Source organism: Lobosporangium transversale, assembly GCF_002105155.1.
Source record: "Lobosporangium transversale strain NRRL 3116 chromosome Unknown BCR41scaffold_71, whole genome shotgun sequence".
Classification (NCBI taxonomy): Eukaryota; Fungi; Mortierellomycota; class Mortierellomycetes; order Mortierellales; family Mortierellaceae; genus Lobosporangium; species Lobosporangium transversale.
This window is the reverse complement of record NW_019029049.1, coordinates 17,193-88,264: the sequence shown is the minus strand read 5'-3', so window position 1 is coordinate 88,264 and position 71,072 is coordinate 17,193. Positions and strand designations below refer to the sequence as shown.

Here is a 71,072-nt window from a genome sequence, read left to right as displayed (position 1 = left end):
TGGCAGATTGTGAAGGAGGATGAAGAATATCAATATCACCTAAAGTGGAGTACCAAGCAAACAGTCCTTAATGCAAACAACGCTCGTATTCAAGGTGTGGATGGGTTGAGTGAAGTCAATAGGAAGCTTCTGGTGCAGCGTGGAGCTATAGAGAAGCGACGTTCCCCTTTAGCTACACATGAGGCGCTCCAAGGCGTAGCGACGCTAACAATGACATCTAAATCTAAGAATGTCTCCAGTCAAGTGGGCTGTCCCCGAGACCCATCAGTTGAGGTAGTGTTGGAGGCAGGAGATTTGAGCGAAGGAGTACCATTGACAGAGCCAAGTCAATCGATCAAAAACTACCGGTTCAAATACAGTGTGTGCAGCGAATGCAATTTTGCACATGTCATTTCATGCAAACTTCGCGAGTAAAAGCGGTGGATAAGCAGGAAGCCATTTGGGATAAAGAATAAAGTGAAAATGATAGCCGTTGGTAATAAGGCCTTAATAAAAAAAAAAATAAAAAAAAAATAAAAAAATGTACGGAGAATACACTCCTTTTTCAAATAAACGGTATCTTGAGAGATATTGCGCGTGTTTATGGGAAATGTTTAGCAGCTACATCTATATACTAGAGGTCTAAACAATCCAAATCTGCAGGAGCAAAGTAAACTCTATCAGCACTTTTAATACCTGATAGTTTCTATAGGCGATCCTGCATGCTAAGTTGTTTGGGTACATCCTGGTTCTTTGGCATGAAAGATGCTTAATCTATCGATGTATTTTGTATTGCATTTGGAAGAAAAAAAAAAAACTCTAGGTAACATGTAGAAAATCTATATTGGTGTTCAATGATAAGAAAAGCCAGGGATACAAGGAAAAAGCACCAACCCTCCTAGTATCAAAAGGCTCATTCATGTTCATGGGAAATGTAGTCTTAAATCGCTCTATGATTTTATCGAGCGATCTGCCTACTGTCCATGTTTTGTCAACAAACACCGATTTGCCATTTAACTGTGGATATCAAGATGATCAAAATTGGAGATGCAGCCTCAAGTTACGTGGAATTTTCTCTTTATCCTATGATTTCCCGCAATAACGGATTTTTTTTTTAAAGTACATTTTGATTCGCCAATGGTACTTTGGTTTACGGATCTATCATATAGGGATATCCTTTTATTTTTAGGCAGCCCCGGAATTTTGCGCGCGGGGCTGGGAGATGACATTGTCGCTGCCTCCACTCTCGGTTTTGATCTAAATAGCCTATGGATAGTGTAAAATAGGGGAACCAATGTTTATAACCTAGAAGATGGAGTATTTTACAAAAGAATTACCAAGATCGCATACATTAGAGCTGTCATTCCGCTTCAAGGCGGTTCTCTGAGCCTCGAGACCTTTGTAGAGCTCGTCGTCAGCGGTGTTAACAAAGTTGGTCATTTCGAGTTGATCCCCGGTAGGTACTGCAGTGAATGTGAATTTGGTGATTAGGAGTGTTGAAGCGACCTTGCCTTTTCTTTTCTTTTTTTTTTTCTTTGAAGCTCATTTCCTTTTATACATGGGCCTGCTGGCATAGTACCAATGTGCCTATGTGCCAACGCGCTATGATCTTTGTAACGTTACCTTGACATTTTTAATAAATAAAATAAAAATAATTGGTGAACTATTTTTTTAATTCGAAAAAAAAAAAAAAAAAAAAAAATGCCCAGTGCGGTTAGTAAGTTGCAGAACGGACCGATAATATTACAAAGTCGCATGGTTATTTCCGTATGGTCATTTGGATGTCATGAACTGCGTGGTTGGACTCGGATAAAATTCTCCGCCCTTGTCGGTCAATTCTTTAACTTGGGCAATTTTTTTTTAATGATTGGAGCAATTCAAAGGAAGAACAGTGAAAGCTTAATTTGAATTGGACAAAATCAATTAAAAACGTTGTAGCGTCCTCATCCTACAGGTTTTTGATCGATGGGATAATCCAGTGTAGCGCCTGTAGATCGTTAGTTCATGTAGCTTGAATATGCAATAGAGGGAAAGAAAACAAGAAGAAGAAAAAAAGCAAAAAAGGAAGATGGTACAAAAGTCAGTGACGCAAAGGCCAGAGAATCCATGACGGATAAAAGACTTTTTTTTAAAGATATTGAGGGTCATTCAGACTTTATCACTTTGCTTTTATTGTTGTGTGTACATTAATGTTTACAATGGTTCTATCCAAGTCGAGCACCCTTCAAGTGTTGGTATCCTGCGAGGCAGAAGAGCCTTACAAGACAAAGCATTAGATTGGTGCGGTCATAAGCGAAAGCATGGGTCACCCGTGTAGCAAATATACTAAATCCTAATAATCACCCTGGCGTGGTTGTGCACATCAAGGAAAAAAAAAAAGAGAAAGTATGGATTGCATGGTAATGAAAAAGGGTGGCACTTTTTGTGGAATACATACAGCCTTTGTTATGCTTTTTATTTTTTTGAAAAGAATTTTGTCTGAACCTATCCATAAACCATTGTAGGTGCTACGCAGGATAGGGAAAGGAAAGATATTGGTGCATGCATGGAGAGAAACAGTTGCTCTTTCTTTATTTGCCCTTCATGTACGTACATACAAGGAAAGGAGAATAAGAAAGCAGTAGTCGAGTACCTAGTAACAAATGACAGTTGTTACGAGAATGCAGCAGGAAAAGATATTCGAAATGAAGGATATCAGAGATGCACGCTTCTTCGTCTTGTTTACACCTTCAGCTCTAGTTGAAGACTGGCCTGGCCATCTCCAGTTAAAGAGACCTTCAAATGGTGATCCAGGCATGGGTTTGCTAAATCTACGTTCAATAAGCTACACAGATCAAAGCTAGTCTAAACCTTTCCTCCTTTGCTATATGAATGGTTGAATGGTTATACAGGATCCCGGTGCTGGATCCACCGGACTTTTGCTCAGGTGCTTATCGAGTGTATATCTTTTGTCTGCTTTCGCTGTCTTGCAAAAAGATCATGTTCAGATTGGTTGCCTTGTCCTACATGTCACATGTGTTCGCTCCATGCACGTAAACATTTCTACACAGCTCACAACACAAAGCTTGATCTCACCGTCATTCTTCATTCTGTCCCAGGGTGCATTCTTTAACCCTCTCAATTAAAAAAAATAAAAATTACAAAAAGCAAAAGCAAATGTCCAGAAGTTGACAATTACATTTCAATCTATATATCCTTCATCCATCATCTTTCATTCTTCAACTTCAATCCATCATCATTCATTCTTCATCTTTCATCTTTCTTTCATCTTTCATCCTTCAGCACATTAGACAATCTTCCTTGCATTTCTATTTTATTAGTCCGAATCTCGAATCTTTTGAAACACACATGCATGTAAGAGACGGGCAAATATGACTGGGACATGCAAGGAAACATTTTCCACGCTGCTACGAACAAACAGTCTTTTAAAAAACTGTTCTTCTCTCAGTGGTACAGATAGTAATACAAAAACGAAAGCAATAGACCATGTTTAGCAGCATCAATTCTCCATCACGAAGCACACTCTCACCAACACAGGCTCTGAGACTCTTTGATTTGTACATGCAAGCTACTCGTACTGTAGACGACGATCGCATCCTAGTGACGGAGCTATGCCTCGATGCTGACTCTGTACTGTCTCGTATTCAGAAGCCTTGGAAAAAGTCCTTTGCTTCAATGACTTCAGCCTCTTCGACCTCTTCAGGCTCCAATGAAGACATGGTATTGCGCCAAGGTATTGGCTCAGCCTACTATCAACTTGCTCGCTTATTTGACCAATTGGGTCACTCAGCTGATGCACAGAGACGAGACAAGAAAGCAGAGAAATGGGGATACATCCAAGGGAGCAACGACAACAACGACACTAATAACAGTATTATCACTGCTAACCAACAAATCAACGGACCCAGCAGTAGCAAAATGAGCAAGGTGATGGAAGCAGTGCGATTCATGCCAGTACAGGCCATTGCAACTATATCAAAGGACATATTCAACCACAATGAATCTCCAACAGTCATCAGGTACAACTTACCAGATGTCGATACAAGTCTGGATAATATCTACCAGCTTGCATATTGTCTCAGTCTGCTTCATATGGCTCCTATCCAAACAAACGATCTTAATAGGCTTGAGAAAGAGTGGTATCAGGCCATGTCAAGCAATCAGGATGAACATGGTCGATTGCGTAAGCTGGGATCGGATGTGGTTGAACTGTTTATCAACGATGAGATTAAGGCCGAAGCTACTGTTGCTGAGGTTGTGGCTCTGGCGCCAGGTCTTGACCAAACACAGTTCAGAGCACTACTTGCGGCTTTGATCAATGACATCAGCCATAACAGCATGCTGAGGGTTCATTTACTGGAAGGACTGGCTCAGTTGATGCGACATGCTCCTCTTGGATACCTCGACCCGGATGACCTTGTCTCAATTCTCACCACTCTCAATTCTCGCTTGCAAAGCACACATACTCAATCTGGAGATCATCTCTATCACCTCTCATCTACAGTCTCACATGTCCTCGATGCCATGGTCAACAACCAGGTCAAGGGTCTGAAGCGAGAACAACTCCATGAGCCACTTGCAGTATACCTCAAAGGATTGAAAGAGAGTTCAGACCCTCATCTAGTCTATCAGTCAGCTTATGCTTTCCAAGCACTATTGCACATTCCAGACGACGAATCAACAGTGCAAGGTATTCTCCGACGGACATCAGCAGTACTCCGAGGAGTGTTTGGAGTAGTGAGTGCAGTCAAAGACATGGATATGAATGCCTTTATGGATGAGATAAGCAACATCCAGAAAGGACTTCCATCAGTGACAGATATCATGGACAAGAGTCTAAAGGTGTACAAGGGAACAACATCACTCTATGAGAGTGGAGTGGCGTTCAGAGAGTGTATGGAAGAAGGACTCAGCTTCAGTCGCAAGTCAGGATGGTATCCAGCACTTCGAGTAGCTGATGGACTACTGCAGACAGGCGAGCTGACCAAGTTCAAGACTCTTGTGTGTGAAGTCTCCTGTCGAAATGAAGTAGCATTCCAATGGGGACTCTGTCAGATGTTGGGACAGGTTGCAGCAGATACAAAGTGGAGCATGGGTATTCGGCAAGATGCCGTCACATTCCTAGGAGAGATATACAGGAATGACAAGGAGTGGGGACAGCATATACGCATTAAGCAATGGATCATAAATATCCTTAGACAACTATCCTCGTTACCACCAGATGGTTTCCAAGGCATGTATTCCATTCTTGTATGGATAATGTTTGGTGACAATGAGGCTAAACATTATATACTAACCCACGTACTCTATACATGTTTTCGCTCCTTCTTTCTGTTCACATTTATTTCAGCTGCAAACACTCTTTTGAATGATCTCAAGGTGGATGGGGTGACAAAAACAGAGCTATACAGGACCTCTCTTCAAGAGCCATTGATCCAGTTCTCCTCTATTGCTACACTCTCTCGACCTAAATCTTCACACCTACTTGATCGTGTACAGAAGAAGCCAGGTGTTGAGGATAGTCTACGTCAACTAAAGAGACGACGAATAGATATTGGAAATAGTCAAGGGTTCTATGTCCAGCAGTATGCCAAAGCAAGTCCTCAAGCGAGCGATGACGAGCGGTTCTTGTTGATGGACAAAGTGAAAGAGTTCCTAGACAGCAAGCAGAAAGTGATGCTTGTGCAAGGAGATTCAGGAGCAGGCAAATCCACATTCAACCGCACTCTAGAGCGTATGCTTTGGGAGACATATCAAGAGAGACATGGTCGGATTCCACTGTTCATCAACCTTCCAGCCATCGACAAGCCAGAGAAGGATCTGGCTGCAAAGCAACTGCGAGACTACGGTTTCACAGACTCGGAGATCAAGGAGCTGAAGATGAACCGGTCATTCGTGTTGATCTGTGATGGATATGATGAGAGCATGCAGACCAACAACCTGTATGTTGCCAACCAACTGAATAAGGCAGGCGAGTGGAAGTGTCAGATGGTGATCAGTTGTCGCAGTGAATATCTTGGATCGGACTATCGAGATCGATTCCAACCTATGGACCGCAATCATCAAGCAGATAGTGGACTGTTCCAAGAGGCAGTGATTGTGCCATTCTCTGAGGAACAGATTGAAGACTATATCGAACAATACGTTGAATCTATGGATCTGCTGTGGAGTGTAGAGGACTATAAGGGCGCACTCAAGATGGTCCCTAGCCTACAAGAGCTTGTGAAGAACCCATTCATACTATCGATGTCACTTGAAGTACTCCCACGGATGGTGGATCCAAGTCAAGGGATCACCAAGAGCGAGGTCAAGCGTGTCACATTGTATGACCAGTTTGTTGAGCAGTGGCTTGAACGAGGCAAGAAGCGACTAGGCGAGACATTTAGACCGGAAGACAGAAGGATGTTTCGGATATTGACAGATGAAGGGTTTGCACAGAATGGAATCAAGTACCTGACAGAGCTGGCTATAGCAATCTATAAGCATCAAGATGGCAATCCAGTGGTGGAGTACTCGGAGTACAAGGATAGGGGTACATGGAAAGAAGAGTACTTCAGCAAAGAGAATAGAAGGAATTTGCTACGTGAGGCATCACCGCTCACTCGAACAGGCAATCAATATCGGTTTCTCCATCGATCTATTCTAGAGTACTGTCTAGTACGATCGATATTTGAGCCTCAACCGATGATGAGTACGTCTGTAAACGATGGAGAAGCAAAGGCGACTACACCACCGTCTCGTCGACAGAGTATTAGTTCAGTGTTCAGTTTCGAAGGCATAAATATCAAAGGGAGCGAGCAGGAAGTGGAAGTGGTCAAAGTTGATGAGACATCACCTTTAATATGGAGGAGTTTTGTAGATGAGCCATCTATTCTTCAGTTCCTGGAGGATCGTGTCTTTCTTGAGCCAGTGTTCAAACAGCAGTTGTATGGATATGTAGAGCTCTCGAAGAGCGATAGGAAGTGGCGGATAGCAGCAGCGAATGCGATGACGATCTTGGTCCGAACAGGCGAGTCATTTATCGGAGCAGACCTGCGAGGCATCCAGATTCCAGGAGCAGATGTCAGCCATGGTATTTTTGAGTATGCTCAGCTGCAAGGAGCAGATCTGAGGAAGGTCAACTTACGGAAATGTTGGCTTCGTTCAGCAAACCTGAGTGAAGCAAAGATGGCAGGGGTACAGTTTGGCGAATGGCCACTTCTTGAAGCCAGTGGCGATGTATTGGATGGGGCATATTCACCTGATGGCAAGACACTCGCTGCAGTTATCAAAAACAAATCAGATAGCAATTCAATCATCGTGTATGACGCATCAACATGGGAGAAACTCTTGGCTTTAAAAGACGATATAACTCCCAACAGGCTTTTATACTCACCAGACAGCAGATATATTCCCTCCTGGAACAAAGAGCAAAGTGTAGTTCTAATTTGGGATGCAGGATCGGGAGCATTGGTTCACAGATTGGTGGGCCATACAAAGGCTGTCAGCTGTGTAGCGTACTCGCCAAGCGGGAACGATCTTGCCTCAGCTAGCAAGGATGGCTCAGTGCGAGTGTGGGACACCCAAACAGGCGTTCTCAAATTTATATTAGAGGGTCATACTGGTGTCGTGGAGAGTGTGGCATATTCACCTGATGGAAAGCAGATTGCAACTGGCGGTGAAGATAATATATTGCGGCTGTGGGATGCGACATCGGGGCAACAGTCGATGTTGATGGATCATGTGGATTGGATTGTGCAAATTGAGTATTCACCTAATGGTCAGGAAATCATAACTCGTTGTTACAAAGATCGTTGGCTGCATGTGTGGGATGTTGGATCAGGTCAAAAGAAGTTTGGTTTGGAGCATGATGATGATGTCGAAGGGATACAGTATTCACCTAATGGGAAGTTTGCTGCCTCGTTCACCGGGACGGAGATACATCAGTGGGATATGCAAACATGGCAAGTCATTCATACTTTTGGTAAAGAATTTTTTAATATCTTTGATCTAAAGTATTCACCAAACGGAGAAACGATAGCTGTTTGCGATTACAGCAAGACAATATGGCTTTGGGATGCGAGGTCAGGCCAACTCATGAATACCTTCTACGGTCACTCTGGTGAGATAAGATGCTTGGCATATTCACCAAACAACCACCAGATTGCGTCCTTCAGTGATGACAAAACGATACGTCTATGGGATACTCGACCACAACAATCCAGTCACGACTTACATAGTCATTCAGTAAGCTTCCGTGGCATAACGAGCTCGCCGGATGGGCAGCAAATAATTTCAAGCAGTTGGGATGGAACAGTGCGTATGTGGGATGCAAGGACAGGACAGTCCATCCACACTTTGCAATGCTCCGGTAAAGGTATAAAAGATATCAAGTATTCACCTGATGGCCGGTTGCTTGCCTCTCGCCATTATTCTCCACGCGTCTGTCTTTGGGATATCCAAACAGACGTACTCGTTCACATTTTGGAACTACAAGGCGAAGGTGCTGATAATATCAATTCCTTTGATTTCTCACCTATTGGCCACCAAATTGCCTGTGGTCATGAGTATGGAAGAGTGACTATATGGAACACACAAACAGGAGAGCTCATCCGCACACTACATGGCCACAAAACATGGGTGAAGTGTGTGATATTCTCACCTAATGGCGACCAGATTGCTTCGTACGGCGATGGAGATATCAAAGTTTGGAAAACTCAATCAGGGGAACTCCAGCATGAAGTGAGTGTTGATGTTAGAGCAAGCTGGAACTCTCATATCGTATACACGCCTGACAGCCAGAAGATAGTGTTGTGGCACGATTGTCTCGCCAAATGGAAAGTATGGAGTGCAGGAACGGGTGAGATATGTTACGAAATACAGTCTGACAGTGTTGAAATCCGTGTAGCATTTTCACCATGCAGTCAACAGATGGCTGTTGGACAGAGGGGAGGGCTGTTTAGAGTGGGGGATATTGAAACAGGGTCAATACTATGGGTGCTTGAAGGACATATTGAGAGGATTATTGATATTGCTTATTCGCCTGATGGAAGGTACATTGCCTCAAGCAGTGAGGACATGACAGTGCGAGTGTGGGATCCGAAATCAGGCCAGTGTTTGATTGTAATCCCATGTGAAGGTGGTGAAGCTAATACGCTTGTATGGAATGCCTCTAAAGAGGGCCACTATCTGGTTACAGGCTGTGCGGATGGTTCTATCCGGATGTGGCAGATTGTGAAGGAGAATGAGGAATACCAATTCCACCTAAAGTGGAGCACCAAGCAAACAGTCCTTAATGCAGACAACACTCGTATTCAAGATGTAGATGGGTTGAGTGAAGCCAACAGGAAGCTTTTATTCCAACGTGGAGCTATAGACGAGCAATCCTCCTCTTTGGCTGTGCATGAGCCGATCAAGAGTGTAGGGACGCCACCTATAGCATCCAAGACCAAGAATGGGCCCAGTCAAGTGAGCCATTATCAAGAACCACCAACAAAGGTAGATTTAGAGGCAGCTCTAAAGACAGAAGGGCTGAACGAAGGAACACGATTGATAAGGTTGACAGAAACAAGCCAGTTGATCGGAGGATACCGGCTCAAATGCAGAGTATGCAAGGAATGTAGTATTGCACATGTCATTTCATGCGAACCATGTGGGTAAAGAGTATAGATTAAAGAATGTGGATAGACAAGAAGTCGTTCGGGATATAAAATAAAGTGCGAGCATTGCCTCTTTATAATCACGCCATAAAAAAGAAAGTGCTTGTTGAATAAGAGAGGATAGCTTGAGAAAGACTGGTGTGTTTATAGAGAAATATTTAGTAGCTACATCTATATACTAGAGGTCTGAATAATCCCAGTCTGCAGGAGCCAAGTAGACTGTATCACCACTTTCAACGCTCGGTAGCTGCTGTAGGCGATCCTGCATGGCAAGTCGTTTGGGTACATCTTCTGGCTCTTTGGCATGAAATATGCTTAATCTCTATCAATGTATTTTTATTTTTTATTTTTTATAAAAAGAGAAAAAAGTACATATGCGTTAGGTTCTTGTATATGCTTTCTGTTCATGCTCAAATATAGGAAATGATACGCATAAAAGTAAAGAATACAAACCTTGTTGGCATCAAAGGACTGATGCATATTCATAGGTGGTGTAATCTTGAACCACTCTGTGATTTTATCAAGCGATCTGCCTACTGTCCATGTTTTGTCCACAAACACTGCCTTGTCATTCAGCTGTGGATATAGAGGCGATCGAATATGGAGGTATAGTCTCGAGTTAAGTGGGATCTTGTCTTCACCCTGTCATTCACCACAACAGCAGATGTTTTTTTTTTTTTCAAGGCAGAGTACATTTGATTAGCCATTGACTCTTTGCTGTACGATGTTACCATACACATAAATACTGTTTAGACAATCCGAACCAGTACATTCATTACCTGTGCCGATTTTTTCAATTTTAAAACTGATACCATCCGTGGGGCTTTTTTAGCCTTTGGTTTAGTTGCTGTGGATGATCCTGCTGATGATAGAATTTTGTTCTCATCTGCCGATCTCGAAGCAGCAGCAGCAGCAGCAGCAGTAGTGGCAGTGGCAGTAGCAGTAGTGGGAGAAGTAGTGGTAGTTGTAGTAGAGGCAGCAGCCGCTTTTCTTGCTGCAAGTTTTGCTTTAGCCTCTGCAATTGTCTTTTTAGTCGCTTCCGCTCTCTCATTCCTACTCTCCTCCTTCACTAATAGTGCTGGCGCTGGTGCTGATGCCGATGTTACTCCTGATGATAATGATAATGATGATGATGATGATGAGGAGGAGGAGGACACCTTGTTCTCAAATGTCTCTTGAATACTCGCTTTGAGTTCCTGTTTCCTTTGTTGTTTCGCAATGGCTTCTTGTTCAAGTTCCTTCAGTTTTGGACAGTCGTGTTCATGAGGGTGTCGATGTGCTAAACAAAATGTTTGTCCACATCCCCCTCCTCCTCCTACTTCTCCTCCTGGTGTACATGTACATGTATGGACCACTCGACTTTTAACACGACAACCAGGTTGAGCACAGAGGACAGCTATAGATTGAACAGGTGGAAGGAGATGAATGCGACAGCCACTTTCCTGGTGTTCTTTGAGCTATTATAAAAAGAAGAAGAGGAAGCAAAAACAAAAACAAAAAAAAACAAAAGCAGCTATTAAACCTTTAGCACTCTACTAATTGTAAAGAAAAGGAATAAAAAGGACTATAGAAGAAAAAGAGGAATGAGCATTGTTGTTAACGCTGGTTTTTTTTTTTTTTTTTTTTTTTTTTTTTTTTACAATGGTCGCTGGATCCTGTTGGTTGGCTCTCAGAACCATCTTTTCACATTGTGGACACTGTTGGACTGTATTTAGCCTGAGACTTCTTTAACCATCCTTCACAGGCATGGCTCTCTAGTAGGTGGTGAGCAGAGCAAAAAGTACTATGGCAGAATACACATTCGAACGGTAGAAAGCCAAGGCTCTGGAAGCTCCATGTATGTTTGTTCTGCTTATTAACAATGGCTTCCTTCTTTGTAACCATGCAACTAATACAACTGTATCAAGGCAACTGAAAGGTGTTCAAATGTGACTGCGAATTTCTAATTGAAAAATAGAATTTTTTTTTTTTCTACTACAAAATCTGTAGAACCTCTTGGATGTTCCAATCTACTACCAAAGAAACCAGGTTGGGACACCCATTATCTCCTCCTTGTCGAACAATAGGCTTTAGCCTTCATTAGCCATGGTCTATATGTGTGGCTTCTCTTATTTATACTGACCGTGAAGAATCAAAAGAAATAATAGCTCCATTAGCTCTGATCTACTTATTCTCTACCTTCTTTTTTCTCGCTCAGGAACACATCCAGCGTATTAGAGGCTCCAATGAGCGGGCATGATACTTCTGACCACTCACTTATTAACTCTCTCTAGAGTCAGTTGGCTGTATTTACCAGCCGGCTTGATGTCTTATCGACAGGCGCTGGATCCAATCCCTCAAACTTTTACCTGGTTGCTAAAGAACCAATCTATGATATTACCCTTGATGAATCTATTCTTGATCAATTTGTCACAGAAATGTATTTCCGCCGTCCATAGAATCATGGAACTATATCTAATGGTACAGTTGCTATTCGATCCGACACACTTTTCATATGGATACAAGGTAATTGTGCCACAAGTAGCAGAAGTAGCAAAAGTAACAAAAGCAGTAACAGTAGCAAAGCAATAAAGCAGCAAAAATGACAAGTAGCAAACAGCTAATACGGAGCAAAAGGGTATTTGACATTGGAAAGGATCAGCCGACAGATCGATATGAGAAAAAAGATCAGTGATTAGGAACATCCACACTCTTTCTCATATACACCCCTCGTTCCTATGTCTGCACTCGAGGCAACAGATGCACCTCGACTTGAAGACTGACCATTCAGTTTGTCAAACTGTTTGTTACATCTCATTCTTCATACCACAGCCATGCTATGCTGCTGCATGACTCCATAGTACATGTGCGTTTTGATTAGCACAGCCAAGTGTGGCTCGTGCTTAAATAAAGTTGCCGCTTATTTATTATCTCAACTTCTCTGCCATTGTAAACTATACTCTCTTTTCTAGTTTTCATTGGACTATAAACCATGTACACCATTGCATACCTGGCCACTTCCAGCCAAAGAAGACCGCTTGAAATGACGATCCAGACATCGGTATGCTAAACCTGTATCGATAAGCTGCATCTAACGTATCAAAACAAGTTACATGTATAGTCCTTTTTTTTGTAGCTGTTGATTGTTTAATGAGCTTCTTTGCTTTTTTGAATGGTTGGTTAATATTCTGAAGCTAAACCATCAGACTTCAATCATGTCTATACTGTATAACCGGATATGACCTGCTTTGAAGAATTATCCCTAGTAAGCGCCATTTACTCAATGTATAGTTTGTAGTGGCCAGCTCAGAATGGTCTCTAAAGGAGACGACCAAATAAATGGTTATGTATTACGAAGAAACTGTACTACGAACCATTTCTTTGTTCCGGAGCTGCTGCTGCTATACTTCAATGATGGTAAGTGGTGATGGCAAATGCTGGTTTATCTGACCACTTGGCAATCAAGTGAATAGCATAGCATAGCATAGCATAGCATACTCTTGACCCATATTAGAACCGTTTCGCATACTTTAAAATTACTACTATCCTAGCGAGAGAGATGATGATTCATTCTTGCTGCCAAGAGTCTGTGATCAAGTCTTCGTGCCTATTATTCGAGGCTCTTTTTAAGACTGAGAGTGAGAGAGTACCAAGTGTCATCATATGCTTTGCTCTAATGTCTGTACAAGCCTATTGGCCTGCACAAATTCATTTGGCGGTAAAAAAAAAAAAGCGACAGCATACTCAACATGCCCATACGGAATGGTTTTTCCTTTCCTGATATCAGCTTACACATTAGAAAAGAAAGAAAAGAAAAGAATGAGAAAGAGAACTCCTCCTTCCAAATGCTGGTCAATAATGAGTAGGAATCGTTACAAATCTGTGAGGTCGGAAAGATACCAATCAAGGAGTGAGAGAGTTGCGTCCCGTGTAGTATAAAGTGTTACGACAGGGACGGGGACAAAGATGAATGAGAACCATAGCCAAGTACAAACACAATGTTACAGTCATCACATACACCTGGCTTTTTTTACCAACACTGAGCTCTACCAGGCATTTGTTCGTCAAGCCTGCTTTATTATTTTCTTTCGTTGTCTTGCAAAAGCACAAGCTGGGACATGGTCAGGTTAGTGATGGCATCAACCATCACTTTGTGCTTGGCGAAGCTGTGTTCTACTCCACTTGTCACAGGTGGAAACTATTTAATCTTTCCCATGCATGTGAATGTGCCTACACAGCCCATCCATTCAAAGCATGATCTCACGAATCCATCCTCATTCACTTCCTTCCTTTCCTTCAGGTACCAAAAAAACAGATCAGTCGAGCAGAAACGATAACAACCAACTGACCCTTAGTCAACGCACATTGTAAAAAGAAAAAAAGAAAAAAATAGCTGAATGAGTAATTACCAAAGCAACAGTCGTACAAAGACAGGGAGATGCATGCGTCTAATCTTTCATCAGCCTTCGCCATTTGTCTTTCATCTTTCATCTTTCATCTTTTTATTCTTCATCCTTTAGTACATTAGCCGATTCCCTTTCTTTTTTATTAGTTCGAATCTCGAATCCTTAAAGCATACATGCATGTAAGAGACAGACAAACATGACTGGAGCACGCAAGAAAACCTTTTTTCACACTCACCACTGACAAACTGTCTTTTGACAATCATTCTCCTCTTAGTGGTGTGGATAGGAATGCCATCTACGAGCAAAGACGAAAGCAATAGACCATGTTTGGCAACACCAATTCTCCCTCACGCAGTGCACTCTCGCCAGCACAGGTTCTGAGACTCTTTGACTTGTACATGCAGGGTGCTCGCACCATAGACGACGATCGCATCCTAGTGACAGAGCTATGCCTCAATGCTGACTCTGTACTGTCTCGTATTCAGAAGCCTTGGAAAAAGTCCTTTGCTTCAATGACTTCAGCCTCTTCGACCTCTTCAGGTTCTAATGAAGACATGGTATTGCGCCAAGGTATTGGCTCAGCCTACTATCAACTTGCTCGCTTATTTGACCAATTGGGTCACTCAGCTGATGCACAGAGACGAGACAAGAAAGCAGAGAAATGGGGATACATCCAAGGGAGCAACAACAACAACAACACCAACAACAATAACAGCAATGTCACTGCTAACCAACAAGTCAACGGACCCAGCAGTAGCAAAATGAGCAAGGTGATGGAAACAGTGCGATTCATGCCAGTACAGGCCATTGCAACTATATCAAAGGACATATTCAACCACAATGAATCTCCAACAGTCATCAAGTACAACTTACCAGATGCGATGCAAGTCTGGATAATATCTACCAGCTTGCATATTGTCTCAGCCTGCTTCTTATGGCTCTATCCAAACAAACGATCTTAATAGGCTTGAGAAAGAGTGGTATCAGGCCATATCAAGCAATCAGGATGAACATGGTCGATTGCGTAAGCTGGGATCGGATGTGGTTGAACTGTTTATCAACGATAAGATTAAGGCCGAAGCTACTGTTGCTGAGGTTGTGGCTCTGGCACCAGGTCTTGACCAAACACAGTTCAGAGCACTACTTGCGGCTTTGATCAATGACATCAGCCATAACAGCATGCTGAGGATTCATTTACTGGAAGGACTGGCTCAGTTGATGCAACATGCTCCTCTTGGATACCTCCACTCGGATGACCTTGTCAAGATCCTCAATGCTCTCAATTCTCGCTTGCAAAGCACACATACTCAATCTGGAGATCATCTATATCACCTCTCATCTACAGTCTCACATGTCCTCGATGCCATGGTCAACAACCAGGTCAAGGATCTGAAGCGAGAACAACTCCATGAGCCACTTGCAGTATACCTCAAAGGATTGAAAGAGAGTTCAGACCCTCATCTAGTCTATCAGTCAGCTTATGCTTTCCAAGCACTATTGCACATTCCAGACGACGAATCGACAGTGCAAAGTATTCTCCGACGGACATCAGCAGTACTCCGAGGAGTGTTTGGAGTAGTGAGTGCAGTCAAAGACATGGATATGAATGCCTTTATGGATGAGATAAGCAACATCCAGAAAGGACTTCCATCAGTGACAGATATCATGGACAAGAGTCTGCGGTGTACAAGGGAACAACATCACTCTATGAGAGTGGAGTGGCGTTCAGAGAGTGTATGGAAGAAGGACTCAGCTTCAGTCGCAAGTCAGGATGGTATCCAGCACTTCGAGTAGCTGATGGACTACTGCAGAGAGGCGAGCTGACCAAGTTCAAGACTCTTGTGTGTGAAGTCTCCTGTCGAAATGAAGTAGCATTCCAATGGGGACTCTGTCAGATGTTGGGACAGGCTGCAGCAGATACAAAGTGGAGCATGGGTATTCGGCAAGATGCCGTCACATTCCTAGGAGAGATATACAGGAATGACAAGGAGTGGGGACAGCATATACGCATTAAGCAATGGATCATAAATATCCTTAGACAACTATCTCGTTACCACCAGATGGTTTCCAAGGCATGTATTCCATTCTTGTATGGATAATGTTTGGTGACAATGAGGCTAAACATTATATACTAACCCACGTACTCTATACATGTTTTCGCTCCTTCTTTCTGTTCACATTTATTTCAGCTGCAAACACTCTTTTGAATGATCTCAAGGTGGATGGAGGTGATCAAAAACAGGAGCTATACAGGACCTCTCTTCAAGAGCCATTGGTCCAGTTCTCCTCTATTGCTAGACTCTCTCGACCTAAATCTTCACACTTACTTGATAGTGTACAGAAGAAGCCAGGTGTTGAGGGTAGTCTACGTCAACTAAAGAGACGACGAATAGATATTGGAAATAGTCAAGGGTTCTATGTCCAGCAGTATGCCAAAGCAAGTCCTCAAGCAAGCGATGGCGAGCGGTTCTTGTTGATGGACAAAGTGAAAGAGTTCCTAGACAGCAAGCAGAAAGTGATGCTTATGCAAGGAGATTCAGGAGCGGGCAAATCCACATTCAACCGCACTCTAGAGCATATGCTTTGGGAGACATATCAAGAGAGCATGGTCGGATTCCATTGTTCATCAACCTTCCAGCCATCGACAAGCCAGAGAAGGATCTGGTTGCAAAGCAACTGCGAGACTACGGTTTCACAGACTCGGAGATCAAGGAGCTGAAGAAGAATCGGTCATTTGTGTTGATCTGCGATGGATATGATGAGAGCATGCAGACCAACAACCTGTATGCATCCAACCAACTGAATAAGGCTGGAGAGTGGAAATGTCAGATGGTGATCAGCTGTCGCAGTGAGTACCTTGGATTGGACTATCGAGATCGATTTCAACCTATGGACCGTAATCATCAAGCAGATAGTGGACTGTTCCAAGAGGCAGTGATTGTGCCATTCTCAGAGGCACAGATTGAAGACTATATCGAACAATATGTCGATTCTATGGACTACTGTGGGGTGTGAGGACTATAAGGCTGCACTCAAGATGGTCCCTAGCCTACAAGAGCTTGTGAAGAACCCATTTATACTATCGATGTCACTTGAAGTACTCCCACGGATGGTGGATCCAAGTCAAGGATCACCAAGAGCAAGATCAAGCGGTCACATTGTATGACCAGTTTGTTGAGCAGTGGCTTGAACGAGGCAAGAAGCGACTAGGCGAGACATTAAGACCGGAAGACAGAAGGATGTTTCGGATATTGACAGATGAAGGGTTTGCACAGAATGGAATCAAGTACCTGACAGAGCTGGCTATAGCAATCTATAAGCATCAAGATGGCAATCCAGTGGTGGAGTACTCGGAGTACAAGGATAGGGGTACATGGAAAGAAGAGTACTTCAGCAAAGAGAATAGAAGGAATTTGCTACGTGAGGCATCACCGCTCACTCGAACAGGCAATCAATATCGGTTTCTCCATCGATCTATTCTAGAGTACTGTCTAGTACGATCGATATTTGAGCCTCAACCGATGATGAGTACGTCTGTAAACGATGGAGAAGCAAAGGCGACTACACCACCGTCTCGTCGACAGAGTATTAGTTCAGTGTTCAGTTTCGAAGGCATAAATATCAAAGGGAGCGAGCAGGAAGTGGAAGTGGTCAAAGTTGATGAGACATCACCTTTAATATGGAGGAGTTTTGTAGATGAGCCATCTATTCTTCAGTTCCTGGAGGATCGTGTCTTTCTTGAGCCAGTGTTCAAACAGCAGTTGTATGGATATGTAGAGCTCTCGAAGAGCGATAGCAAGTGGCGGATAGCAGCAGCGAATGCGATGACGATCTTGGTCCGAACAGGCGAGTCATTTATCGGAGCAGACCTGCGAGGCATCCAGATTCCAGGAGCCGATGTCAGCCATGGTATTTTTGAGTATGCTCAGCTGCAAGGAGCAGATCTGAGGGAGGTCAACTTACGGAAATGTTGGCTTCGTTCAGCAAACCTGAGTGGAGCAAAGATGGCAGGGGTACAGTTTGGCGAATGGCCACTGCTTGAAGCCAGTGGCGATATATTGGATGGGGCATATTCACCTGATGGCAAGACACTCGCTGCAATTATCAGAAACAGATCAGATAGCAATTCAATCATCGTGTATGACACATCAACATGGGAGAAGCTTTTTGCTTTGAAGGACGATATAACTCCCTGCAGGCTTTTATACTCACCAGACAGCAGATATATTGCCTCCTGGGACAAAGAGCAAAGTGTAGTTCAAATTCGGGATGCAGGATCGGGAGCATTGGTTCACAGATTGGTGGGCCATACAGGGCGTGTCTACTGTGTAGCGTACTCACCAAGCGGGAACGATCTTGCCTCAGCTAGCGGTGATTGCTCAGTGCGAGTGTGGGACACCCAAACAGGCATTCTCAAATACATATTAGAGGGTCATACTGCTGCTGTGTGGACTGTGGCCTATTCACCTGATGGAAAGCAGATTGCAACTGGCGGTGAAGACAAGAAATTGCGGCTGTGGGATGCGACATCGGGGCAACAGTCGATGTTGCTGATGGACCATGAGGATAGTATTGAGCAAATTGAGTATTCACCTAATGGTCAGGAAATCATAACTGGTTGTGACGATGATGATTGGCTGCATGTGTGGGATGTTAGATCAGGTCAAAAGAAGTTTGATTTGGAGCATGATGGTCCGGTCGGAGGGATACAGTATTCACCTAATGGGAAGTTTGCTGCCTCGTTCACCGCGACGGAGATATATCAGTGGGATATGCAAACAGAAGAAATCATTCATACTTTTGGTGGTGAAAATTTTGCTGGTTTCAATGATCTAATGTATGCAATGTATGCACCAAACGGAGAAGCGATAGCTGCTTGCGATCAGAGCAACACAATATGGCTTTGGGATGCGAGATCAGGCCAACTCATGAATACCTTCTACGGTCACTCGGATCGGATATGCTTCTTGGCATATTCACCAAACAACCACCAGATTGCGTCCTTCAGTGAAGACAAAACGATACGTCTATGGGATACTCGACCGCAACAATCCAGTCACGACTTACATAGCGATTCAGCAAGAATCCGTGGCATAACGAGCTCGCCGAATGGGCAGCAAATAGCTTCACGCAGTCTTGATGGAACAGTGCGTATGTGGGATGCATGGACAGGACAGTCCATCCACACTTTGCAATGCCCCGGTAAAAATATACAAGATATCAAGTATTCACCTGATGGGCAATTGCTTGCCTCTCGCCATAGAGCTTTACGCGTCTATCTTTGGGATGTCCGAACAGACGTACTCGTTCACACTTTGGAGCTACAAGGTGAAGGTGCTGATGATATCGAGGCCTTTGATTTCTCACCTATTGGCCACCAAATTGCCTGTGGTCATTATTCTGGAAGAGTGACTATATGGAACACACAAACAGGAGAGCTCATCCGCACACTACATGGCCACAAAACAGAGATGCGTAATGTGGTATTCTCACCTAATGGCGACCAGATTGCTTCGTATGAGCAAGGTGGAAACATCATAGTCTGGAAAGCTCAATCATGGGAACTCCAGCATGAAGTGAGTGTTGAAGTGAGTGGTAGATCAAGCAGGGACTCTTATATCGTATACACGCCTGACAGCCGGAAGATAGTGTTGTGGAACGACCATAGACTCGACAACTGGAAAGTATGGAGTGCAGGAACGGGTGGGATATATTACGAAATACAGTTTGACGATAGGCTAAATTGTGTAGCATTTTCACCATGCAGTCAACAGATGGCTGTTGGACATTGGAATGGGCTGGTCAGGGTGGGGGATATTGAAACAGGGTCGATACTATGGGTGCTTGAAGGACATATTGAGGCGATTACTGTTATTGCTTATTCGCCTGATGGAAGGTACATTGCCTCAAGCAGTGAGGACATGACAGTGCGAGTGTGGGATCCGAAATCAGGCCAGTGTTTGATTGTAATCCCATGTGAAGGTGGCTATGCTAATACGCTTGTATGGAATGCCTCTAAAGAGGGCCACTATCTGGTTACAGGCTGTGAGGATGGTTCTATCCGGATGTGGCAGATTGTGAAGGAGGATGAAATACATCAATACTGCCTAAAGTGGAGTACTAAGCAAACGACCCTTAATGCAAACAACACTCGTATTCAAGGTGTAGATGGGTTGAGTGAAGTCAACAGGGAGCTTTTGGTGCAACGTGGAGCTATAGACGAGCAATCCTCCCCTTTGGCTGCACATGAGGAGACCAAGAATGTAGGAATGCCATCGACAGCATCCAAGGGCAAGAGTGCGTCCAATCAAGTGGGCCATTATCAAGAACCATCAGCAAAGTCAGATTTAAAGAGAGAAGTTTTGAGCGAAGGAGAATCACTAAGGTTGATAGAGACAAGCCAAACGATCGGAGGCTACCGGTTCAAATGCAGTGTGTGCGACGAATGTAGTGTTGCACATATCATTTCATGTGAACCTTGCGAGTAAAAGGGCCGATGAGTAGGAATCGTTTAGAATAAAGTGTAAATTGCAAACATTGCTTGTTGGTAAAATCACTGTAATCATGAAAAATGGAATTTTTTATTTTATTTTTTTTTTTTGGGATAAATAAATGCGTTGGATGTCCTTCCAAAAATGACCAGACCTCAATGCTGAGCTCCTTCAGCCCTTGATACATAGCATTGCCAGATTCTAATCATGGGTTTCCTCAACTCTTGGTGCATAGGAGGAATATATAACAAACATAGCCAGGCCTCATGCATGATAAAATCGATGAGTTTCTTCAAAAGACGCCTATACGCCCTTGCCATATGCCTTCCAATGGTCAAGCCTCAATTATGTGCTCCCTCAACTATCGATACATACATGTGGGTGCTATCACTGATGAAGTTTTAATGTCTGTGGATTTTTTCTTTTCTTAATGCTTTAGTCCATATTGCCATCCTTTTACACTTTTGCCCCAGACAATCCCTCTATTCCTTGCACTTTTACATTTTTACTCAGGTCTTCGCCACAAAGCATCAGACCGAATCGAAAGCTCATCAGACGAGAAATGGAGTTCTGGAGGAGAACTATAGCCCTAACTTCTCAAGTTTCATTCAAATGCCCGCAACCTTTGTATTTTGAGGGCGGGTCCACCTGTCATGATTGCTACTGTTGCACGGAATACAGGTGTAGGCCATGTATTTACAATGCTGCAATCAAATTTTGATGCTGGGAGGGCTGTTTCAAACGAAAGATATTGCAGTAAAATAAAAGAATGCAAGAGCCAGCAGAAAATCCCAAGTTAAATAGAGGCCTTATTGCTTTTTTTACGTCTGCAATGTAATTTATTTAAGCATTGCTTATTTTTATTAGTCTTGGGCGAAGTCATTTCTTTCAGACAACGTGTCACATGGGCAAAATAAAGTAAATTACGTTCTTCTTGGTAAAAGACAGCCATTCTACACTGGATGTCCATCCTCCAATTAAACTACACTCTTGTCACCCACAGATGAGTGAATCCTCAAGCTGTTGCTTATTTATGTTTTGTTTATTTATGTTGCCCTAAGGCTGCCACATAATTTCGCAGTCACCTAATTTTTCTACCTGCTTTAATATATCGAGACGAGGTGTATAGATATATAGAAGGGTAATCAGTAACATTGATTTATTAATGAATAATGTGTTTGAATAATTAATTAGTATGAGCGATGAATCGCAATGTTGGTTCGATTCCTCTCATTACACTTATGGGAACGAAGGAAAGCCGTCAATACTAAAAAAAAAGAGAAATTCGATGCGCCATTTCTATAACCATTAATTAACCATTCCCTGGCAGGAAAAAAAGACACACTTACCTGCCGATAAACGTTGAAAGATGACATGAATTGTTTCCTTAGCTGGTGCTGCGCCAGGGACCTCAGTGATTTCGGTAGTTCCTTTAGTGAGAGGTATTGGAGAATCAATCTTGCCGAGATTGACATAAATGCCCTGATCAGGAATCGTAATCTTATAGAGTAAAAGCTTGCTGGCGTCAACTCTTTGAATGTCATTTGTTTTCTCTTCTTAGATTTCTTTCTTGGGCTCGCCTACAGTATCCTCAACATCCAGCTTGACAGGAAATGCCGAAGAAATGTCCTCAAGAATGCAAAAAAGTTTAATAGTTTGTGTTGTCATTCCGGTACGATTGCACTTTGAAAAAACAATAAATTATTTAAGAGCAAGGACGTAAGTGAGAATGCCAATGTTATTGTGATGAAGGGAAGGTGAGAAAGCTGGGAAGAAAGTGGAAGGAAGAAAGATGGTGGCAAAAAAAGGGCGTACACAACGTATGGGGGTCAATTTAAGCCACAGATTAATTTTTCCCAACCCAGCCAGAAAAATACTCTCTCCCTTGCTCCATCATTACCATTGCCCATTGCTCATTGCCCACATTATCCTCACCCATTACCCAATAATCCTTCGTAATCATTCTTTTAACATTTTCTTTCTCTGTCCCTCCTCCTCAATAATGTAACATTCGCACTACTTGGCCGTTTGATTCAAGGTAATTATACTGATTGTACTCATTTTAATTAATTCATTGACGATTCATTTACTTACTTACGCGTCGGCATCCTTTTTTACTCTCTTCCTGCGCACTAATCTCTTTCTCTCTCCTCCCCCCCACCCCCTTTTTTTTTTTTTTTCTTCATATTTAAAGGTCCTATAAACGCTTTCGTCAGTTAGTAAGTATCGTTTTATTTAATCTCTGGATGTTTGCAGGCCCAGAAACACATCTATCTGTTCTACACTGGTACTTTTTAGCACGCTCTTGTGTCAGCATCGGCAAGAGGTTTCGGAAAGTGGAGTGTGGCAGAGTGGTCAACTGCTTTTTTTTTCTTTTTTTTTTTTTTTTTTTTTTTTTTTTTTGCGTCTCCCTCTTATCAGAATCTATATAACAATGTTCGTGTCCTGGCCAATGGAAGAAAGGTCAAAGATTAAGTCACATTTCAGGTCAAGACTGGCTTCCCTGAGCTGCTTGGCCCTATTGATGGAACCACATTTCCGTTTTATCGGGCACCCTCAAATGACAAAGATAACTGGATCACAAGGCATGGTGATTTTGCTATGGGTGCTACCGCTGCCTGTGACCACCGTGGAGCATTTACGTTTTTCGCGACGGGGTTGGAAGCTGGCATGATCCCTCGGCACACAAGAGTACCCAACTTTATAAAGACAAAGCTAGCTACTTTTCGGGGGATGAGTACATTATCGGAAATGCAGCATATGGCCTTACCCCAACCCTTATTACAGGATTCAGAGGACAGCTCCAAAGAGACGAGAAAAGATTTAACAAAAGGCTCAGTTCAGCTAGGGTTATTATTGAGCATGCAGTAGGGTTACTCAAAGGAAGATGGAAGTCTCTTACCTCTTTGCGATTTAACATAACCGATCGTAAATCCATCGAGCATGTTAATATGCACATTTCAGCATGTGTTGTATTGCACAATATCCTCAAGAAGCCTGAGCTCCTAGATGCACATCAAGAGGAAGCTATTCTATGTGATGTAGTTGGGGGTTGAGGGAAATGAAACAAGTGGAGAGGAGACAAGGCTGATTCATGAAGTGCTGAAGCAAGGGCAAGTTGGTTTCGAGCAAGAGGATTATCAAGGTGAGATTGAGGATTCCTTTGATGATAACGTTGATGATAACGTTGATGACAACTTGACCCCATCCCAGCTCAGAGAAATACTAAAGGAAGGAGCAGCGAAACGACAGTGGTTCATGCAAATAGTATTAAATGAATGAAGCAAGTTATTAAATAATATTTATTGAACATAAGTATGGGGATTGTTTTGGTGACTTGGTTGCCGCCGATCCGGCTTACTCATTAGCCTTTCGCAACAACGTAGCCTTCATCGCCTCGATTTGTAATATTGCTAACTCTGCTTCTGCTTTTGCTTTCTTCGCCTCTGCCTCTGCCTTCTTCGCTTTTGCTGATGCCTTCTTCTCTTATGCTGATGCCTTCATTTCTTTAATATCATTTATCCTTTTCTCTGACTCCAACGCCTGCTCTTTTGCCATTTTCTCCAGATTAATTACTTGCTGCTTCAATTCCAATTTTGTTTTGTTGCTGCTCAGACTTTTCAACCAATTTTTGCATAAATTCAATCATTTCAATCCCATTTCCTCCGCGCTTTTGCTTTTTCCTGATATATTGTTCTCGTTCCACTTGTTACTTATTTGATGCCCATGGCTTTCCCTCGTTGATATACTCGTCATCATCCTTGTCGCTCTCACGATCATCGTCTGTATCGCCCACGGCTACAGTCCTTTTAGAACATAGGTTTGTAGTGAGTTCACAAACCGGAGGAGGATTTAGTTTGATGGATGTCGTGGCTACAGGATAAAGGATATCGTAATAATGGCATATCTTCAGGATTCTCTCTTTTAGCGTTGCTTTTGGTGTATCGCCATTGCCAGTTTGATTGTAAAGTTTGTGGGCGGATTCCCAGCATGATACCATGGTCGTAATTTTGTTTTTTAGTTGTTTATCATCGAGACACAAACCGAACTTGGCCTTGAAACTCTCTAGCATGGTTTTGCGAACTTCTGATTTGTTTTCATTATGTTGGGTCTTACTACCTGGGCCAGATACAGATATAAGACTCCAAGTTTTGGAGTTCGCAAGAAGTGTGCCAATAAATGTTTCCTGATCAACTGTTTAGGAGTGTCTTTGTAGTGGTTTGAAGGTACTGAGAAGGGAGGGGAGGAACTATCAGGAAATGGGGATGGTTGAGAAACTGTTCTTGGATTCTCAGGAGAGGCATCACGACTGCAATCGTCCTTGTCATATCCATGTTCGCTTCTCGGTAATAAGGGTTTTGGACGTTGAGGAACGGTGACTCTTGAATGCTGCAAAGAAAGGCCATTCGATTGTTGCTGACTATTTGTCTGTTTGTTATTTGATTGCTGGCTATTTTGTTCGCCATTTGCTCGCCGTGAGTGTAGATAACTGCCCACTTGTTTCAATTTGAAATATTTTATGGTAAGTCGGAAGTCAAGGAGATCAAAAGTTGTTTACTATTTTAGCTAGGTCGGAGCCTTATATAGGCTCTAACATAGCCGTCACTAATTGCTCTGATCTATGAATAAAAAGGAGAATGCCCCATTTGGGTGCACTCCCTAGCCTCAGGACGTAACAGGATCGCTATTGAATCCTCCGCAAGCAAAGGGCCTGTTCAAACCGGAGCTAGTGGCACCAATGGTAAGACATCATTATGGTAACTATTATTGTTGTTGTTGATGTTATTCATACTTGTATTATCGATAAATATAGGCATAGGCAAGAAAGCTCAAAACACTGACGAGGGGTTTGTGACAGTAGTTGATGAAATACTTCCACCGTCGAAGCGGAAAGCAAGCGAAATTTCAGAAAAAGAAGAGAGTACTGTAAGTTTGAAGTGCGATCTTGTTTCATTTGTGTAGCTCTTAACATGGTAGGAGGTCTGTATACTTTATCGTATATTCTGATACTACACTTTTTGTACCGAACAGCCTCATGTTGATGGCCATAGTATAGTAACGCGCTCTTGTCACGTTTGTTCGATGAAGAGGATCAAGTAGATCAATTTTTCTTCAACAACCCGATTTCAGAATGGACAAACGTACGCGCATTTTGCAGCGATTTATTAAAGAAAAAAGCATCTGACATCAAACAAGGCATATCGGCGATATACAAAAAGTCTAGACGCGATAAGATACAAGGCAGCGGTCGATGGTCAAGTCCGTGAGCATGCTAGTAACATCCTGAGAATACGTGAGTCAAGTTTCCGAACAGATTATTTTTATGAAGACTTACTACATCAAGATGCAGCCAACAAGCGAAGACTTTTGCTTATGGAAGGTGAAGAAGAAGAACCACCGCACCTTGCGTTGCATTTCAATCTTGTGTCAGGTGAATCGGAGGATGAAGACTTTCAACTTGGGGAAAAGGAATTAGAAACAGACTCAGCAGCTACACATGATGAAGAACTAGCTGGAGAAATACCAGAGCCAATTGAGATGGATTCTCTCGTTGGTCCAGGGGAGTTTTCAAGTCAACTATCAACAGAGGGTTGCCTTGTGATTGGTGGCTGTGATATTTCAACTACAGTTATGAGAGATCGAAGAGCCATAATAACGCAGTCAACACGGACTGATGTAGAAGATCTGCTGTTAATATTTGTAAGGCAGCTTTAGAATGTGCATAATACGAACATTGATAGCATCTCTAACACAATCATTTTTGTGGGTAATGATAGGCTGACAAATTTTGTTGTTTCTAGGTTGCTGCTCTTACGCTTGCTTCCTGTCGAGAAGGTTGATGAGGCATTCCCATCTCACAACCCCATCAGCTTACAGCCCGGAGAACTAGACCTTCTTGGACGGCTTGCAGCCTATGCAACAACATACTCGTATAATCAACTCCGAGAATGGTTCGAGCAGGAACCAAGATTAGCATCATCAATCGTATACCGTGCCATATCATCATACTTCTGGAAGGCAGGACTCTGGTTAGACTGCAACTGGTACAGAAAGGGTGCAGGTGATAACGAAGATACGTTTACTAACTGCCTCATCAAGCCATTGTTGACTGGAACATTTGGTGACTTTGCAGGGTGCTCGTTTCGATGGTAAGATATTGATGGGTTCAGTAGTGATAGAGAATGCAATCTGCTATTTTAATATTATATAACTGACATACAATTGTATTTTTCTAGGAGTCGCGATTCACTGCGATCTGGAAGATTTGAGGATCCTGATGCCAGGCTACAATTGCCTGATTATCAAGTGTCGACTGGAGCACACTCAATTGTCTTAGGTGAATTTAAGACAGCGATGGCATCAAAGAAGGTTATGCAGGATGATTATATGAAGTTGGTCTTCATGGGTAAAGAAGCCGTAGACGGCTTGTACAAAGCAGGATTTCTCACACCTGTCATTCTCATACATGGCAGAGGTATGTCAGTGGATGCATACCGTTTGAGCATTCATTCCGAGGCTATTTACCACTTACAGTCGCTAGGAACATTTCGACTTGTTTCAGGACCACTTGAACTCTCGCTGCTTCTTGGTATCGGACCTCTGGTGTCTGCAAGGGTATGCTGATAACCATAATATTAAGGGAAATCAGCGGAAACACGTTATATTAATAGTACTTACTCTGCTCTGTTCCTCGTTGGGATATTAGGCAATTGCACTATCGACATTTGATATGATCAAGCAACGAAGAAGAGCTACCTTGGATAAGAAATGGATAAGAGGTACATTTGACTTCAAAGGCATAACGATATCAGCGACACATTAACAAAGAATGTAGCAATGACACATAGGCAACAAAAATAGCTACTGTGAAGTGTTGAAAATTAGCGAACCAGTTACCACAATTGTTAGTCTCTTGCGTTCATTCTTAATGTAGTGTTGGTCCACATTCAAATCTGAACACAGAGTCAATCCATAGCTCAATAAAAAAATAAACATTAAGCTATGTTTTTATGTTTTCAGAGAGTTGATGATGAGGCAGAGCAGAAGAGCGTTGCAACAGAAATATGGTGCGTGTCAGAACTGATGCAATAAATTGCACTTCCAACATTCATTCCTCAATCTCCTTTTCCTTCCTAATGATCTTCCCTACCATTACAGTTCCTCATTCTCATTTGTCTTCCCTCCACAGACTGTCATCGCCAACGCTACCAGTGGCCTAATTAGGATTTGATTGCGATTTGCTTTCAGCCCATTGCATCTGTTATGGCAATTTATGACTTCCTGTTTTTTTAATTCCTGCTACTTCTCCTGTCCCCTAAATGTTCCCTGCTTTAGTCTTATACGAGCTGGCCGACTCTAGTGCTTTGTCTCATGAAGGCAAAATAAAGGATTTCGAAAATAAAAGCGTTACTAATATATACAACGGATAGTATCTTTGCATAACTTTTATTGACTCGGGTCTTTTTCTCCATTTCAAAAACTACAAACAAAAAATCGACACACAGTAAAACACAGTACCTAATTTTTCTACCTGCTTCAATATATAGCAACTACTGAGTGCTGAAAGTGGTGATACAGTCTACTTGGTCGGTTTGTTCAGATCCCTAGTATTTAGATGTAGCTACTAAAAATTTTTCTATAAATATAACAATCTCTCTCAAGCTATCCTCTCTTATTCAACAAGCACTTTCTTTTTTATGGCGTGATTATAAAGAGGCAATGCTCGCACTTTATTTTATATCCCGAACGACTTCTTGTCTATCCACATTCTTTAATCTATACTCTTTACCCACATGGTTCGCATGAAATGACATGTGCAATACTACATTCCTTGCATACTCTGCATTTGTACCGGTATCCTCCGATCAACTGGCTTGTTTCTGTCAACCTTGTCAATCGTGTTCCTTCGTTCAGCCCTTCTGTCTTTAGAGCTGCCTCTAAATCTACCTTTGTTGGTGGTTCTTGATAATGGCTCACTTGACTGGGCCCATTCTTGGTCTTGGATGCTATAGGTGGCGTCCCTACACTCTTGATCGCCTCATGCACAGCCAAAGAGGAGGACTGCTCGTCTATAGCTCCACGTTGGAATAAAAGCTTCCTGTTGGCTTCACTCAACCCATCTACATCCTGAATACGAGTGTTGTTTGCATTAAGGAACGTTTGTCTGGTGCTCCACTTTAGGTGGTATTGGTATTCCTCATTCTCCTTCACAATCTGCCACATCCGGATAGAACCATCCTGACAGCCTGTAACCAAATAGTGGCCCTCTTCAAAAGCATTCCATACAAGCGTTTTAGCATAACCACCTTCACATGGGATTACAATCAAACACTGGCCTGATTTCGGATCCCACACTCGCACTGTCATGTCCTCACTGCTTGAGGCAATGTATCTTCCATCAGGCGAATAAGCAATATCAGTAATCGTGTCAATATGTCCTTCAAGCACCCATAGTATTGACCCTGTTTCAATATCCCCCACCCTAAACAGCCTTCTCCTATGTCCAACAGCCATCTGTTGACTGCATGGTGAAAATGCTATACAATTTAGCTCATCGTCAAACTGTATTTCGTAACATATCCCACCCGTTCCTGCACTCCATACTTTCCAGTTGCGAGTAAGCTTGTTCCACAACACTATCTTCCGGCTGTCAGGCGTGTATGCGATATAAGAGTAACGGAAATCTCTATCACTCACTTCAACACTCACTTCATGCTGGAGTTCCCATGATTGAGCTTTCCAGACTATGATGTTTCCACCGCTATTGTACGAAGCAATCTGGTCGCCATTAGGTGAGAATACCACAATCGTTAAATATGTTTTGTGGCCATGTAGTGTGCGGATGAGCTCTCCTGTTTGTGTGTTCCATATAGTCACTCTTCCAGAATAATGACCACAGGCAATTTGGTGGCCAATAGGTGAGAAATCAAAGGCCTCGATATCATCAGCACCTTCACCTTGTAGCTCCAAAGTGTGAACGAGTACGTCTGTTCGGACATCCCAAAGATAGATGCATGAAGCTCCACGGCGAGAGGCAAGCAACCGGCCATCAGGTGAATACTTGATATCTTTTATATCTTTATCGGGGTATTGCAAAGTGTAGATGGACTGTCCTGTCCTTGCATCCCACATACGCACTGTTCCATCCCGACTGCGTGAAATTATTTGCTGCCCATCCGGCGAGCTCATTATGCCAAGGATTCCTGCTGAATAGCTATGTAAGTCGTGACTGGATTGTTGTGGTCGAGTATCCCATAGACGTACCGTTTCGTCTTTACTGAAGGACGCAATCTGGTGGTTGTTTGGTGAATATGCCAAGCACCTTATCCGATCCGAGTGACCGTAGAAGGTATTCATGAGTTGCCCTGATCTCGCATCCAAAAGCCATATTGTGTTGCTCTGATCGCAAGCAGCTATCGTTTCTCCGTTTGGTGAATACTTTAGACCATTGATACAATTAAATTCCTTATCAAAAGTATGAATGACTTGCCCTGTTTGCATATCCCACTGATATATCACCGTCTGGGTGAACGAGGCAGCAAACTTCCCATTAGGTGAATACTGTATCCCATCGACATCATCATCATGTTCCAAATAAAACTTCTTTTGACCTGATCCAACATCCCACACATGCAGGCAGGTATCATAAGAACAACGAGTTATGATTTCCTGACCATTAGGTGAATACTCAATTTGCTCAATCCAATTCTCATGGTCCATCAGCAACATCGACTGTTGCCCCGATGTCGCATCCCACAGCCGCAATTTCTTGTCTTCACCGCCAGTTGCAATCTGCTTTCCATCAGGTGAATAGGCCACACTCCATATGGGGCCACTATGGCCCTCTAACATATATATGAGATCGCCTGTTTGGGTGTCCCACACTCGCACTGAGCCATCATCGCTAGCTGAGGCAAGATCGTTCCCGCTTGGCGAGTACGCTACACAGCGGACAGCCTTTGTATGGCCCACCAATCTGTGAACCAATGCTCCCGATCCTACATCCCAAATTAGAACTACGCTTTCCTTATAGTCCCAGGAGGCAATATATCTGCTGTCTGGTGAGTATAAAGGCCGGTCGGGATCTACATCGTCTTCTAAAGCCAAGAGTTTCTCCCATGTTGATGTGTCATACACGATGATCGATTTGCTATATGATCCGTTTCTGATAACTGCAGCGAGTGTCTTGCCATCAGGTGAATATGCCCCACCCAATACATCGCCACTGGCTTCAAGAAGTGGCCATTCGCCAAACTGTATCCCTGCCATCTTTGCTCCACTCAGGTTTGCTGAACGAAGCCAACATTTCCGTAAGTTAACCTTCCTCAGATCTGCTCCTTGCAGCTGTGTATACTCAAAAATACCATGACTGAGGTTGGCTCCTGGAATCTGGATGCCTCGCAGGTCTGCTCCGATGAATGACTCGCCTGATCGGATCAAGATAGTCATCGCATTCGCTGCTGCTATCCGCCATTTGTTATCACTCTTCGAGAGTTCTACATATCCATACAGCTGCTGTTTGAATACCGGCTCAAGACGGACACGATCCTCCAGGAACTGAAGAATAGATGGCTCATCTACAAAACTCCTCCATACTAAAGGTGATGCCTCATCAGGTGTGGCCACTTCCACTTCCTGCTCGCTCTCGTTGATATCCATGCCTTCGAAACTGAATATCGAACTAATACTCTGTCGACGAGACGGTGGTGTAGTCGCCTTTGCTTCTCCATCATTTGCAGACGTACTCACCATCGGTTGTGGCTCAAATATCGATCGTACTAGACAGTACTCTAGAATAGATCGATGGAGAAACCGATATTGATTGCCTGTGCGAGTGAGTGGTGATGCCTCACGTAATAGGTTCCTTCTATTCTCTTTGCTGAGGTACGCTTCTTTCCATGTGCCTTTATCCTTGGATGGCGAATATTCCATCACTGGATTGCCATCTTGATGCTTGTAGATCGCTACGGCTAGTTCCTTCAGGTACTTGATCCCATTTTCTGCAAACCCTTCATCTGTCAACACTCTGAACATCCTCCTATCTTCTGGTCTTAATGTCTCGCTTAGTCGCTTCTTGCCTCGCTCCAGCCACTGCTCAACAAACTGGTCATGCAATGTAACACGCTTGATCTTGCTATTGATGACCTCAAGACTTGGATCCACCATCCGTGGGAGTACTTCTAGTGACATCGACAATATGAATGGGTTCTTCACAAGCTCTTGTAGGCTAGGGACCATCTTGAGTGCACCCTTATAGTCCTCCACACTCCACAGCAGATCCATAGAGTTGACATACTGTTCGATATAGTCTTCAATCTGTGCCTCTGAGAATGGCACAATCACTGCCTCTTGGAACAATCCACTATCTGCTTGGTGATTACGGTCCATAGGTTGGAATCGATCTCGATAGTCCGATCCAAGATACTCACTGCGACAGCTGATCACCATCTGACATTCCCATTCTCCAGGCTTATTCAGTTGGTTGGATGCATACAGGTTGTTGGTCTGCATGCTCTCATCATATCCATCACAGATCAACACGAATGACCGACTCATCTTCAGTTCCTTAATCTCTGAGTCTGTGAAACTGTAGTCTCGCAGTTGCTTTGCAACCAGATCCTTCTCTGGCTTGTCGATGGCTGGAAGGTTGATGAACAGTGGAATCCGACCATGTCTCTCTTGATATGTCTCCCAAAGCATACGCTCTAGAGTGCGGTTGAATGTGGATTTGCCTGCTCCTGAATCTCCTTGCACAAGCATCACTTTCTGCTTGCTGTCTAGGAACTCTTTCACTTTGTCCATCAACAAGAACCGTCGTCATCGCTCGCTTGAGGACTTGCTTTGGCATACTGCTGGACATAGAACCCTTGACTATTTCCAATATCTATCCGTCGCCTCTTTAGTTGACGTAGACTATCCTCAACACCTGGCTTCTTCTGTACACGATCAAGTAGGTGTGAAGATTTAGGTCGAGAGAGTCTAGAAATAGAGGAGAACTGGACCAATGGCTCTTGAAGAGAGGTCCTGTATAGCTCCTGTTTTTGGTCACCTCCATCCACCTTGAGATCATTCAAAAGAGTGTTTGCAGCTAAAATAAATGTGAACAGAAAGAAGGAGCGAAAACATGTATAGAGTACATGAGTTAGTATATAATGTTTAGCCTCATTGTCACCAAACATTATCCATACAAGAATGGAATACATGCTTGGAAACCATCTGGTGGTAACGAGGATAGTTGTCTAAGGATATTTATGATCCATTGCTTAATGCGTATATGCTGTCCCCACTCCTTGTCATTCCTGTATATCTCTCCTAAGAATGTGACGGCATCCTGCCGAATATCCATGCTCCACTTTGTATCTGCTGCAACCTGTCCCAACATCTGACAGAGTCCCCATTGGAATGCTACTTCATTTCGACAGGATACTCCACACACAAGAGTTTTGAACTTGGTCAGCTCGCCTCTCTGCAGTAGTCCATCAGCTACTCGAAGTGCTGGATACCATCCTGACTTGCGACTGAAGCTGAGTCCTTCTTCCATACACTCTCTGAACGCCACTCCACTCTCATAGAGTGATGTTGTTCCCTTGTACACCTCTAGACTCTTGTCCATGATATCTGTCACAGATGGAAGTCCCTTTTCTTATCTCATCCATAAAGGCATTCATATCCATGTCTTTGACTGCACTCACTACTCCAAACACTCCTCGGAGTACTGCTGATGTCCGTCGGAGAATGCCTTGCACTGTCGATTCGTCGTCTGGAATGTGCAATAGTGCTTGGAAAGCATAAGCTGACTGATAGACTAGATGAGGGTCTGAACTCTCTTTCAATCCTTTGAGGTATACTGCAAGTGGCTCATGGAGTTGTTCTCGCTTCAGACCCTTGACTTGGTTATTGACCATGGCATCGAGGACATGTGAGACTGTAGATGAGAGGCGATATAGATGATCTCTAGATTGAGTATGTGTGCTTTGCAAGCGAGAATTGAGAGTATTGAGGATTGTGACAAGGTCATCCGAGTCGAGATATCCAAGAGGAGCATGTTGCATCAACTGAGCCAGTCCTTCCAGTAAATGAATCCCCAGCATGATGTTATGGCTGATGTCATTGATCAAAGCCGCAAGTAGTGCTCTGAACTGTGTTTGGTCAAGACCTGGTGCCAGAGCCACAACCTCAGCAACAGTAGCTTCGGTCTTAATCTCATCCTTGATAAACAGTTCAACCACATCCGATCCCAGCTTACGCAATCGACCATGTTCATCCTGATTGCTTGATATGGCCTGATACCACTCTTTCTCAAGCCTATTAAGATCGTTTGTTTGGATAGGAGCCATAAGAAGCAGACTGAGACAATATGCAAGCTGGTAAATATCATCTAGACTTGCATCGGCATCTGGTAAGTTGTACTTGATGACTGTTGGAGATTCATTGTGGTTGAATATGTCCTTTGATATAGTTGCAATGGCCTGTACTGGTGCGAATTGCACTGTTTCCATCATCTTGCTCAATTTGCTACTGCTGGGTCCGTTGACTTGTTGGTTAGCAGTGACATTGCTGTTATTGTTATTGTTGTTGTTGTCGTTGCTCCCTTGGATGTATCCCCATTTCTCTGCTTTCTTGTCTCGTCTCTGTGCATCAGCTGAGTGACCCAATTGCTCAAACAAGCGAGCAAGTTGATAGTAGGCTGAGCCAATACTTTGGTGCAATACCATGTCTTCATTAGAACCTGAAGAGGTCGAAGAGGCTGAAGTCATTGAAGCAAAGGACTTTTTCCAAGGCTTCTGAATACGAGACAGTACAGAGTCAGCATCGAGGCATAGCTCCGTCACTAGGATGCGATCGTCGTCTATGGTGCGAGTGCCTTGCATGTACAAGTCAAAGAGTCTCAGAACCTGTGCTGGCGAGAGTGCACTGCGTGAGGGAGAATTGGTGTTGCCAAACATGGTCTATTGCTTTCGTCTTTGCTCGTAGATGGTATTCCTACCCACACCACTAAGAGAAGAATGGTTGTCAAAAGACAGTTTGTCAGTGGTGAGTCTGAAAAAAGGTTTTCTTGCGTGCTCCAGTCATGTTTGTCTGTCTCTTACATGCATGTATGCTTTAAGGATTCGAGATTCGAACTAATAAAAAAGAAAGGCGATTGGAATCGTCTAATGTACTGAAGGATGAAGAATAAAAAGATGAAAGATGAAAGACAAATGGCGAAGGCTGATGAAAGATTAGACGCATGCATCTCCCTGTCTTTGTACAACTGTTGCTTTGGTAATTACTCATTCAGCTACTTTTTTCTTTACAATGTGCGTTGACTAAAGGTCAGTTGGTTTTTATCGTTTCTGCTCGACTGATCTGTTTTTTTGGTACCTGAAGGAAAGGAAGGAAGTGAATGAGGATGGATCCGTGAGATCATGCTTTGAATGGATGGGCTGTGTAGGCACATTCACATGCATGGGAAAGATTAAATAGTTTCCACCTGTGACAAGTGGAGTAGAACACAGCTTCGCCAAGCACAAAGTGATGGTTGATGCCATCACTAACCTGACCATGTCCTAGCTTGTGCTTTTGCAAGACAACAAAAGAAAATAATAAAGCAAGCTTGACGAACAAATGCCTGGTAGAGCCCTCAGTGTTGGTAAAAAAAGCCAGGTGTATGTGATGACTGTAACATTGTGTTTGTACTTGAGCTATGGTTCTCATTCATCTTTGTCCCCGTCCCTGTCGTAACACTTTATACTACACGGGACGCAACTCTCTCACTCCTTGATTGGTGATCTTTCCGGCCTCACAGATTGGTAACGATTCCTACTCATTATTGCCCAGCATTTGGAAGGAGGAGTTCTCTTTCTCATTCTTTTCTTTTCTTTTCTTTTCTAATGTGTAAGCTGATATCAGGAAAGGAAAAACCATTCCGTATGGGCATGTTGAGTAATGCTGTCGCTTTTTTTTTTTTTTTTACCGCCAAATGAATTTGTGCAGGCCAATAGGCGTGTACAGACATTAGAGCAAAGCGTATGATGACACTTGGTACTCTCTCACTTCTCAGTCTTAAAAAGAGTCTCGAATAATAGGCACGAAGACTTGGTCACAGACTCTTAGCAGAATGAACCCTCTTTTTCATTAGGATAGTAGTAATGGTGAAGTATACGAAACGATTCTAATATGGGTCAAGAGTATGCTATGCTATGCTATGCTATTCACTTGATTGCCAAGTGGTCAGATAAACCAGCATTTGCCATCACCACTTACCATCATTGAAGTATAGCAGCAGCAGCTCCGGAACAAAGAAATGGTTCGTAGTCCAGTTTCTTCGTAATACATAACCATTTATTTGGTCTTCTTCTTCAGAGGCCATTCTGAGCTGGCCTCTGCAAACTATACATTGAGTAAATGGCGCTTACTAAGGATAATTCTTCAAAGCAGGTCATATCCAGTTATACAGTATAGACCTGATTGAAGTCTGAGGGTTTAGCTTCAGAATATTAACCAACCATTCAAAAAGCAACGAAGCTCATTAAACAGTCAACAGCTACAAAAAAAAGGACTATACATGTAACTTGTTTTGATACGTTAGATGTAGTTTATCGAGTACAGGTTTAGCATACCGATGTCTGGATCATCATTTCAAGAAGTCTTCTTTGACTGTAAGCAGCCAGGTATGCAATGGTGTACATGGTTTATAGTCCAATGAAAACTAGAAAAGAGAGTATAGTTTACAAAAGTTGAGATAATAAATAAACAGGCAACTTTATTTAAGCACGAGCCACACTTGGCTGTGCTAACCAAACGCACTCTGGTCTACGAAGGATGACCTATTCACATTGTCATAGGTACCATGGACATCTGTCCCATCCACACCACTCTTTTGGCTCGAGAAGTAGATGTAGATTAGGTTTGCAGGATAGAGAGATCTTTTTATAGTTTATTTCTCAATGAAGAAAGGTAATACATACGGACATGGCACCTATAACAATGTTAATAGGTCGTCCTTCACCGTAGATCATTCAGTAGACCATTACTCTCTCTATCGTTAACTTCTCGCAAACGTATTGATGTTGCATAAATACATCGGTGCAGCTTCCATGGCGCTGCCAAGTAGTATAAATAGCCAACACCATCATAGCAACTTCGAGCAGACGTTAGAGAATAAATGATTACAGGACCCAAGACTGAGCTTCATTTGTTACTACAGTACCCAAACTGCATGAGGTGAGTGCTGGCATTCTGATCTTCACTCTCTTTGGAAATAAGAAAAAATAATAATAACGAGGACTAGGAAGTTTAAAAGATAAAAAATGCAAAGATAATGGATCCCAGTTTCTGTTGCATTCAGATAGAGGTTGCAGATTAGGAAGATAGTAAACATTGTTTAATTACACAGCGTTCTCGAATAATATGAAGAGAAAAGCATATTATCCGAGGGAGCCGACCTATAATGTGTCACTTCTTTTCTTTATTAATTCGCCGAAAATCCATAGTCACTAAATAAAAATAAACAAATTTTTTTTTTTTTTTTTTTTTTTTTGCTACAAACTATGGTGCCACAAAGATTGATCAGCATAGTTAGAGATCCCTCTCAATGCTACGCCTCATGGCATGTAGCCTGTGCAGCAGCGACGGACATGGCAAAAGACTATACCCTCAGAACGTAAGGAATGTGGTAAGGCCTTTTTATTTTTTTATTTTTATGTTTTTGAAATGTAGAAACATTAATGATATTTTCTCAACTTGATAGAGATAGAACGAGTTTTGCCAATCGCATCGTTCCTCCTTCCATCCATGTCTGAGTGTGGGTGCAGTCGTCCAGGCCATGTGCGCAGCTCATACCCAAATAATGAAGGGTAAGTGATTTCGGTATTTAACAATCGTAGGGAACTTTTTTCTTTTCTTTTTTTTTTTTTTTTTTTTTTTTTTTTTTTGACATGGTAGTGGTTGGCGCATGCTGAACTTAAGTTTATATACCTTCTATGCTTGAATAGCGCTACCAGCAACCATGTGCAGAATGTTGGGTCAATTTGAAGGCAAAGATTCCCTATTTAATATCCAAATGATTTTCATTATTTTGGATATTCTTTTTTTAACCCATCACTATTACTTATCTGCAGGGCAAGCACCGTCCACTAGCCTCCTACAGTGTATAAATGCAGTATCTGCAGTTGCCTAAGGATGGTCGTAGACCGTGCCCAAGTAATAAAGGGTGAGTTTGATTTTTAACGGTTGGATTTTTTTCGTCCCATCAGTGGACCACTAAGTTTTTTCCTTTTTACTGCGTTGTTAGTAACTCAGTGCAAAATGGCGCTAGGCCTGTCTGCACACGAAGTATTGTTTTTGAAGATGATGAGGACGAAATGAAAGACCCATACAAAGACAAAGGTGTGCTACTTTTTGTTCGGTTTTTTATTGGCTTATTATACTATACATTATCTGTCTTTAATCTTACACTATTACCATTTACCATTGACCTTCAGAGTACACGAACGTAAAGGTGATCCTTCTGTTGAGGATGATCCTTCTACTGAAGATAACTCCTTTGCCGAAGACAACTTTCTACCACCCGCTAGAATAAGGTTCCAGCAAGATTTCGTTTCGGGCCCCCATACTATGCATCAGTGCTCCTATTCGAACTGAAATTTTGTCAATTATGATGTTTCAGATTAAAAAAATAAATATCAATTGACAAAATTTCAGGTGGAATAGGAGCACTGCTATGCATTATAGGTACCGCTTAGAGCCGATGGTCAGTTGCCCTTATTGCGGTGCTTTCATGTTTATTGAAGAATGTGTGTGCAACGCAGTAGTAAAAGCCGACCAGAATTTCCTCTGTGCTGTGGGAGAGACCAAGTGAATATCCCTCCGCTCGACCCTGATTTAACTTCTTGATGGCCAGAGCGGCAAGGAAAGTTATTCCGTAAACACATACATATAAAAAGTATAAAAAATGGCCTAGGCCAGGTCAAACCTCTGAAAGGCCTCATGGTGGCAGCTATGACGGAGGTAGCAATGACAGTCAACTAGAGGTGGACAAATGAGAATGAGAAACCGTTATGGTAAGGAGAATGAGGAATGGATGTTAAAAAATGCAATTTATAGCATTAGTTTTGGCACGCACCATATTTTTGCCTTCAAAGCCTTCGGTATCTTATTTTCGCGAGTCAGTTTGCCCTGCAGCAGTGATTTGGCCGCCTATGATGAAGCCTTTCCAATGACACCACCGAATCCTTTGTTTGGATTGAAATATTTCTTTACTGTCCGTTTGAAAACAATCGCCTCGAAAAACTTAGCATTTTCTTTGCATCAACGCTGCAGTCCCCTTCTTTCCTTGCGTTGTAGAACACCTATTATATAAGCTACATTTATCTCTTTTGTATTGAATGTCCTTAAACAAAGAAACAAAAAAAAAAAAAAATTACCTGCCAAGGTCTCAAGTACGTCCTGTACTGTATCAATGTCTTTGAGGGACTCTTGTTGGCCATGAGAAATTCAAGGAGATTGTTGACAGATTTTTCTGTGTTCTGCCATTTCCTCAGACGAATAAGATGGCTGAGGATAGCTGAAAGCAGTGCTCCTATTCGATTCGAACGGATCGAATTCGAATAGCTTCGAATAAGCCATATCCTGGTTCGATTCGAATGGTTCGAATGGTTCGAATACGACCACTGGTTACGCGTAGCGAAAGTATGGTCCTTGTATTTTACACCCAATCAAAAAAAAAAAAAAAAAAAAAAAAAAGTTTAAAATTATCATTTACTATTGTGCCTGCACCATATAGACCGTATACGATGATTTAAATTACCACTCACGTGGGGCAGACGATATCTTACAGTACATAAGATATCGTCTGTCCAGAAATAAAGAACCCTCTCTTTGTCCTATTGAACTTTAATTCCATATTACAAAGTAAGTTATATCAATTAGGTTAAAACATTGCAGTGCCAATCGTTCGAATAGCATTCGAATTTTGATATCTATTCGAATGGTTCGAATAGGAGCACTGGCTGAAGAGCTAGTTGTTGCTGCGCCGATCATCGTGTCTTGGGAATAGGCGCGCTTATGAGGGTTTTTCCCCGGTGACATCATGGACGTCCACAGAACAGGCCCTTTTTTTCCCTCGCAGGTCTCTCCTTTTTTCTCTTTCGTCTCTGGCTTTCTTGGCCTTTCGTGCATAGCCACATCTTCTTTCTTTCCCTTACTTCACGCTTAATTCAAAGGCGGTACTGCTTGGACCTGCGTTTTTTGATGAAGAGGCAGCATCGCCAGAAGATGAAGAAGCAATAGCATTTCCGTGGGGCATGCTGATAGGCTGCTTTATATTATTGAGGGGATTGCGTAGATATTTGTTAGTACGAGTAAGTGTTGCAAGTAGTGGTTATCGCCATATATGGATGTAAAAAAAAAAGTAAAAGGGAAATATGGGTTGCATAGCTTTATACTTTTAATGTAGTTTATCAAGCCAAAGATCAAGAATACTCTCCATATATTTCAATTGTTCAATCGCTATCATGGTGGCCTTGATTGCAAGCTTCCCTCAAGCGTTGAGCACGCTATTGAATATGAAATGAGAAATGAGAGGAATGGGGAATGAGGAATGAGGGAATGAGGGAATGAGTAACTTTAGTTTTTTTTTTTTTTTTTTTTTTTTTTTTCAAATGCAGTGAAATAACAATGTGCCTGAATTCAGTTGGTCTGCATCACGTCTCAATGTCCAAACGTAAAACCTCTGAAAATTCTGATTTGACTGTGTACAGTCCGCTTGTCAAAGGATTTTGTGGTGAACTTTTCAAATATTTCAAAACTCGCTCATGAATATCCTCCCCTTAATAACATCTCAAGTCCTCTTTAAGGGGAGCAGTTTTCCTCTCTTTTCACGAAATATAAGAAAAGTCCATTCTTGTTTAATTCTTGAATTGATTTTTAAATAATAAAACAGAGCCCTACTGTGGGTCTTATGGTTCCTTACTGAGTTTTCACACAACTGGTTCAGTATAAAAGGCCCAACAACGTATCAATCTGCATTTTAGTCAATTATCCATCGAGCCAGGACCATATTTGTGCTATCTTCTTTTATTGCCTAATTTAGCGAACTTTTCAGAAAACTACCCTTAAATAAAAGAAATAAACTATATAAATCTGCTCTGCTACCAAGTTGGATCTGCATCTTCTTGATAGTGAGCCAGGAAAAAATAGTCAAACTAAAGACAAAGGGTAGGTATAGGGTGGGACATATATGGTCCTGGCTCTCGGATAATAAGCTTAAGTCGTTGTGTTATTCGACTTGGCCAGCTATAAACACCCTTAACCTCCATTATAGCCTATAGTGCGTGCCAAATCTGAGGCAATAAATTGCATTTTTCAACATTCATTCCTCATTCTCCTTCTTCTTCTTTATGATCTTCCCTGCCACCATCGTTTCTCATTCTCATTTGTCTCACCTCCATGGACTCTCATCGTCATCGCCATCAGTGGCCTAATTAGCATTTAATTGCAATTTGCTTTCAGCATCTCATTGCATCTATTATGGCAATTAACAACTTCTTGTTTTTATTTATTCCTGTTACTTCTCCTTTCCCCTAACGATGTTCCCTCCTTTAGCCTTATATAACTCCCTCATCCTCTTCGGCATACTGCAGTATAGTTAGTGTAAGAATTCAGGAGGGATATGTGTCCATACGTCTTGGACTCTCTCCCAGAGATCCTCCATATTCTTTGCCTTGTCTAGATAATGATCCAACTGCACCTTCATGTATGCCCATATGTTTTATATTGGGTTGATGTCAGGAGAGTTTGCTGGCCATTTCATGAGAGGTATCTTAGACTTTTGGATATTGGTCATTGCTATTCTTCCGGTATGAATCCTAGCATTGTCCTGCTGAAATATAAATTTGTCCCTATCCATCAAGTAGTAATCCCTGGACTTAAAGATATAATCCTTGAGAACGTCGACGTAGGTTACCGAATCCACCTTGTCTTGGAGCCAGCAGCCATCGCCTGGTCCGTAGTAAGTTATACAACCCCAGAACATCATTTTCCCTCCGCCACCTTGCCTTGTCTTTTTGATATGATGTGCTCGTAGAGTTTTATCCCATCGATGCTTGTAGTAGTACTTTCTTCCGCAGGACCCAACTCTGCTAAAGATGGTCTCATCTCAGAACATCACATTCTTCCAGTCTTCTAGAGTCCAGTCCAAGTGATCCTTTGCAAAATTATATCGAGCATAGATTTGCTTCTTCGTCAGATCAGGCTGCTTCTGTTTTACATATGCCCCCATGTCATCCTGGATAAGGAACCTCCTGCTGCTCGATTTACTAACCTGCACTCCTTCCCTCAATTGAACAAGTTGTTGGCCATCTTTTAGGGTCTCCAATACACCCATGTCAAAAAATCTTGATAAAAGCTGTTTCGTTTTCTTAGTGACTTTGCAGGGTCGGCCCCCTCTCAGCACTGGAATACTTTCTTTGCCTCTTTTTCTAATCCTTTGAGCTGAGGTAACAGATATCCCTAAACTCTTTGGCACTTCTCTGCAAGACTTTTCCTGATGAAGTAGAGCAGTTGCATTTTGGATAGTTGATTTGGATAGTGATTTCATGTTATGATAAAGATATGGCAGATATGTAGAGTGTCGCTTGGTGTATCAGTGGTGATGGTGCTATAAAGAAAGAATAAAGAATAAGAAAGAAGTAAGGGATGGACAAACCTGACATGTACTTTTTACCAAAACTGATGCAATGAGACATGACTATACAAATGGCGATTATTTCCTAATTGCATCATTGATGAGAACAGCGATGACAGTCCACGGAGGTGAGACAAATGAGAATGAGAAGTGGGGATGGTAGGGAAGATCATTAGAAAGGAAAAGGAGAATGAGGAATGAATGTTAAAAAATGCAAATTATTGCATCAGTTTTGGCACGCACCATAGTTGTGTGAAAACTCAGTAGCTCTTTTTTGTTATTTTTTTTATTTAAAAAGAGTGTACAGATTTTAGTATTTCAGGACTAGTAAAGTTGGAAAAATTTATTGATTTTAGTACTCCTGCTTGCTAATGTTGGAGAATTTAGTACTTCAGTGCGTGGCTGATTTTTTTGTCACTCTTTAGATGCATGTCACGGAAAAGATGTCTGGCAAACGATCTACAAATCCCTTTCCACAATTGCAAAGTGTCCACAAAACCTGTTGTCGAATTCTTCACACATAAACAAATTGTGCTTTTTTCACAAACTAACTGAGGACGGTATTAACCGAACTATTTATACTTGCTGTTATGATCAGAACCAGGTAAACGTCCGAACAGACCTATAGAAATACAGTCCAAAAACGAAGCATCTATGCCAGAAACACAAATAATCAGAGGGTCAAGTCTGTCGCACTTTTTGGCTAGACTTCTTCAAATATTAATGGTTTACTTAACAAAATTCTTATAATTGAGAAGGACTAACCAAAAAGTGCGACAAGCTTGACCCTCTGCAAATACTACAAAAAACCGTTTTTCTCTCCTGGTCTACAATTAGAAACTAAGTTTGCCGCACAAAATTAATGTAAAAAAATGGACTTACAAGACTTCGACAGCTAGATTATCGCAAATACATAGTAAAATAGCCTATTGCTGGATGTATATCGATTATAGAAAAATGGATGAGGTATCGGGGGATATAAGGCTTTGGTACTTACAAAGCAAGGATGTTTTGATCTTAATCCTTAAAGTATTTCTGGAATTATTGCCGTTTAAAGGTTATAAAATGGTCGAAATGAGGTTCAATGTCAAGCCAAAGTGTCTGCCTTTCCCTCAAAAATACGTCAAAGCGCTCTTCCACACAGTATATGATTGATACGTTACATAGCTTTGTATAGAGTCTTAGTTTTCCAAAATCCAAGCATTTTCCATAGACTTTACTTATAGCTGAAGAGAGAAATACGTATATCATTTTTTAGTGATTTTCCGGTTTTATTCATTAAGGAACTTCGGATTCCTTTTATAAGAACACGTATTGTCCCTTAGTACATTATATTATGCACTACATATTCTTACTTTTTGGAAAGTTTGGTCAGTTTTGGAGATATTCTGATGGTTCTACAATATTTTGTCTAAAAGCTAGACAATTTCCGTAGAGACCTTGACTTCAATATGCCCTAGTTCTTAAACTTTTGAATATAAACATTTTCAATTTTTACCCAAAAATACAATTTCCTGTTTTGAAAGATATATTTTCGGTTGCTTTATCGACTTTAGAAGTTTTAGCACGTTTGGAGCCGAAATGAGGGACTTTACTATAGAGTATCTGGTTTTCTATGGATCCTGAGAATGTGGATATGCGTATATGAAGTACCAGACACTTTGGGAGATGAATCCCGTAAATGCATATTAGTATTATTTCCATCCCCGCCCCGAGCGCCCATTTTTTTTTTGAGAGCACATGGAAGTGATACTAGACATTCATAAACAAAGATGCAGGTGATACTAACACAAGAGTTGACATGCACTGATACTAACACAAGAATTGACATTCACAAACAAACATGCACTGATACTAACTTAAAAACTGGCCCGCACAAATCCTATGTAGAGTGATACTAAAATCTTGATTTCATGATACTAAATTATGGCCCGCACAGGGCCATGGAAGTTTCAAGGGAGATTCAAGTGAGAGCCAAGAAAGCTGCAGGGAAGATTCAAGTGAGAGTGAAGAAAGCTCCAGTGAAGATTCTAAGCAACCACGGCAATCACGACAAAATTATCCATTCAGTATCTCCACCAACGTTGTTTCCAATAAGGGAAAGTTGCCAACATGTGAAGGCTGCAATAGCCAGTTGGAAAGAGAAGCTAAGAGATTATTAGTCAAGGTCCCAAGCAACGTCAAGAAAGGGTGGAGTGTTACAAGGTCTTATCACTTTCTCCGGGCCTGCCTCACTAAGCTACCTCAAGAGCAGTACGACGAGGCCATGCGACAACTGCGAGTACGAACAACACGAGCACGGCATCTGCAGAGACAAGAGTTAATTGGAAGACAATAGCGTTACTAGTGATCTTAAATTTCTGTTTTCATGATACCAAGTTATGTTCTCTTTACATGGAGTTTGTGCGGGCCAGCTTAAGCGATAGTATCATTGCATGTTTATTTGTGAATGTCAATTCTTGTGTTAGTATCAGTGCATGTTTGTTTGTGTCTCTCCAGCCAATGGTCTTTCAGCTATTTTATGTACAATACTAATTTTCTGTCATTTTAGTATGCAGTATCAGTATGCGATACTGGTACTGAAATACTAAAATCAATAAAAATAACTCACGGGGGGAATAAGAATTTGGTTATGGTAGGGGGCTTTGGGAATTTTCAGCTGGCGGTCAAATTTATTTCTGACGGGATTTGTATTTTTCCAATGTCTTTTTTTCCCAGTCGTAATATGAAATTTCCTGCCACCTTTATAAAGTGAAAAATGGTGGAAACGAACCTAAACTGCCACATAATTTTTGTATAAGAGGCGAACAAGATGAGTCTAGATCCTGCTTTCTTTTCTTTCTTTCCTGTCTTTCTTTCTCAATTCGTTATGCAGCGCCATCTCTCAACCCCAAAATCCACTTTTTTTTAATTTTTATTTCTTTTTACACTCAAGACCAATACCTTGAGTAAGGAACAAATATTCATGCCCGAGTTTTTTAAAAAAAAAATAAAAATAAAGATTACGCATTTTCAAATATCACTGACGGCAAATATTGTCAACTATAAACCGCCCTTCTCTCTCCGCAGTAAATAGGCACCAGTCCAGAGGAAGAAAGAAAGTCATTAAGCTATGTTTGACACTATCAAGTTCTCATCTTAAAGCGCACTCTCGCCTGTACAGGCTCTGCGACTCTTTGACTTCTACATGAAGGCTGCTCGCGCCATAGAAGACGATAGCACTATAGTGATGAGGCTCTGTCAGGACCCTTACTCTGTACTCTCTCGTATTCAGAAGCCCTCAAAAAAGCTCCTCGCTTCAATGTCTTCAGCCTCTTCAATCCATTCAGCTTTTAGTAAAGATTTAGCATTATGCCATAGAGTTGCCTCTGCCTCCCCCATAAATGATCTCACTGATAGTGAGAAAAAGTGGCGCCAAGGCATTTCAGCCGACCAAGATGAGCATGAAAGGCTACGTAAACTGGCATCGGATGTGAGTGAAATGTTTATCAGCGATGGGGCCAAGGCTGAAACTACTGGCGTTGAGGCTGTGACACTCGCCCCAGTTCTCGATCAAGTCCAATCCAGGACACTCCTCATGGCCATGATGAATCGGATAAGTCAGGACATCATGCTGGAAACGCACCTATTGGAGGAATCGGCTAAATTGATACAGTATGCTCCTCTTGGATATCTCAACTTGGATGATCTTGTCTCGATCCTTAATACTCTCAGTTCCCGCTTGCAAGGTACACATGCCCAAGCTAGAGACCATCTCTATCACCTGTCCGCTACAGTCTCACATGACCTCGATGCCATGGTCAACAACCAAGTCAAGGGTTTGAAGCGAGATCAACTCCATGAGCCACTAGCTGCATACCTCAAGGGACTGAAATAGAATTCAGATCCTCATCTAATCTACCAGGCAGCCTATGGTTTTCATACCCTTCAGTATACCCAGATTACGAATCAACAATGAAAGGCATTCTTCGACGAACATCAGCAATATTCCGAGGAGTGTTTGAAATAGTGAGTGCAGTCAAGGACTTAAACCTGAATGCCTTTATGGATGAGATAAGAAATATCCAGAAAGGACTACCATCAGTGACAGATATCACGGACAAGAGCCTGCAGGCGTAGAAGGGATCAACGTCACTCTTTGAGGGCGGATTATTGTTCAGAGAGTGTATAGAAGAAGGACTGAGCTTCAGTCACAAGTCAGCATAGTATCCAGCACTTCGAGTAGCTGATGCACTACTCCAGACAGGCGAACTGATCAAGTTCAAGACTCTTGTGTATGAAGTATCTTGTCGAAATTAAGCAGCATTCCAATGGGAACTATGTCAGATGTTGGGATAGATCGCAGCTGATACAAAGTGGAGCATGGATACCCGACTAGATGCTATTACTTTGCTAGGAGAAATCTATATGACTGACCAAGAGTGAGGTTCTCATACACACATTAAGTAGTGGATCGTAATCATCTCCAGACATCTATCTTTGTTATCACTGTATGGCTTAGAATGTACGTACTGCTCGCTTTTGATGGATGTTTCTGATAGTTAGGCAACAGTCAGTATATAATGCTTAATCCTATTATTCTGTTCATACCTTCTTTCCGTCTTTCTGTTTATTTACAGCTGCCAACACGCTCTTTAAAGATCCCAAAACGCACGGAGACGCCAAGGAACAAGATGTCACGAACAGCAAGCAATGTCTAGCTCATGAATTGATGAATGACTTTTGTCTGATTCGAATCTGAAAAAGATCACGTGTGCTTGATTAATTTGTTCCGCTCATTTCCTTCACTCATTCCTCCATGCATAGTTTGCCTGTCAAGCCAAGTCGCGTCTCCTAGTTTTCTAGCTCCGTGAATAGCTCCAAGGATTCTAGAAGAGCTATAAAGCAATAACCAAGACTTATAGTGCCAAGGAACCTTGAAATAAGATTGCACCAGATATCTTCCTCGGATCCTGTGTATTAAGTTAACTCAACACTTGAAGTTCCGCATATGGTAAAAGTCCTTAGGAAATATTTGAGTAAGCTTTATTTAGAGTTCTTGAAGCGCGTCTCCGCTTCAGTCAAACAAGTATAAATATGATAGATTTGTAACATAGTAAACCTCAGTCTGCAATAAAACTATTCGTGAATCCATTCTAGTTCTCAGCTCATTATCATTCTTGTTATTCATTCACTTACCTTTCCTTGCAAACCCTTTGTCAGTCCTTGACACAAGAACTATACAAGAAGTGCCTGCAAGGATCATTGATTCGGTACTCCTCCATTGCCACGCTATCCCCACCTGCGTCTTCACGGTTGCTTGACCGTGCACAGAAGAAGCCTGGTGTCGCGAACAGCCTACGTCAACTGAAGAGGCAGCGGATAGATGTTGGAAATAGCCAGGGGTTCTACGTTCAACAGTATGCCAAAGCAAGCCCTCAAGCAAGCGATGAAGACAGGGCTCCTATTCGATAATTGAATGAAATTCGAATGCATATAAAAAAGGGATGAATTTTTTTTTTTTACAGTGCATTCGAATTCTATTAGATTATCGAATGGGAGCCCTGATTCATAGTATCGATGTCACTAGAAGTGCTCCCACGGATGGTAGATCCGAATCAAGACATCTCCAATACCAAGCTCAAACGTGTCACATTGTATGACCAGTTTGTTGAGCAGTGGTACGAACGAGGCAAGAAGCGACTAAGCGAGACATTAAGACCAGAGGATAGAAGGATGTTCCGCGTATTGGCAGACGAAGGATTTGCACAACATGGAGTCAAGTACCTGACAGAGCTGGCTGTAGCGATCTATAGGCATCATGATGGCAATCCAATGGTGGGGTATTCGCCATTCAAAGATATGGGCACATGGAAAGAAGTGTATTTCAGTAAAGAGTACAGAAGAAGCCTATTACATGAGGCGTCACCAATCACTCGTACAGGCAACCAGCATCGGTTTCCCACCGATCTATTCTTATGGGCAAAGATGGCAGGAGCACAATTTGGAGAATGGCCGCTTATTGAAGCGGGCGATGATGTGTTGGATGGAAGATGTTCGCCTAATAGCAAGACGCTCGCTGCAGTTATCGATGAATCAACAATATATTCAATTTATTCAATTATCGTGTATGGCACATCAACATGGAAGGAGCTCTCAGTTTCGGAATGCGATATAGGTGGCTAAAGGCTTTTATACTCACCAGACGGCAGGTATATTGCCTACTGGGACGATCATCAAAATGCAGTTGTATTTTGGGATGCAACATCAGGGCGATTGGTTCACAAATCGGTGGGCTTTACAGGCTATGTCCGCTATGTAGCGTACTCGTCAAGCGGGAACGATCTTGCCTCAGCCCTCAATGATGGCTCAGTGCGAGTGTAGGACACTTAGACAGGCATTCTCAAATACATTTTAGAGGGCCATACTGGTTCTTTAAAAAGGGTGGCATATTCATCCGATGGAAAACAGATTGCCACTGGCGGTGAAGACAAGGTATCGCAGCTGTGGGATACGACATCAGGGCAGCAGTCAATGTTGCTGATGGCTGATTACCTTAGAATTGATCAAATTTAGTATTCACCTAATGGCCAAGAAATCATAACGCGTTGTAACAAAGATCGTTGGCTGCATGGCGGTCATGTCGAAGGCATACAGTGTGCACCTAACGGGAAGTTCGCTGCTTCGTTCAATTATTGCACGATATATCAGTGGGATATGCAAACAGGGAAAGCTATTTATACTTTTGAAAAAGAATATGATTCTATCAATTATCTATATATATAAAGTATTCACCAAAGGGAGAAGCAATAGCCGTTTGCGACCGGAGCAACACAATATAGTTATTGAACGCGAGATCAGGGCAACTCTTGAATACATTCTACGGTCACTCTAGTTATATATACTGCTTGGGATATTCACCAAGCAACTACCAGATTGCGTCCTTCAATTATGACGGGACGATACGCTTTTGGGATACTCGATCACATCAATTCAGCCATGGCTTACATAGCCATACAGCAAGAATTTCTGGCAACAGGAGTTCGCCAGATGGGCAGCAAATAGCTTCACAGAGTGAAGCTGGAACAGTGCACATGTGGAATGCAAGAATAGGACAGCTCATTCATATTTTACACTGCCTCGATGAAAGCGCATGGGACATCAAGTATTCACCTCATGGCCAGTTGCTTGCTTCTTACCAAAGAACTCCACGCGTCTACCTTTGGGATGTCCGAACAGGCGTGCTCGTTCACACATTGGAGCTACAAGGTGTAGGTGCCGGTCACATCTATGCCTTTGATTTCTCACCTATTGGTCATCGAGTTGTCTGTTGTCATAAATCTGAAAATGTGACTATATGGAACACACAAACAGGAGAGCTCATCTGCAAGCTACATGGCCACAAAACATGGATAGAGCGCGTGGTATTCTCACCTAGCGACGACCAGATTGCTTCGTATGATGAAGATGGTATATAATATTAGAGTCTGGAGAACTCGCATGAAGTGAGTGATGAATTTGATGATAAAGCAAGCATTTACTCTTATATCGTATACACGCCTGATGGCCGGAAGATAGTGTTGCGCCGTGGCTATATGAGCATGAGATTGCTAGTATGGAGTGCAGAAACGGGCGAGCTCTGTTACGAAATACATCTTGACAATTATCTAGGATGTGTTGCATTCTCACCATGCAGTCAACAGATGGCTGTTGGGGATTGGAAAGGACTGGTAAGCGTGGTGGATACTGAAGCGGGGGCAGTGTTATGTGTGTTTGAAGGATTGCTGATACGGCATATTCGCCTGATGGAAGATACATTGTCTCAAGTAGTTCGGACAAGACAGTGCATGTATGGGATCCAAAATCAAGCCAGTGTTTTATTATAATCCCATTTGAAAGTGGGATTGTTGGGACGCTCGTATGGAATACCTCTAAAGAGGGCCACTATCTGGTTACAGGCTGTGAGGATGGTTCTATTCGGATGTGGCAGGTTGTGAAGAGGATGAAGAATATCAATACCACCTAAGGTGGAGCACCAGACAAACGGCCCTTAATACGAGCGACGCTCGTATTCAAGGTGTAAATGGGTTGAGTGAGTGAGGTCAACAGGGAGCTTCTGGTGCAAGCGAAATTACTATTATGGTTTTGTACGACATAGAATTTCCAATTTTCTAGAGCATTCCTTGCAGCAGGACGTTAGCTAGTATAAATAGACTCACTTTTCTATCTAGTTCTGCAGCACGAATTCCCTGAATAAAGATACCTTTATTATATGTACTAACACAAGAGTTGACAATCATAAATAAAGATGCAAGTGATACTAACACAAGGATCGGTATTCATAAATGGAGATGCAAGTGATACCAAGATCTTCTTTCTATGATACTAAAATATGGCCCTCAAAAATGCCATGCAAAATGAAGTTGAATATTTTATTGTCCTCTTTGAAAAAAGCGGGTCTGAGATGACACTATATGTTGATGCTAGCCAGCATGTCTCGCTTGCAATGCACGAAAGGCATGCCATTTCCAGATGCCTCGACCGAGACTCCTGCTTAATCACTTCTTTCCTTCTTTCCACTTTTGCTACATAGGATTTGTGGGGGTACGTTTTTAGTATCAATGTATCTTTATTGTGGATGCTTAGAATCGGTGCATGCTTGATTGTCTGTGGAAAAAAAATAACATTTTTATTTTTGGTACGCAGTGTGACATATTTCAGAGAACGCATGTTACATGAAAAATTGAAATTAATGCTCATGTAAAAATATAATACAGCGTTTTTTAATTGTTTTATCCATTTTAAAATAAACTTTATCGGTTTTTTTTTAAAATTGCTCCAATGAATAAAAAAATTTATCCAAAGGTAAGTTAAAAAGTTGGCCGAAAAGGGCTGAGAAATTTATCCAAGTGTTTGCAAATTTTGTCCAAGTGGTCATGCGGAATTAACCATGACTTTTGTGGGACATGGAAAGGACATGGTGTTTGGATACCTGTGACAGTCGGTTCGGTTATTATGTTTGAAAAAATGGATAGTATTTCAGACACATTCGGATAACTTATAGGATAATTTTATTAGCTTGAATGGATAAAGCTTATTTCCCATCGGAGCAATGCAAATTGAAAATGGATAAAGCTTATTTCCCATCGGAGCAATGCAAATTGAAAATGGATAAATGTTTTTTTAAAATGGATAAAACAATTAAAAACGCTGTATACAAACGGTTGTGTATCATAAAAACACCCCCCATGTGTAAATAGTAACAACCGAGGGGCGCAGTGCGAGCTTAGTGGGGGCGTAGTAATTCACGTTTGCACCATGGTTACTCTATGTATGGCGCCCTTAGACAAACTTGTAGTTATACTTAGATACGATTTTGAATAAATACTCCATGGATGTGATGTGTGTTCCCACATCTTATTCTCACTTATATCTGCTCCCCTGTTACTTCTTGTCTGTAAAATTTTTCATTTTTTTAAGTGAAAATTTGTATACACATCCCTTCCATGAGGATGGATCGCCCGCAAGGCTCCCTGCATGGTAAAGACATGAACATGGATATCCCGCTCGAAGAACCTGTCCCCGGCTCGATTGATTCACGAAGTGATGATCAGATCCTTATGGATATCAATCAAAAGAGGAAAGAACTCGTCACCCGAAAAGCGCATCTCACACGTTTGTTAGCACAAAACGGTGCGAACAGGCCCGAAGAGAACATCGAGGAAGCCCTGGCCGTAGTTGTCAAGGAGATCAAGGTACTCGAAAAAAGAGCTGAAGACTTCCTGGAATCTTTACAAGAATTGGAATCACTTTCCACTCCTCTCTAGCTTAAAAGGCCTAAAAACGATAATAGCCCCGTCCCTGAAGACCAAAAGGCATGGGAGAAATGTGAGGCGACCCTCCTCAAGATTGCCCTCACAGAACAAGAACGTTTGTCGCAGTTCAAGAAACTTCTTGAAATTGGCCGAGGTGCACGCGAGCCATACCATCAGTTCGCCATGCGTGTGGACCGAGACGTGCGTGCATCTGGTATCAGCGATGACAGTGAGATACTTATATCCCTCCTGACGGCCACAGTAAAGGAATTCATGCTCGATATCATGATCACCAGGTTACAAGTCCTAAAGCAAGAACCTGTGCTCGCCTTTAAGTCGATCTCCGAGTTCACGAGGATTTTGGGAGGCCTCACTGGCCCTCATTTCCCACAAGAGACCGCCGGAAATGACAATCCGTCACCTCACCGCCGTGAAACACACTCAATGCGCCGTGCACGAGCACCTAACCACAAATGGTTCAATCCGAAGGGCAAAGCCCAAATAAGGAGGCCAAAACAAAGCCCCTCTATGGCTGCTAACAATATGGCAAAAATTTCTCCCGCAGCATGGAAGGACAAAGGTAATGTCTAAAGTCCAATGCACGAGGACATCTGGCGTCCGAATGCACCAGGCACATCAATAGATCTGGTAAGAATTTTCCTAAATTGAATAATAACCATTCATTGCACCAGCAAACAGTCATTAATAACAACTTGCCTGCCTCTGCTGTTGATACACAACTCCAATAAGCCCGCCTCGGCTAATCGTTAACCCAAGTAGAGCTCATTTAAAAGAATATAATAATAGAAATGCAGAAAATTCAGTGCATCCCAAAAATTTACTAGCTTTATATCATGATGCTTAAACATATCGAGGTCCATTTCTTTTGAAACCACCATTGATGATTTTTGGCACTCAGCCTAGAATCTCTATGGAAAGAATCGATCCCAGAATATTACTATGGCATGATCAATGTGTCACTGCTGCTCTCGATTCTGAATTTACACACTTACCTTCTCATATAAAAGCTTCGTCTTTATCTTCCTCGAATGTTACTCCTAACGGTGACACCCATACCTTGGCGCAGCTCCATCTTAATCAAAAGAGGGCTGACAAAAGGATCATGGTTTTTGTTAATTTCGAAGGAAAAAAATACGAAGCCTTGGTTGATACAGGCGCAAGTGTTACATGTGTCCATAAAGGCTTTATTCTTAAATACAACAAAGATATCTCCCCTGTTTCAGGTGTTAGGCGCCTTTTGGCCTGAAGCTATTGTCCGGTCTATTTCAACGAGGGATTCGCATTCTTGGTGATCTTCCTTTTGTCTACAGCTCCTTGACGGTATTGTTATTTTTTCAAAGAACAAAGAACATATCGAACATGTACGCACTGTGATCACTCGGCTCAATGATACTAAGTTAATCATCAACAGTAGTAAATGTAATTTCTATAGTACACAAATCTCATTGCTCGGCTTCATAATAGGCCTGCACGGTAAAAGTGTTGACCCCTCTAAATTCGCAAATATCGACGATTGGGAACTAACTACTGCCAAACAAATTCAATCGTACTTAGGCACATTCAACTTCTTTCACGAATATATACCATTCATTAGTGAAGTTGCTGCACCTTTGGATGCTCTAGGATGTCGAACAGATATTTTCACACTGAATGACGACCAATTACAATCTTTCAACGCCTTAAAACGTCTGCTACTCATGCAACTGTATTATCCTTTCCCGACTTTAATCTACCATTCTATGTGGCAACTGATGCTTCTGATGTCGGAATTGGTGCGACACTATATCAACTGCTTCGTGACATATCTTATCCAAAAAATATAAATTATATTTCCCTCATGGCCAGATCGTTCCATCAAAGTAAACGAAAATACAGTGCAACGAAAAAAGAATTGTTAGCCATCGTTTTTGCTCTCAACAAATTTCATTATTATTTGTGGGGTAGGCACTTTGATCTGTACACGGATCATCGTGCATTAATGTTTATTTATTCCCAACCGGATATGAATGCTATGATGACTAATTAGCAGGACGTACTACTCTGACGCTCTATCAGGCCTGTTCCCCGCGTGCATGACTTTAAGGCAACAATCATTAGATGTGCATACTGAACCTATGTTAGCATACATTCATGCTATTCAAGATTCCAACAATCAACGAAACATTGTACCCGAAGAAAAACGGCAAGATGTTATGTATCGCGCTCATGCGATGTGCCACATTAGCGCCCGCATATAGCAAGAGACTACTGACTTCATCAAACGATGCTAACCATGCCAACGTATGAATATTTCCAAAAAGGGTTACCATCCATTGAAAGTCATTCATGCCCAATTACCAGGAGAACATGTTACTATCGACATAGCTGGGCCACTCACAATATCTGAGAAGAATAACTCTTATATGTTAATTATCGTTGACGTCTGTACTCGTTTTATATTACTTGATGTAATACCTGATAAATGTGCTCTTGCAATTGCTACGGCGTTGTTTATGCGATTTACAGACATCGGTTTCCCTCGCACCATTCAGTCCAAAAACGGCAAAGAGTTTATCAATGAGCTACTGCGCATCATTACTTCACAGTTATTTATTGGTCATAGGTTAATCACTCCTTACCACCCCCGAGGCGATGGTGTTGCTGAAAACCATGTCAAAACTACATATTAGATGATTACAACAAACAATGGGATAATCATGTTCTGTTTGTCCAGTTAAGTGCTAATGCTCGAATAGTGAGTCTCCACAGCTCCTTTTCTCTATTTTTTGTACGCAAAGCCAATGGCTTCAGCAACTATACTGATGAGGATGGCAAACTAATGAGTCAAGAAGAGTTACTAGAAAGACTCAAATACATGACAGAAATAGTCTTCTCCACGCAAGTCAAAGCGAACTCAGCAAAAAATGATAGGGCGTTTTAATGCCACTGTGCTACTGAATGAATTCCCTGACGGAGCTATGGTCATGGCTTTCGACCCGGTCCGTAGTAATTAACTTACTCCACGCTATGAGGGACCTTACACTGTCGTGAACAAGAGTTCTTATGGTTCCTATATGCTTAAAGATGGTAAGGCACAATTCTGGCTAGACACTATGCTCCATCTCAGTTGAAACTCGTACTTGATGAATTTGAAGATACTGACACATATGAAGTAGAGGCAATAGTTGATCATCGGCAGAGCACCTCGTCCCCTCACGAGTATGAATAACTTGTCAAATGGAAAAACTATTCACATGATGTCAATACATGAGAACCTGAGGAACACTTCATTGAACGACAATGCATTACTGAATACTGGGCTAATCATCATGCTTCAAAGGCCGTTACTGTTGGCTCTAAACGGTCTCACAGCTCTCCATTAGGATCCGCTGACTCTCAGCAAAGAGTGTCACAGACATCTGTCAGAAATACCTCCCGACCCAAGCGTCGACGCACGCGTTGTTAGACTTATGACGAACGCACCATTCACAATAATATCAATAATAATATCCAAAATAACAGATCTATCAGTGTTTAAATCCTATGACCTGATGTGGTAAAGAAGACGTGCATAAGCATAGCTGAAAGCGACGCTAATATAAGCACCTGAAGGTGTTGTATCTCGAAGGAATCACATAGAGCTTAGTGCATTCAGAGATTCACATGTGTTCATAATTAACAATTGATGGCAAAAAAAAAAAAAAAAAAAAAAAAAAACACACACACATATACAAATCAACAATCGCAAAGCTTTATTTCTTTCCTTTGCGGTTGCTATTTCTACTGGGAGTAGGACGCAGATTATATTTCCTCGAACGCCCTACTTGCTTTTGCAAATCCTCTACTTGCTTGGTCAGATCTGCAATTATCTCCCCTTGCTCGCGCACCATCTTGTAAAGGTTTATGATGTCTATTACCATCATGTCCACATCCTCCAAAACTTTACGGCGCTGATGATGTTGCGCACGCTCTGACTCCCCATCATCATCCTCACTTCGCTTTCGTACACCGAGTAAAGTCCCAATGGATGACTTGGGTGGAATAGATCCGCCAATTTCCAAAGAAGGAGAACGATCACGATAACGTGGATCTCCCCTTTCTCTCCAAAGGGCATGACGATCAGCTTGAATGAAGGCGGGATCTCTATCATCATGCTCAAAGCTATTCTCCCCACTGGTGAAAGAGTAGTGAAGTTCAACGGGGGAACTGGCAGGTGAATTTTGGAAACATTATATAATGGAGTTGTTAATGGAGATATGAAGTGTTTTGAAGTTTGGTCGAAACTGTGAGAATAGTGAAATGAAGAATGGAGGAATGAAAACGAAATGGCAATCAATCAATGTCCACAATCATCCATCCATCCACATCTTTTTTCTTCATTCCCTTTCGCCATTGAGATTCATTCCAAATGGCGTGATGTTCGGATCAATGAATGATTGAGATTTTGACATGCGTTAAAAGAAATTTATCCTGCACTATCTCAAAAAATAATAATAATAATAAAAAAAAAAAAACTTAGTAACTTGGCTGTACATCTAACAACAGCGTCGCTTTCTCTTGCAAGAGCTTACTACGAGGTGAGTCAATATCGACTGCCTCCAGTTCTTTGAGTACCTTTTGAAGCTGTCTCTCTGACATCTCTAGCGTTGACTCTTGACGGCTGCTCGACGCTTCCGTCATGACTTCAGTTTCAGTTGCTACTGAAGTGACAGCAACCTTTACATGTTGCGGCCTTGACTGACACTTCTAACCGTTGCCTGTCTACTTCCTTGACTAGCATCAGGTTACGACGCCTCAGTTGCTTGAACAAAGATGGCTCATGTACCCAGAATATATCAAAATCATTACGTTTCATGGGTTTCCTGGATAAATCGAGTTGTCGTCCTCCCTCCAGAAAGAGGTACTTGCGAGGTCGCACCTCATCTCCATCCTGATAGAGCGCACTCTCTGTCCGCGCCACGAAATTGCAGAGTTCGCTCTCCAGAAAAAGCTTCTTGATCTTGCTCACTTCTCTGATGGGACGCTCCCATGGCACGTAGTGGAACGCTGGGTCAGCAGGTGGACCGTCTGGTGAAGGCGAGGTCTAGCGACTCGCGCCCTTATCTTCTTCCAATTCCTCACGAGCGCGTTTTTTGCCAGCAACTTTGCTGGTGGGAGGAGATGCAGTGTTGTTGGAGGAAGACATAATGCAAGCAATGTTATGTGTGAGAAAATGAGATTTGAAAGCTTGGTTTTGCGTTGAGAATAGTTTGAGTGTTAACGATGTTTTAGGAATGGAGGAATGAGAAGCTTTTCTCATTACAACTCTCCTTCATCCTGATTCGTTCCTGACATTACAAATCTTTTTTTTCGCATGATCTGAGCTTTGTCGATCATTTAACAGTGCGAATTGCAATGGTGTCCAAACGCGTCACTAAATTCAACCAATAGTTGATCTGAAATCACACATGTGTAAGAATTTAAAATTTGGACATGTTCCTGAATGTAAATTTGCCTGTTGTTGCGATTAGCAGTCATTTACATGGGTTTTTACTACAGCTAAGATTTTTACCCTTTTTATTTAACGAAGATCCCTGGATCATAATAAATAGATCTTTCTTTCGTTCTCGTTACTTATTATGATCCTGGCATATTTCACCTGTCTCAATTTGCTTCTGTTGCTTCATCCATTTCATGTTATATTTTAAACGATATTTATGTTGTACACAAGATGATATATACTAACAGTTGTATATCATAAAAACACGCCCTCCCCCATGGTTACTCTACTTATGGTGCCCGTAAACAAACTTGTAGTTATACCTTGATATGAATTTGAGTAAATACTCCATAGATGTGATGTGTGTTCCCATCTTATTCTCACTTCCTCGCTTCTACCTATCTGTCTAAAATTTTTCAGTCCTGTCAGTGCATATGGTGCGTACCGCTTGCGTACTTATTCTTATAACCGCGAGATACAAGGTTCCTTGGCACCATGAGCCATGGTCATTGGTCTATAGCTCTTCTAGAATTCTTGGAGCTATTCACGGAGCTAGAAACCTAGAAGACGCGACTTGACTTGACAGACAAAACTATACATGAGAGAATGAGGGAAACAGGGGGAAAACGCGGGTCTTTTCCGACTCTGAATCAGATAAAAAGTCATTCATCAATTCATGACTTCAACATTGCTTGCTGTTCGTGATAACTACACAAACTGTGGAGCTCTCTTGGATGTTCCAATATTACCAAAGAAACCAGGGCGGCTGCAGGTGGGACATCCATTGTCTCCTCCTTGTCAAACAATAGGCTTTAGCCTTCACTAGTGTTCGACTACGCTATCCATTGTTCATCCCTCGGAGAAGACAGTGGATGTGGCTCTAGAGTTGTCAAGGATCACCTGAGTGAAATTCTGAGTCGTTGCTCGTGATAGACGATGGAATTCGTTCGCGACGGTATTTGAAGCCAAATCGTTCTGAACCATGGCATCATCCACAGAGACACCTTTCCTAAGAGCCAATGTGGCACCAATTGCATGAGCTTTCAATTCGTGACTTTTGTCTTGGAGTTCCGCATATGGTAAAAGTCATTAGGAAGTATTTTGAGTAAGCTTTATTTAGAGTTCTTGGAACACGTCTCCGCTCCAGACGAACAAAATCAATTTATAATAAAACTATTCCTGAACTTATTGTAGTCCCTAAGCTCATTACTATTCTTGTTCTCAACTACTTACCTTTCCTTGAAGAACATAATGTTCCCTAATGAGGTCATTATAAGCATGGTAAAGCCCTTCTGAAGACAATACTACTCCAAGGGGCCTAGAAGCAAGGGGATATTGGCACGCTAGGCCCAAAGAAGGAACAGTGACGGCGGCAAGATTATGATCTGGGGTTGTGTGACCTTTTATGGCCTAAGCAATGCACACTGGTTTCAAGTAGGACTAGGATCAGTAGCGTATGTCGGTTTTCTAAAAGGCTATGTATTCCAAAGGCGGGATTGGTATCGCATAAATCCAGATAAGCTCATTTTTCAACAAGACAACGCCAGAATTCATACAGCTCACACCGCCGTGAGATATATGAAGAGGTCCAATATAAGGGCATTGAATGACCTGCAAACCCTCCTGACCTCAAAGTAATAGAAAACATATGGGCGCATGTCAAGAGGGAATTAGAAGGCTAGCCAAAATGCCGAAATCACTCGAAGAGCTATGGAACCGCTTCCTAGACATACGGCCCAGGGTTGAAGAAGAAGTTCAAGCGCTGTATAAAAACACGCCTAAGGGAACGAGGCAGCTCTACGGCAAAAATGGGGATTATATAGGCCATTGTGGAGGAAATAAAAAATGAATAAAGTTCTATGAAGGCACTTTCCAGAAAGTGTTAGAAAGGAGGTGTCGCCCTTGAGACCTGTCTCCAACAGAAAAATCAACACTTAGTTGCGACTAAGGCTGGTTGCAGGCAATGGTGATTTACCAGATTATATTCACTTAAGCTCAGGTCAAAGATAGGTAAACTGAAAGAGCCAATAGAGATAAACTTTACAACGGGTATATATCCTATCACTTTTTTGGAGGAACAATCAAAGGAGCTTCACGATACATGTTCATTTCATTTATTTGCGCCTCATCATGTCCCTGAAGTCCCCTTTTGGCTATTACATAACTTTTTGTAACATTTTAATATAATATAAGAGATATCTCTTCATATTTTAGCCATTTTGCTGTGCCAACTTTTCATTCTGCCTCCTTTTATCCTGCTCTTCTAACTTCTCTCGCTGACTACATTTTTTCTTCCAGCTTATTCTATCTCTCTCTCCATCCTCCTATTTCTCTTACTATCTCTTTCTTTCACTCTATGCCTTTCGCGTTCTCCCTACATACACCTTACTTTTCTCACTCTTCCTTAATTTCATCCCTCTATCTCTTGCGCCTTCCTTATCTCGCACTCTCACGCTCCATCTTCCTTTCTTTATCTACCTCCCGTATTCTCTCTCTTCGTACACCCTCCTTCAACTTATAACGAAGAAAGGTAATGTTTAAGAACTTTTTTTCTTCATGTAGTAACATCTAGTCAATAGCAGCCTGGCCCATTTAGCTCTCAATGGAGGCACAGAGTGATTTATTCCCCACCAGGCAGGCGGTTGCGATAAAGATGGTCTGCAGATGGCTTCTCATGACATGTGCTAGATATGGCTCCATGCAAATATCTGCTGATATTGCGTTTCTAGAGTCCTAAAGTCGCAGCGTTGATACCATAGTACTCGCTAATTCCATTTCCCTACCCTGTTTTTTGCTAGTTTCTTTTCCTCATGGAGACCGAACAGTATATTAGTTGGGCACTTGATAACAGGAGCGACAAAGAGCATGTCTCTTTGCCGAGCTTTGTAAAAAAATTCAACTTCACAAATAAGGAAAGCGCTAACGAGGCATATTTGTCACTCATAACCTCCACAAACATCCATCATATGCGACGAAAGAGACTTCATGGTGCATATATGGCCTTTAAGGAACGGTGCGAGGAGAGGTTTTGGGCGATCCGAGATATGAAAATTGCTGACCGTATGCTGATTGTCAAGAGTGCAACAGCTGCTAAGAAGGCAGGGGCTATAATCCAGGATTCCGGCCTTCGGGAAGTCAGCTTTGGACATGCAAGGTACCCATCCGAGTTGAAGCCAGACATTATATCTTCAGAAGAGATGATTGATGATTCAGAGGACAGTGAATCTGAAGTATATACAGCAGTCGAAGCCACTATCCCAGAACCACCAGCAGTAACAGCAGACGTGGAAGACGGTAATAACTTGGATTTTATTATGTCCAGAATTATTCTCCAAGCTTTACTTAATGCTTTTTTTTCCTCACTAACTCTATTGCTCCATTTACCAATTACTCATAAATGATTCTAAACCTGCCTTTTAGCCTTGTTGCAATCTCCATTGAAGCGGAGTAAGACTAATATTTTAAAGACAGGGTAGTTTAATTTGATTAAATGTTAGCAACTTACTTACACTGGGCTTTACATTTAGAGGCGAGCTCAACAAGAATACTTCTTGAGTATCCTAATATTAGCAAGCGTACTGATAGGGGTCGAAAATCTACCATGCCATTGGAGGAGGAAGCTACGAAAATACAAACATTCAAAATTGATCCTACCTCCTTCATCAACTATCGGTATCACATGGGCGAAGTGAACATTGGGAAGATGTTCATGGAACTTCAGGTTGAATCGTTGACTGTGGTGAACAATCTTGAGGCTAAAGCCACCTATGGCAAATTGTATAAGTTCCTGTAAGTCTAAAAGATGCAGTTGGTAAATGGCTGTTTTATGTTTCAAGGCCTTATATGTTTAATTCCTTGTTCAAATGTTTATATTTAGTTCAATGAATTACATCTGGGACTTGGATGTCCAGCTAAGGAATATGCCTGATGAGACCTTTGCGCAAATATTGAGCGACAATGCGTGGCCGCAGTCCACTTTGCCCAATAGTACCGTAGACCACTGCATTACCTTATCTGAGAAGTTAGCACAAGGGATGCAGCTTCTAGGAACTGAAGTGTTAGAGGAGGGACTTCGGCCTATAACGCTTCTTTTCGAGATACTGTAAGTTACATCTTTAGTATTGGCGACAATGATAGGCAATGTCCACTATTAAAATGCATATTAATACTTTTCTATATTTCATTGCAGAGCCTTAAAGCTTCCTGTAACCTACCGGCCTTTTGATGAGGATATTGAAGATACATACTGCCACTGGGTCGTTGACCCTATATTCACTCATCAATTCCCATCAAAGTCCAGATCAATCTACAGATTAGACTGGGCAGGCAAAGAGGCAGATGGGTCGAAAGAACGCCGAGGTTATGGGCTCAAGCCTGATGCCATTGTCCGCAAGCGTGAAGTCGAATTGGCATTTGTGGAAGTAAAGCCTCCAAGAGGTGAGCACAACGTGAGGCTATACCTCCAAGACTTGTGGAAATTGGCGAATTTCTGCAAGGATGGGATCGACAGTTCCCTCAGAGCTGGCCAGGAGATCAGGAGAGCTGCAGGCATTCAGATATTTGGTGAGTTTCTTTAATATTAATTTTCACAAAATAACCTATTTGTATATACTAACAGCGATTATAAATAGGTCACCAAATGACGTTGTACACTATGTCCTATCATCATGGCATATACCACTGGGCTAAGTCATGTAGTGCTCACCTCCCTTGCGATCAATCGGATACCAGTCGGGTGATATCCTGTCTACGATTACTTAAAACATTACAGGTATATATTGCTCCTTAATAGCAATGAGATCTCTATTACCTATATTAACATGTAGCTATAAATTTACATAGACATTCCTTGATGCAATTGATACGGACCCTACTCCCCGCACGCCTCCCAGAATTGAGCTTGATGATGAGCAGGTGGAGCGGAATGACAAAGGCAGGCCATCAAAGATCAGCCCAACCAAGCGTGATATGTTTTAGACATATTACAGCCACTCTGTATAGGCTATCAAGGCATAATGTAATGAATTAAAGCTCGTTTGTCATCAAAATTTAATACCATGATCCTTGACTAGTGAGTGTAGCAACCACTTTTTCCACAATTTCTATCTGAATATTAAATTGAGTGTTCAGTAAGATACCCACTATCTATCTGGAAATTATAAGTGGTGTGGCTAAAGCGTGGACCTTAATGGAATTTTAACACTATCAGCAACGCTGATACAAAGAGACGGAATGTTAAAGGTGAAGATGTTTTTCACTAATGAAAAGTGCCATAAATTGAACTCCCTTGGTATCGTCACCAGTCTGAGAACGAAGTTCGTGTGCACATGCACGCGCTGAAAGCCAAAGGTAGCTTGCTCTTGTAGACACTTCTCTCTCAGGCTGGGAACAAACTTGAAAAATAATTTTTTTTTCTACGTCCAGGCGCAACAGACAACTCTCTTTTTATTTTCCTAAGTCATTCACACCACAGATTTTTTTTTTTTTTTTTTTTTTGCATAGGATTTATACATAACTTGCTAACATTTAATCAAATTAAACTACCCTGTCTTTAAAATATTAGTCTTACTCCGCTTCAATGGAGATTGCAACAAGGCTAAAAGGCAGGTTTAGAATCATTTATGAGTAATTGGTAAATGGAGCAATAGAGTTAGTGAGGAAAAAAAAGCATTAAGTAAAGCTTGGAGAGATAATTCTGGACATAATAAAATCCAAGTTATTACCGTCTTCCACGTCTGCTGTTACTGCTGGTGGTCCTGGGATAGTGGCTTCGACTGCTGTATATACTTCAGATTCACTGTCCTCTGATTCATCAATCATCTCTTCTGAAGATATAGTGTCTACTCTTGTTATCACGTGCCCAACTAATATATTGTTCGATTTCCTAGCGCCAGAGATGCTGTTCGCTCTTTTGGTTAACCAAAAGAGCGAACAGCACGGACGGAGTAAAGAAGTGAAATTAGCAAGCACTCTAATATCAGCGTTACAGCTTTGGAACTCTACAATCGCAATATCAACAGAAAGGGTACATGACGCCACAATCAGCACATGTCATGGAAAGCCATTCTGAAGACCATCTTCGTCACAGCGTCCCCCCGCCCGGCAAGGAAGAAATTACTCTGTGCCCCGCTGAGAGCTAAAGAGGCAAGGCTGCTATTGACTAGATGTTTCAGCGCACTTTTCATATAGTATCGACAGAAAGGGTACATGACGCCACAATCAGCACATGTCATGGAAAGCCATTCTGAAGACCACCTTCGTCACAACGTCCCCCCGCCCGGCAAGGAAGAAATTACTCTGTGCCCCGCTGAGAGCTAAAGGGGCAAGGCTGCTATTGACTAGATGTTACTACATGAAGAAAAAAAAGTTCTTAAACATTACCTTTCTTCTTTATAAGTTGAACGACAGTGTACGAAGAGAGAGAATGAGAGAGGTAGAGAGAGAAAGAAAGATGGAGCGTGGGAGAGCGAGATAAAGAAGGCGCAAGAGATAGATGGACGAAATTAAGGGAGAGTGAGAAAAGTAAGGTGCTACATAGGGACAAAAGAAAGAAGTAAAACAAGAGAAAGAGAAGACGTAATAGGGCAGAGAAAAAAGTTGTACAGAGAAAATGGCTGCATAAAAAGTGAAAAAGCTGCGCAGTGTAACAGGTGTGAAAATGCAAGACATTATTAAAAAAAAATGATTGATGCATTACGCTTAAAACAAGTCAGCATGCTCTAATTAATCAATCAATTATTAAAATGACCACAATTACCTTCAGTCAAAACGCAATCAATTCAGAGAAGGCGCTTTTGTGATGGAGAAAGAGGAAGGGAAGCGCGTATACAAGGATCGTAATATACATAAAATAGTAGCTGATGGTGGAGTGATAAGTCAAAAATAATTAGTGGCTTGAACTTTTGCCCCCCATGCAGGATTCAGAATCTTCCATGGCAGGATTAAACAATGTTTACTTTCTTTTTAAGCTGCAACCTCCGTCTGAACACAATAGAAACGGGGATCCATTAACTTTGCATTTTTTTACCTTTTAATGTCCTTTGTTCAGCTTACTCTCATTATTATATTTCCTTATTTTCAAAGAGAATGAAAATCAGAATGCCAGCACTCACCCCATGCAGTTTGGATCCTAAGAATAGAAGTGTAGGTACTGTAATAACAAATGAAGGTCAGTCTTGGGTCCTGCAATCATTTATTCTCTAACGTCTGCTCGAAGTTGCTATGATGGTGTTGGCTATTTATACTACTTGGCAGCGCCATGGAAGCTGCACCGATGTATTTATGCAACATCAATACGTTTGCGAGAAGTTAACGATAGAGAGAGTAATGGTCTACTGAATGATCTACGGTGAAGGACGACCTATTAACATTGTTATAGGTGCCATGTCCGTATGTATTACCTTTCTTCATTGAGAAATAAAGTATAAAAAGATCTCTCTATCCTGCAAACCTAATCTACATCTACTTCTCGAGCCAAAAGAGTGGTGTGGATGGGACAGATGTCCATGGTACCTATGACAATGTGAATAGGTCATCCTTCGTAGACCAGAGTGCGTTTGGTTAGCACAGCCAAGTGTGGCTCGTGCTTAAATAAAGTTGCCTGTTTATTTATTTATAAACTTCTCTGCCTCTTTGCAAACTGAACTCTCTTTTCTTGTTTCCAATGGAGTATACACCGTGTCAACCATTGCATACCTGGCTGTCTCCAGTCAGGGAAGATGCCTTGAAATGATGGCCAAGACATCTGTTTGCTAAATCTTTATTCAATAAGGCGCGCTTATCAAAACAAGTACATAATCTTGTAGTTGTTGATTATTTATTGAGCCTCGTTGCTTTTGAATGGCCCTATGGAGGAGAAGAGCAAATAAAATGTCTCTGTATTGCGAAGAGACTGTACCACGAACCATCCCTTTGTTCCGGAGCTGCTGCTGCAATGCTTCATTGAGGGCAAGCGGTAATGATAAATACTGGCCTATTTGATACCCTGGTGATCTAGCGAATAGCATAGCATACTGTTGACCTTTCTAATTTTTTTTTTTTTTTTGCGACGAAGAGTCCGTGGTGCTGACATTTTCAAGCGCTTTGCTAAGATTGAGGTGTGAGGGTGTATCGCATGTATCAAATATTTTGCTTCTGCACATCCATACGTCGTTATACGGCTATTGGTATGGCAACAAAAAAAATATAATAAAAAAAGCCATTTCCTCTAGGTGCGTCATATAAAAGAAATGTCCATGCAAATACTGACAGCAATATCACCTAAATATATTATCTCCAAATGCTGGGTGTTGATGGATGAGAATAATCATTCAGTCTTCAAGGGTGACATCAATAAGTAGCTGGAGGTCGAGCTTCACCAGTAAAGTGGTATGATCGAGTGGAGATATCACTTTGTGTAAGTCAAAGATGTGTTCTACCTCATTTGTCACTATTAAATCTCTTTCTCATGCATGTAAACATTCCTGCACAGCCCGGACATACAAGCATGAACTCACGAATCATCCATCATTCCTATGCCAAACGAGTACATTCATCTTTAACCATCTCAATCAAAAACAGGAAAAAAAAAAAAAAAAAAAAACGAACCGAGCAGAAATGACAAAAGGCAATTAGTTGGTGCGTGCATTGTAAAAAAGAAAAAGTAACAAATATTAAATGTAGCAATTGAATTTTAGTTGAATGAATTGATTACCAAAACGAGAGGTCCACAAAGGCAGGGGAGATGCATGCGTCTAATCTATCGTTATCTTTCATCCTTAGCCATTTGCCTTCCATCTTTCATCTTTTTATCCTTCAACCTTCATCCTTCAGCACATCAGACAATTCCAATTGCATTTCTTTTTTGTTAGTTCGAATCTCGAATCTTTAGAGCATACATGCATGTAAAAAGCCATAAACCATGTTTGGCAACACCAATTCTCCATCACCCAGTGCACTCTCGCCTGCACAGGCTCTGAGACTCTTTGACTTGTACATGCAGAGCTCTCGCACCATAGACGACGATAGCACCCTAGTGACGGAGTTATGCCTTGATGCTGACTCTATACTGTCTCGCATTCAGAAGCCTTGGAAAAATCCTAATTATGTATTTAGTTTATCTCTCGGACTATAAACCAGACAAATTTACCCATGCGCAGATCAAATCCATCCTCTGTGCTTTCTATTATCCTCGTAGCCATGGTCCATATGTGTGACCTCTTTTTATTCCTTCTGACCGAGAAAAAACTAAAAATAAAATAAATAAAATCTAGCGTTCGCTCTGATCTACTCTCTATCTTCTTTTTTCTCGCTCAGGAACACATCCAGCGTATTGAAGTTCCAAATGAGCGAGTATGACACTTCTGATCCAATTATACACTCTCTCCAGAGCCAGCTGGCTACACTCACCAGCCGGCTTGAGGCTCTCTCGACTAGCTCTGAATCCAGTCGATCGAACCCCTACTTGGTTCCAAAAGAACCAGCTTACGAAATTACACCTGACGACTCCATTCTCGTCCACTACCCAGCAATGGACGGGAAAGATTTTTTCAAACATAAATCTGGAAACCGTGCAGACGATCTTGCATATGCAACAGAAATGGCTAAAGAGATGCAGTCTTTTGCCAAAAACACAACCCAAACCTATTCTGCACCCAAATCGGCACTCATTGACTGGCCCGACTCTTCCTCTCACCACAGTTCCATGGACAAAACAATCTCACGCTATCAATCACGATTGGCAAACCTTACAAGACCACTTGATCAATTTGCCACGGAAATGTTTTCCTACGAAGTTGACCCTGCGGTCGCACAAGCGTGTTTACAGCTCGCACAGACAATGCGTGAACATATTGCACACCTGGCACAGCAAATGTCAAGCGACAGAGAGGACCTTGTTTACCAAGCGCACAAAATTTCAGTCACCAAGGACACAGTTGATCCACCAATTGTCTCTACTTCAGACTTCATTGAAGCCAGCAAATTGGCAAAGAGTGTTCGTCAGGCTACTAACCCGACAAGACAACGGGCATACAACAGGAGGACTCAAAACCGGAGTTTCTTTAGCGCAAATACTTACAGACCCACTTCTAATTCTAGCCAATCTCATCCATCGGGTCAAACTCAGACCGCCCACTATCAAAATGACAATGGTTCTTTTTTTGGGCGAGGCCAAAATCCAAGGAGAGGGGGACGAGGCCGAGGCCGAGGCTACCAAACCCCTCAATCCAACCAGACAAGTCAGGCACAGACTGCAGGCCAGCAGTAGGTGGCCGTTTACAGATTTACAGAGAAGCATGGGCTCTCATAACCGACAACGAATGGGTCAAGTCGGTCGTCTCCGAGGGATTCAAAATCCCTTTCCACAAACGGCCACCGATATCCAGTTCAACAGCGTACCAAGCTCGAGTAGCAGCGGAGGAAGAGAAGGCGATCGATCAAGAGGTAATCGCACTCTTAGCCAAAAGAGCAATAGAGGTCGCTTCGGGCCCTGGTTTCAAGAGCCGAATATTCACTATCCCCAAGAAAACCGGGGACATTCGTCCAGTCTTAAATCTAAGACCGTTGAATGCCTACGTCTCAGAGCGGCACTTCAAAATGGAGACGATGACGACAGTATGCGCAATGTTACAGAAGAACGACTTTATGACAAGCATCGACCTATCAGACGCATTTCTTCACGTACTAATCCATCCAGATTATCGTCATTATCTACAGTTCCAATGGAAGAACCGGAAATTTCAATTCCGTACACTTCCCTTCGGGCTCTCACTCTCTCCGCTAGTGTTCACCAAAGTTCTCAAGCCTTTCCTCAAATGGGCACGACGACGAGGAATTCGCATATCAGCGTACCTAGACGATTTGATAATCCTAGCCAAGAACAAAGAACAATCAATCCAGTTCACTCAACTAGTGCAAGACAAGTTGGCAGCGCTAGGATTCCTCATCAAGGAAGCCAAGTCTACGTTGATCCCGTCACAGAAAATAGACCATTTAGGCTTCACCATCAACTCCCGGGATATGACTGTCACAGTTCCGAAATCCAAAGTCAGGGACATACGGCGCGAGGCAGGAAAGCTACTACGAAAAGGCGCCACTTCTTTAAGGGAACTTTCTTCGTTCGTCGGGAAAGCAATGGCAACATCTATGGCAGTGTTCCCAGCGCGATTCATGACACGGAATCTGCTTCACCTCAAGAACACAGCACTAAAAGCCAAGGGAGCTTCTTGGTCGGACACGGTCACCCTCACGGAACCAGCCAAGGAGAACCTTCAATGGTGGAAGGAGCAATTGACGTCATGGAATGGTCTGTCATGGATTCAACAACAGACACAAATGGACATATACACGGATGCATCGGACACCGGATGGGGGATCGTGATCAACAATCAAACATGGAGTGGCAAATGGACTCCACAAGAGAAAGACCACCACATCAACTGGAAGGAACTACAGACAGTTCTTCGAGCTGTTCAACTACCAATAACACAGGGCAAAATGATCAACATCATATGCGACAACACGACAACGATTGCACACATCAACAGGTTCGGAGGGACGAGGTCTCCGGAACTAATGAGACTAGCGGTGCAAGCGAAATCACTATAATAATTTTGTGCAACATAGTATTTCGCCCATTGTCTACGGTACCATGTCCGTATGTGTGTGTCACCTTTCTTCATTGAAAATCCGACGAGAAATAAAGAAAAATAAACTAAATAAAAAGATCCCTCTGCCCTGCAACTCTGATCTACATCTTTCTTCTCGTCGCTCCTGGAACTCATCCGTTGCAGACTATTATCTATTCGTTCCAATGAGCGACAATTCTACCGACAACACTCATAATGCACTCCTTCATGAAATCAACACTCTTCGTCAGCAGGTGGCTGCCCTTACGCAGGCCAACCCTTCCTCCTCTTCCCCTTCCCCCATCACCATTGATCGCCCACAGGCCAAGATACTTGTCCTCTCTGATACCCTCAAAGCGGCTGTACCTTCCCTTGACGGCTCTCATTTCTTCCGTCCCCCGGACAACTCTGGCGACGATAACATCCTCACCGAGTACGTCCTCTATCCCAAGAACCCAGATCAGCAGTACAAAGCGCCCTCTCTTGAGTTGCCTTGGCCTCAGGAGACCACTTCTTTTCAACGAGTGGACAAGTGGTTATCCCAACTACAGGAACGTCAGGCCCACGCTACGCGACCCTTGGACGAATTCCTGGCAGAATACTTTCACAAAGTGCACGATCCTGCATTACGGCAGATCGTCGCAGATTTTGGGCATGCCATGCGATCTCATCTGGCCGTTACAGCACGCCAAATCACCGATCTGCGCATGGATAATTTTGTGTACGCAAAGGGTCTCAAGCCAGCCCCTGATCATGAAAAGACTGCAACTATCACTAAAGATGATATTGCAGCCCGAATTAAAGCTGCTGAGGAGTACCAGGAGGCCAGCAAGCCTCGCAAGACAGCTTTGCAAAACAGAGGGTCCGGTCGCAATTCCGGTTCTCGCAGCAGGGGTATTTACTTTAACATGTACCCCACCAGCAGCAACAGTTCCAGCAATTTCCATCACAATCGCAACCTTATTCACCAGCGAATCATCATCAAGCACAACAAGCCACACCTCCTCAGCTCACTTACGGGTATGGAGAGCCCATGCATAACAACCAGCAGGGACAGTATTTTTACAGAGGCAGCCGTGGACGGGGACGCGGCAGCGCCAACAAGAGCCAGTAGGAGGCCGTCTGCACCTCTACTCGAGGGCTTGGAGGCTCCTCACGGACGACAGGTGGGTCCGCTCCGTGATTGGAAACGGTTTTCAGATTCCCTTCCACAGACAACCTCCAATAACACACACATCAAGAGCCCTTTCCCCGCATCTATCCAAGGAGGAGACACTGGCGATAGAGAACGAAGTGATCGCACTTCTGGCCAAAAAAGCCATAGAGCACGCTTCGGGACCTGGTTTCCAGAGTCGTTTGTTTACTATCCCCAAGAAGACAGGGGACCTCCGGCCTGTCCTCAACCTACGTCCTCTCAATCAATTTATCATCACAGACTCGTTCAAGATGGAGACGATTCAGGTAGTATGCAATACCCTTCAGAAGAACGATTATTTGACGAGCATCGATCTCAAAGATGCTTTCCTTCATGTGCTGATTCATCCACATTTTCGTCCTTACCTTCAGTTTCAGTGGAAGGGTCAGCTGTATCAGTTTCGCACTCTACCTTTCGGGATGTCACTGTCGCCGTTAGTCTTCACGAAGGTCCTACGCCCGGTGTTGAGATGGGCGAGGCGTCGAGGAATACGGCTGACAGCTTACATCGACGATCTGTTGATCATGGCCAACTCCAAAGCCCAAGCAGAAGAGCACACGAATCTTGTCCTGGACAAACTCAAGTCTCTTGGATTCCTCATCAACAAGGAGAAATCCTCTCTGATGCCAACGAAATGTCTAGATCATCTGGGTTTCACCATCAACACCACCGACATGACCCTCTCGGTACCGAAGTCCAAGGTCAGGGACATACGGCGAGAAGCAGCGAAGATGCTCAGCAAGGGATGGACGACGGTTCGCAACTTGGCTACGTTCATAGGGAAAGCCATGGCGACGACAGCAGCAGTATTTCCAGCTCGTCTAATGACGCGGCATCT

The 71,072-nt window shown here is 42.3% G+C and overlaps 10 protein-coding genes across 10 annotated transcripts; 3 read left to right on the top strand and 7 right to left on the bottom strand.

Moving 5' to 3' along the window:
• Positions 1–1,164: 1,164 nt before the first annotated feature.
• Positions 1,165–1,419, bottom strand: BCR41DRAFT_401917 (hypothetical protein; the record flags this gene model as incomplete). The annotated part of the gene is made up of 2 exons (XM_022029262.1): positions 1,165–1,236; positions 1,330–1,419. The coding sequence occupies 2 exons, from the start codon at positions 1,417–1,419 to the stop codon at positions 1,165–1,167; spliced, it is 162 nt and encodes a 53-aa protein (XP_021875737.1).
• An 8,339-nt stretch (positions 1,420–9,758) lies between these two features.
• On the bottom strand, positions 9,759–10,644 carry BCR41DRAFT_364355 (hypothetical protein). The gene is given in 4 exon segments (XM_022026019.1): positions 9,759–9,939; positions 10,071–10,259; positions 10,397–10,531; positions 10,550–10,644. The coding sequence occupies 3 exon segments, from the start codon at positions 10,430–10,432 to the stop codon at positions 9,796–9,798; spliced, it is 369 nt and encodes a 122-aa protein (XP_021875736.1). The 5' UTR covers positions 10,433–10,531; positions 10,550–10,644; the 3' UTR covers positions 9,759–9,795.
• Positions 10,645–13,499: 2,855 nt separating this feature from the next.
• BCR41DRAFT_226673 (hypothetical protein) lies at positions 13,500–14,126 on the top strand. Its single transcript, XM_022020043.1, has 2 exons — positions 13,500–13,963; positions 14,117–14,126. Exon 1 carries the CDS (start codon positions 13,567–13,569, stop codon positions 13,852–13,854), a length of 288 nt encoding a protein of 95 aa, XP_021875735.1. The 5' UTR covers positions 13,500–13,566; the 3' UTR covers positions 13,855–13,963; positions 14,117–14,126.
• Positions 14,127–21,669: 7,543 nt separating this feature from the next.
• Positions 21,670–22,456, bottom strand: BCR41DRAFT_390551 (hypothetical protein; the record flags this gene model as incomplete). Its single annotated transcript, XM_022028239.1, has 4 exons — positions 21,670–21,760; positions 21,843–21,993; positions 22,078–22,176; positions 22,394–22,456. 4 exons carry the CDS (start codon positions 22,454–22,456, stop codon positions 21,684–21,686), a joined length of 390 nt encoding a protein of 129 aa, XP_021875734.1. The 3' UTR covers positions 21,670–21,683.
• A 1,401-nt stretch (positions 22,457–23,857) lies between these two features.
• Positions 23,858–24,565, bottom strand: BCR41DRAFT_390550 (hypothetical protein; the record flags this gene model as incomplete). The annotated part of the gene is made up of 3 exons (XM_022028238.1): positions 23,858–23,991; positions 24,070–24,176; positions 24,207–24,565. The coding sequence occupies 3 exons, from the start codon at positions 24,563–24,565 to the stop codon at positions 23,858–23,860; spliced, it is 600 nt and encodes a 199-aa protein (XP_021875733.1).
• Positions 24,566–24,752: 187 nt separating this feature from the next.
• On the top strand, positions 24,753–27,724 carry BCR41DRAFT_401912 (hypothetical protein; the record flags this gene model as incomplete). Its single annotated transcript, XM_022029261.1, has 12 exons — positions 24,753–24,839; positions 24,979–25,015; positions 25,157–25,234; positions 25,307–25,419; positions 25,545–25,634; positions 25,735–26,193; positions 26,326–26,642; positions 26,730–27,108; positions 27,200–27,272; positions 27,342–27,397; positions 27,514–27,560; positions 27,652–27,724. 12 exons carry the CDS (start codon positions 24,753–24,755, stop codon positions 27,722–27,724), a joined length of 1,809 nt encoding a protein of 602 aa, XP_021875732.1.
• A 15,026-nt stretch (positions 27,725–42,750) lies between these two features.
• BCR41DRAFT_375570 (hypothetical protein) lies at positions 42,751–44,498 on the top strand (the record flags this gene model as incomplete). Its single annotated transcript, XM_022026968.1, has 3 exons — positions 42,751–42,764; positions 43,114–43,303; positions 44,100–44,498. 3 exons carry the CDS (start codon positions 42,751–42,753, stop codon positions 44,496–44,498), a joined length of 603 nt encoding a protein of 200 aa, XP_021875731.1.
• Positions 44,499–55,706: 11,208 nt separating this feature from the next.
• Positions 55,707–57,536, bottom strand: BCR41DRAFT_415657 (hypothetical protein; the record flags this gene model as incomplete). The annotated part of the gene is made up of 4 exons (XM_022029512.1): positions 55,707–56,160; positions 56,495–56,651; positions 56,677–57,021; positions 57,476–57,536. The coding sequence occupies 4 exons, from the start codon at positions 57,534–57,536 to the stop codon at positions 55,707–55,709; spliced, it is 1,017 nt and encodes a 338-aa protein (XP_021875730.1).
• Positions 57,537–58,282: 746 nt separating this feature from the next.
• BCR41DRAFT_401904 (hypothetical protein) lies at positions 58,283–58,704 on the bottom strand (the record flags this gene model as incomplete). The annotated part of the gene is made up of 2 exons (XM_022029260.1): positions 58,283–58,442; positions 58,667–58,704. The coding sequence occupies 2 exons, from the start codon at positions 58,702–58,704 to the stop codon at positions 58,283–58,285; spliced, it is 198 nt and encodes a 65-aa protein (XP_021875729.1).
• Positions 58,705–62,668: 3,964 nt separating this feature from the next.
• On the bottom strand, positions 62,669–63,666 carry BCR41DRAFT_375567 (hypothetical protein; the record flags this gene model as incomplete). The annotated part of the gene is made up of 4 exons (XM_022026967.1): positions 62,669–62,826; positions 63,003–63,029; positions 63,157–63,432; positions 63,552–63,666. The coding sequence occupies 4 exons, from the start codon at positions 63,664–63,666 to the stop codon at positions 62,669–62,671; spliced, it is 576 nt and encodes a 191-aa protein (XP_021875728.1).
• Between the last annotated feature and the right edge of the window lie 7,406 nt (positions 63,667–71,072).

Excerpts from the sequence above, each read along its gene's own strand:
- BCR41DRAFT_226673 (XM_022020043.1), top strand. The coding sequence starts at position 13,567 with ATGAGAACCATAGCCAAGTACAAACACAATGTTACAGTCATCACATAC.
- BCR41DRAFT_364355 (XM_022026019.1), bottom strand. The coding sequence starts at position 10,432 with ATGGTATCAGTTTTAAAATTGAAAAAATCGGCACAG. Across the intron at positions 10,260-10,396 it reads AATTGAAAAAATCGGCACAG|GGTGAAGACAAGATCCCACT; the intron begins GTAATGAATGTA and ends GGTGAATGACAG. Across the intron at positions 9,940-10,070 it reads AGTCCTTTGATGCCAACAAG|AGATTAAGCATATTTCATGC; the intron begins GTTTGTATTCTT and ends ATACATTGATAG.